Source organism: Nyctereutes procyonoides, unplaced genomic scaffold (genome assembly GCF_905146905.1).
Source record: "Nyctereutes procyonoides isolate TBG_1078 unplaced genomic scaffold, NYPRO_anot_genome, whole genome shotgun sequence".
NCBI classification, from domain to species: Eukaryota; Metazoa; Chordata; class Mammalia; order Carnivora; family Canidae; genus Nyctereutes; species Nyctereutes procyonoides.
The window spans coordinates 89,666,818-89,738,156 of record NW_026575125.1 but is presented as its reverse complement, the minus strand read 5'-3'; the positions used below and the strand labels follow the sequence as shown (position 1 = coordinate 89,738,156).

The 71,339-nt window shown below is 41.9% G+C and overlaps 3 protein-coding genes and 1 pseudogene across 4 annotated transcripts in view; 2 read left to right on the top strand and 2 right to left on the bottom strand.

Moving 5' to 3' along the window:
- Positions 1–9,839, top strand: part of NKRF (NFKB repressing factor) — a 17,285-nt gene extending 7,446 nt beyond the window's left edge. The window contains exons 2-3 of the mRNA XM_055339150.1: positions 5,663–5,793; positions 6,862–9,839. Coding sequence (XP_055195125.1) covers positions 5,663–5,793; positions 6,862–8,819 — 2,089 coding nt within the window. The 3' untranslated portion in view covers positions 8,820–9,839. The remainder of the gene's footprint in view (positions 1–5,662; positions 5,794–6,861) is intronic.
- A 2,572-nt stretch (positions 9,840–12,411) lies between these two features.
- UBE2A (ubiquitin conjugating enzyme E2 A) lies at positions 12,412–22,265 on the bottom strand. The gene is made up of 6 exons (XM_055337636.1): positions 22,020–22,265; positions 21,789–21,869; positions 21,351–21,376; positions 15,329–15,418; positions 14,248–14,336; positions 12,412–13,953 (listed from the first exon to the last, which is right to left on the bottom strand). The coding sequence occupies exons 1-6, from the start codon at positions 22,061–22,063 to the stop codon at positions 13,825–13,827; spliced, it is 459 nt and encodes a 152-aa protein (XP_055193611.1). The 5' UTR covers positions 22,064–22,265; the 3' UTR covers positions 12,412–13,824.
- Positions 22,266–32,590: 10,325 nt separating this feature from the next.
- Positions 32,591–58,590, top strand: STEEP1 (STING1 ER exit protein 1). Of its 2 annotated transcripts, XM_055337634.1 has the most exons (8): positions 32,591–32,786; positions 35,592–35,709; positions 49,640–49,732; positions 50,799–50,840; positions 53,420–53,558; positions 54,102–54,191; positions 54,783–54,875; positions 56,066–58,590. In XM_055337634.1, the coding sequence occupies exons 1-8, from the start codon at positions 32,663–32,665 to the stop codon at positions 56,126–56,128; spliced, it is 762 nt and encodes a 253-aa protein (XP_055193609.1). In that variant the 5' UTR covers positions 32,591–32,662; the 3' UTR covers positions 56,129–58,590. The 2 variants fall into 2 exon arrangements, with proteins under 2 accessions (XP_055193609.1, XP_055193610.1); XM_055337635.1 differs by lacking the exon at positions 49,640–49,732.
- Positions 56,618–56,733, bottom strand: LOC129519012 (small nucleolar RNA U3; annotated as a pseudogene).
- Positions 58,591–71,339: the final 12,749 nt, after the last annotated feature.

Below are 71,339 nucleotides of genomic sequence, written 5' to 3'. Positions count from 1 at the left end.
CAGCCAATCTACTTTATAAGGAGCCCTTTTAAAAATTATATGTTTCAGGATCACTGGGTGGCTCAGCAGTTTGGCGCCTGCGTTTGGCCCAGGGCGCGATCCTGGAGTCGCGGGATCAAGTCCCGCGTAGGGCTCCCAGCATGAAGCCTGCTTTTCCCTCCTCCTGTGTCTCTGCCTCTCTCTCTCTCTCTCTCTCTCTCTCTCTCGAATAAATAAATAAATCTTAAAAAAATTATATGTTTGGAGCACCTGGGTGAGTATCTACCTTCGGCTCAGGTCATGATCCTGGGATCTTGGGATCAAGTCCTGCATCAGGCTCCCTGCATGGAGCCTGTTTCTCCCTCTGCCTGTGTCTCTGCCTCTCTCTCTCTCTCTCTCTCTCGAATAAATAAATAGAATTTTAAAAAATGAAAATTATATGTTTTGAAGCTTTTTATTATGGAAAAAATCAAACACATAAAAGTAAAAGAGTTGGGATCCCTGGGTGGCGCAGCGGTTTGGCGCCTGCCTTTGGCCCAGGGCGTGATCCTGGAGACCCGGGATCGAATCCCACATCGGGCTTCTGGTGCATGGAGCCTGCTTCTCCCTCTGCCTATGTCTCTGCCTCTCTCTCTTTCTCTCTCTGTTACTATCATAAATAAATAAAAAAAATTAAAAAAAAGTAAAAGAGTTTATTGGACCTCCATGTACCCATCACTCAACTTCAGCAATATCAAGGTCTGTCATGCTGCCCTTCTCATTTCTTCTGTTGTGCCCCGTTTTTTTGTGGGAGATAGTCTGGAGTATAGTAAAGAAAATCTTGACACCATTCCTGACCTGCAAATACTTTAGTATGTATCTGTACTAGATAAGAATTTTTTAAAAAAATTTTTTGCTGGGGGGAGGGGCAGAGGGACAGGAAGAGAGAATCTTAAGCAAGCTCCACTGGGTATGGAGCCCTTTGCTGGGCTCCCATCTCACAACCCTGAGACCATGATCTGAGCCAAAATCAGGAGTCAGACGCTTAACCGACTGAACCACCCAGGTGCCCCACAGATAAGAATTTTTTAAATAAACATAGTCATAATAGGGGTGCTTGGGTGGCTCAGTTAGTTAAACGTCTGACTCTTAATCTCCGCTCAGAGCTCAGTTCTTGATCTCAGGGTCATGAGTTCAAGCCCCATGTTGGGCTCCATGTTAGCTATGGAGCCTACTTAAAAAATAAAGTCATAATTCCATTATTTCACTCAACAAAATTAACATTAATTTCTTAAAATCATCTAATGCCTAGTCCATGTTCAGTTTTCTCCATTTGTTTCATTTTTTAAAAGATTTTTTTTTATTCATGAGAGACACACAGAGGCAGAGACATAGGCACAGGGAGAAGCAGGCTCCATTCAGGGACCCTGATGTGGGACTCGATCCTGGGACTCCAGGATCACCTCCTGAGCCACCCAGGCGTCCCTCTCCATTTGTTTCAAAGTGTATTTTTTGAATTTTATTTTTACACAGGGGTTCCAACTTTAACAACCCCAAGATCAAGAGTCACATGCTCTACCAATGGAGCCAGCCAGGTGCCCCTTGTTTGTATTTATACAGTTGGTTTGTTTGATTCATGATCCAGACCAGGTCCATGCGTTGTATTTGGTTGATCTGTCTCCTTTAATCTGTAACCCCATTCCCCTATCCTTTTATTTTCATGCTGTCTATTTGATGAAGAAATTGGATTGTCACATAGTGTTCCCTTCATTGTAGATTTGGCTGGCTATGTTCTTATGGTGATGTTTAACATATTTCTGGGAGTAAAGGGCTTGATTAGATTCAGGTTCAATTATTTGAAAGACAGTACTTTATAGATAGTGCTTTGTGTTTCTTGTCATATCCTATAAGGGGACACATGTCTGCTTGTCTCATTTTTCAGTGATAGTAAGATTATAAAGTTCTCATCAACTTTTTAAATTGAAATTTCTATTGAGATAATTGTAGATTCACATGCAGTTGTAGGAAATAATACAAAGAGGTGCCCTGCACTCTACCCAGTTCCCCCAATGATAACATTTTGCAAAATGATTGTGTTATATCTTTTTTTTTAAATTTTTTAAAATTTTTTTATTTATGATAGTCACAGAGAGAGAGAGAGAGGCGCAGAGACAGAGGCAGAGGGAGAAGCAGGCTCCATGCACCGGGAGCCCGACGTGGGACTCGATCCCGGATCTCCAGGATCACGCCCTGGGCCAAAGGCAGGCGCCAAACCGCTGCGCCACCCAGGGATCCCTATTGTGTTATATCAAAACCAGGATAATGACATTGTTAACAATCCATTGATTTTATTCAGTCTCCCAGTTTTATTAGTATTTGTGTGTGTGTGAATTTAGTTGAATGTAATTACTTTATTTTAAAGATTTTATTCATGAGAGACAGAGAGAAAGAGGCAGAGGCGTAGCCAGAGGGAGAAGCAGGCTCCTTGCCAGGAGCCTGATGCGGGACTTGATCCCAGGACTCCAGGATCATGACCTAAAGCCAAAGGCTCAACCATAGAGCCACCCTGGTGTCCCTGAATGCAATTTATTACACAGTCAAGATATTGAACAGTTTCCAGTACTACAAGGAATCCCTCACACACCCTTTTTTATTTTTTTAAGATTTTATTTATTTATTTGAGAGAGAGAGAGAGCACAAGTGGAGGGAAAGGGAGAAGCAGACTTCCTGCTGAACAGGGAGCCTGACGTAGGGCTTCATCCCAGGACCCTGGGATCATGACCTGAGCCCAAGGCAGTCTCTTAACTGGCTGCACCACCTATGTGCCCCTACATGACCCTTTTATAACCATATCCATTTCCTTCCCACTCATACAATATTGTGTGTATCAATAGTTTATTCCTTTTTATTGCTGAGTAGTGTTCTGAGGTGTGTACATACCAGAGTTTAACCATTCACCTGTTAAAGGACTTCTTTTTTTTTTTTAAAGATTTTATTTATTTATTTGACAGAGAGAGTGAGCAAGCAAGCAGAGGCAGAGGAGAGAGAAGCAGGCTCCCCCCAGAGCAGGGAGCCTGATGCGGTGCTTGATCCCAGGACTCTGGGATCATGACCTGAGCCAAAGGCAGACGCTTAAGCAACTGAGCCACCCAGGCGCCCCTGTTAAAGGACTTCTGAGCTGATTGTAGTTTTGGGCTATTACAAATAAAACTGCAATGAACATTCCTGTGCAGGTTATCGTGTGAACATAAGTTTTGATTTCTCTGAGATAAATGGCCCAAAAAGTGCAGTTCTTACATCGTGTGGTGATTGCATGTTTAATTTATAAGACACTTCCACGTGAACTGGTACAGCCACTCTGGAAAACTGTGTGGAGGTTCATCAAAGAGTTAAAAAAACAGAACTGCCCTATGACCCAGCAATTGCATTACTGGGGATTTACCCCAAAGATACAGATGCAGTGAAAAACCGAGACACCTGCACCCCGCTGTTTATAGCAGCAATGTCCACAATAGCCAAACTGTGGAAGGAGCCTCGGTGTCCATTGAAAGATGAATGGATAAAGAAGATGTGGTTTATGTATACAATGGAATATTACTCAGCCATTTGAAATGACAAATACCCACCATTGGCTTTGACGTGGATAGACCTGGAGAGTATTATGCTGAGTGAAGTCAGTCAGTCAGAAAAGGACAAACATTATTATATGGTCTCATTCATTCAGGGAATATAAAAAATAGTGAAAGGGATCAAGGGGGAAAGAGAAAATGAGTTGGAAAAATCAGAGAGGTTGACAAAGCATGAGAGACTCCTAACTCAGGGAAACGAACAAGGGGTAGTGGAAGGGGAGGTGGGCTGTGGGATGGGGTGACTGGGTGATGGGCACTGAGGGGGCACTTGACGGGATGAGCACTGGGTGATATGCTATATGTTGGCAAATCGAACTCCAATAAAAAATATATATAAAAAAAGACACTTCCATGTTGTTATCCAGAGCAGCCATACCATTTTCTGTTTCCACCAGCAGTGTATGAATGGTCCAGTTTCTTTGTGTCCTTGCCAGCATTTGATGTAGTTACTCTTTTTTCCCTTAGCCATTCTAAGGGTGCATAGTGATACCTTGTTGTGGTTTTAAATTACATTTCTCTGGTAGTTAATGATGTTGGCCATCTTTTCATGTGCTAATTTGCATTATGTTTGTCCTCTTTGATTAAATGTTCTGTTCATCTTTTAATATATGTATTTTTTTACTGTTGCATTTTGAGAGACATTTATACTACTTGCTAGTTTTTGTTTTTGTTTTTTTGTCGGGTATATGGTTTGCAAATATCTCTCCCAGTCTGCAACTTGCCTTTTTGTCCTCTTCACAGGGGCTTTTGAGAGCAAAAGTTTTTAATTTTCATAAAGTCCATTTTATCCATTTTTCCTTTAATGGATCATGCTTTTGGTGTCAAGTATGAGAACTGTTGGCCTAGCCCTAGATCCTGAAGTTTTTTCTCCTGTGTTTTTTTTTTTATTTTTTTTTTATTTTTATTTTTTTAATTTTTTATTTATTTATGATAGTCACAGAGAGAGAGAGAGAGGCAGAGACACAGGCAGAGGGAGAAGCAGGCTCCATGCACCGGGAGCCCGATGTGGGATTCGATCCCGGGTCTCCAGGATCGCGCCCTGGGCCAAAGGCAGGCGCCAAACCGCTGCGCCTCCCAGGGATCCCTCAACTCTTAGTTCTGATGTACAATTTGTACAGGAACATGGCAGATAAATGCTTGCTTTCTTTAATATTACCTGTCTTTGGAATAATGACTTGATTCACTACTATCTTCCAAAAGTGACCAATAATGAGTTTGTAAGTATCAATACAAACCAATATTGTTAACATATTTGATGTGCCTGAATCTACTGCAGGTTATTATTCTTAGTGCTATTCAAGTTGGCTCACTTGGCCAGTAGGAGTGTTCAGATTGGCTTCTGAGTCCATTTGACACAACCCATGAGATCTTTCACAGCTTCCTTGTTTCCAGACACAAGAATATCTCCCAGATTTATCTTGTACATCTCCTGCCCCAGACTTGGAATCAGCCATTTCTCTAAGGACCCAGATTCCTTTTTGTGGGAAATGATAGAGACCACAGTTGGGATGTTAACAACCCAGCCACTCCTAACACTCTTAGTACTTTTGTAAATAAACAAATGTAATTGTTTGCATATAATATGCATATCTGATAGAGAAAAATAAATCTTGAGTTTATATGGATGCTTTTAATTCAAATTAAAGATAAGATCTTCACTTAAATTTATTTTATGTTTGTATGTCTTCTAATGACAGCATAATTACTCATTTGATAGGTAAGTATTATAGAGCAAATTCTTCTGTTTTATAGCCAAGATAACTCTGTTGATAAAGTCCTGTGGGAGCAATTACAAGATTCGCTCATTTAGAAGCTTTTTAAAAAACTGCATTCCTGAGGCAGCCGGGCGTCTCAGCGGTTTATCGCTGCAGCCTTCAGCCCAGGGCGTGATCCTGGAAACCCAGGATCAAGTCCCATGTCAGGCTCCCTACATGGAGCCTGCTTTCTCCCTCTGCCTGTGTCTCTGCCTCTCTGTCTCTGTCTCTCATGGATAAATAAATAAAATCTTTAAAAATAAATAAAAATAAAAACTGCATTCTTACCTGTTTTAACTATAGATTATATAATTTAAATAGGTACAGCCCACGCCTGATGGAAAAAATTCTCCAAATGGCTGAAGGTATTGATATTGGGGAGATGCCGTCATATGATCTGATGCTGTCCAAACCTTCCAAAGGCCAAAAACGTCACCTCTCAACATGTGATGGTGAGTATACTTGTTTTTGGAAGGTGGAATTTGAAGAGAAAACATGGTTTTTAAAAGAATGATATGAGTGTGATACATGATTTTAAATAACATTGGTAACATTGGATCTTACACAAATGTAAAAGAGTTCTAAATTTTAGTGCTGTACAGTTTTTTTTTTGAGGGTGCTAAATAGAATGGAAAACTAGGAATAGTGAAGTCACACTATAATGCTATCCTTGAAGTCCATGCCATGGAACCTCCCTCTAAATACAACAACCTTATACTCTGATCATTTGAACATCTAAGTAACTGAATCCTCTTGGATGCGTCCAAGATGGACCAGCTTTCTACTGAACAGCATTATAGGGAGGAAGCTCTAGTGTCTGGTGTGGCCTCAACAGAGTTCTTCCATAGCTTTAAATTCGATAGTCCCCACAAACCATTAGTTTCCAGCTGCTATTTGTTCTAGAAATAAAATATAGCAAACAACCCTTTTGTGCAGAATAGGTCAGAACTAAGATGTTGAAGTTGAAAACCTTTGGGATCTTTTGATTATTATTTTTTTAAACTTTTATTTGAGTTTTAGTCACAACCATGTAAAGGACTATGCAAAGTTACTCACCTCTGATACCAAAGAGAGAGGCTGTGTAAATGCCCCTGGCCATCATCTCTTTTGCATTAGAGCCATCTAGTCCATTTGCAGTTTTTACGAAGGGCGCTTTCCAGCACGGGTGGTATGAGATGATACTAGAACAACCTCTTACTCAGTACACTTCACCTGTGCTTTAACTCATTACATACAGAAGCGTCTGCCAGTCACATGTGGTGGTGACCTGCATCCTTGATTTAGTGGCATGTTTTTTGTCGAGTTTCTTCCCTTACGTGTGGGACAGGGAACATCCTTCTTATGCTGGAATCCTACATTGATATTTGAGTCCCTTCACCTAATGACTTGAAGTTTTTGTGATGGGAAGTATCTTGTACCAACAGTGCAACTTGCAAATAATATGGTTGGTACTGTTTTCCTGTTTGCTTCTTTTTAAATATTCCCTTTTTAATGAATTGTAAATTTCACTCATTCTATAGGTCAAAATCCTCCTAAAAAGCAAGCCGGTTCCAAATTCCATGCGAGACCTCGTTTTGAGCCTGTACATTTTGTAGCTAGTAGTTCAAAAGATGAAAGACAGGAAGATCCTTATGGCCCTCAGACAAAAGAGGTAAATGAACAAACACATTTTGCCAGCATGCCAAGAGACATCTACCAAGATTATACTCAAGACTCTTTCAGTATACAAGATGGGAATTCTCAGTATTGTGATTCATCAGGATTTATTTTCACAAAAGACCAGCCTGTAACAGCCAACATGTATTTTGACAGTGGGAACCCTGCCCCAAGCAGCACATCACAGCAGGCAAACTCTCAGTCAGCTCCTGAGCCTTCACCATCACAGACATTTCCTGAGTCAGTGGTAGCTGAGAAGCAGTATTTTATTGAAAAATTAACAGCAACTATCTGGAAGAATCTTTCTAATCCAGAGATGACTTCTGGATCTGATAAGATTAATTATACATATATGTTAACTCGGTGTATTCAGGCATGTAAAACAAACCCTGAGTATATATATGCTCCTTTAAAAGAAATCCCTCCTGCTGACATCCCCAAAAATAAAAAACTTCTAACAGATGGTTACGCGTGTGAAGTTAGATGCCAAAATATCTACTTAACCACAGGTTATGCTGGCAGCAAGAATGGGTCCAGGGATCGAGCTACTGAGCTAGCTGTAAAACTCTTGCAGAAACGTATTGAAGTTAGAGTTGTCCGACGGAAATTCAAGCACACAATCGGAGAGGACCTTGTGGTGTGTCAGATTGGCATGCCTGCATATGAATTTCCTCCAGCTCTGAAACCACCAGAAGAGCTGGTGGTGCTGGCTAAAGATGCTTCTGGGCAGCCAATTTTTAATGCTTCTGCCAAACACTGGACCAATTTTGTCCTGACCGAAAACGCAAATGACGCAATTGGTATCCTTAACAATTCTGCCTCATACAACAAAATGTCAGTTGAATACAAATATGAGATGATGCCAAATCGCACATGGCGTTGCCGAGTGTTCCTGCAAGATCACTGCTTAGCTGAAGGTTATGGAACCAAAAAAACAAGTAAACACGCAGCTGCTGATGAGGCGTTGAAAATCCTTCAAAAAACACAACCTACTTACCCTTCTGTCAAAAGCTCACAATGCCAAACAGGCTCTTCACCCAGGGGATCCGGAAAGAAGAAAGATATAAAGGATCTCGTTGTTTATGAGAATTCTTCAAATCCAGTGTGCACGCTGAATGACACAGCTCAGTTTAACCGAATGACAGTTGAGTATGTCTATGAAAGAATGACAGGCCTCCGATGGAAATGCAAGGTGATTCTAGAAAGTGAAGTAATCGCAGAAGCAGTCGGAGTGAAGAAAACAGTCAAGTATGAAGCTGCTGGGGAGGCTGTGAAAACCCTCAAAAAGACCCAGCCCACTGTCATTAACAATTTGAAGAAAGGAGCTATCGAAGATGTAATTTCCAGAAATGAAATTCAGGGCCGCTCAGCAGAGGAAGCTTACAAACAACAGATCAAAGAAGATAACATAGGAAATCAGCTGCTGAGAAAGATGGGCTGGACGGGTGGTGGTTTAGGTAAATCTGGTGAGGGCATTCGGGAGCCAATCTCTGTCAAAGAGCAGCATAAGCGGGAGGGGCTTGGTCTCGATGTAGAGAGGGTAAATAAAATCGCCAAGAGAGATATTGAACAGATCATCAGAAACTATGCCCGCTCAGAGAGCCACACGGATTTGACTTTCTCTACAGAGCTGACTAATGATGAGCGGAAGCAGATACACCAGATTGCCCAGAAGTATGGTCTTAAGAGTAAGTCGCATGGGGTAGGCCACGATAGGTACCTGGTGGTAGGTAGAAAAAGACGGAAGGAAGACCTACTAGATCAGCTCAAACAGGAAGGCCAAGTGGGGCATTATGAGCTTGTGATGCCTCAGGCAAATTGAGCTCTTACTGATTTATTTTGTAAATGCCCAATGAGGCAGATTTATGAATTAAAGAAATGCCACATGTCCTGGTTGCAGAGTATATTCATTCTTAAGATGTTTCACCTTGTTCATTTCATATAGTGCTTTATTAGATATTGGAACCTGAAGAATTCTGTCCACTTGTATTAGCTTAATCCAGCAGATGAAATTGTGCAGTTACTGTTTGTGTCTTTGATATTGCTGTGTCCCTCAGATTTTAGTAGTTTGTACAAAGGAAGAACACATATCCAAATGGAATTTCACCCTAAGGAAGAAATTCCCATTTTAAAGGGCATAGAGCACAGCCATCTGCAACAATATGTAAAGTTGATATTGACTACGATAAAACTACAGTCTTAATTCCAGACTTACTGAAAATGTCAGATCATTTTGTATTACTATTTTCATCTTTGTGTGAAGCCAGTTAAAGAATGTTTAACAGTAAGTTGTGCTGTATGTGTAAATTGTCCTTACCGACTAAATGATGTAAAACTTTCTTAAAGTAATTTTAGTGTTCATTTATTTATAACTTCTATCATGTGGTTTCCAGAATATTGGAAGTGATTTACTGTTATCTTGTGATATATGAATTTTAACAAATTCTAGTCTTCATGCTGAGAGAGCACTACTTGAGAGAGCAGTTGAAAAGTTTCAAAAACTTTGATTCAATCTGAAGAAAGGAAGCTGGAGCTGTTTGTTCTTGGTGCCTTGCAGAGAGACTCACAGCAACTCTCCGTTATAGCTTTCACGTGGTGTGGATGTACAGCACATCCAGGGTGGCCACAGCTGTGGCAGAGCTTGGTAAAAGACTGAAGACACATTGGTGCTTTGATGAAAAAGGTCAGTTGGCTGGTCCCTCTCTCAAAAAGCTTATTAAGCCCCAAAAGCCAACTTTGAAACATATTTAAAACTGCTATTTTCGCTTATTTCTGGAATGTAAAAAAAAATGTATAAAAAGAATTAGTGTATGCTTCCTGAATAAAAAGGAGCTGACGTTGATCAAAATGGCAGTGTGCTTATTTCTGGGCAGCAGCTTAGTAGCGACACTTTGGGTCTTGGGAGAGGGGAAGTGGTGTTTGCACAAAATATTTCAACACCAGAGCACATGTGGAGGCACATAATGACTTAGGAGATCCGAACAGCTAATCAGTCACCCATCACGTTTTCCCTCTAGACCAACATGCTGGCTGCAGCCAAATCTCAGGCTGTGTACTTGTACATGATTTTGGTTTTGTTTCTCAGATAGATCAAGGATTAGTATTTAGAGGTGAATATTAATATCGATAGTTAAATGCTAGAACAATTAGGTTGTTTACAGTGTCTGAAAACATTTAGTACCATACTTGGCATGTAATTGGCCCACAATAAACAGGAATTTCCTTTCCCCTCTCTTTTATATTTTGCATCAAGAAGCTGCCCGTTGTAGTTAAATTAGTATCTTAAAAATATAAAGGGAATGGCTTTTGTACCTGGATCTCTAAGTTTTAGTCACCTATTGTGATCAACTGTGTGATATTTGCTTTTCCCTGACTCCCTTTCTTCTTCCTACAGTGCGTGGTATTTCCTGATGTTGGTAGGAAGAGAAATGAGGTGTGCCTTTTATTTTGGCACATGTTTTAATAGTGGCAAAGGGAATATAAGCTAGAATGTTTATAGATTTTATAGGATTTTTTTTTAAACCTACAGAGCTCAGGCCAACCTTGAGAACCTGTGGTTCAATTAGTGAGTTAGAAAAGCCAGCCATTCTTCAGTTTTCTTGAGTAAGAGTGGCTTTGAGGATTAAGGGGGGGGCTGAAAACTCATTTCTCTCTACATTTCTTTCCTCTTCCCAAAATGATCGGGCGGGGGGAGGGAGGTGAGGAGAGGGGACATGCTACACATAAATCTGGTTTACTTAGGTATGTTCAACAGAACAGGATATTAACGTCACAGTTGAGGCTCCCAAATAACAGGGCCAGCTATACATTTGGTTCTGGATTTGAGGGTTCAGATTTCCTAACTTCTTAGATCAGCTTTGGTATTGATGTGGAATAAGGGTGAAGTCACTTAACTCTGCTTGACAATAAAATTCTGTTGAGAAGTGGGTTTGGCAAGAATGAGCTGCTGACAACCTTGCCGTTCTGTTTTGTCCCCATTCTGTAGGCTCCTGTATTTCCCCTTTCTTCTAAAGAGCAGTCATTTTTAACTCAGTAACTTTGCCATAAAACCTGCACAGATAAACAAGCTGCTTCAAGTTGTATTTGAATTACTTAAATATGTTCTGAGGAAGTAAAGTCTTTCAGTTATATAGATAGCCTTGAGTCTGACAGATCTACTTTTTTTTCCTTTGATTGCAAAATGAATGGGAACTTTATGCATTCTGTTGGGATCCTTTTTTTTTTTAGTAGAATACGGTGCATTCACTTGGCTGTGAGTAACCCCTGAAGCTGGAGATGGGTCCTAAATAAAGGACTCTTGATTATAACTGGTTCTTCCGCATGTCCCCTTCCCCATACCAGCAGGTGCAGAATTGAAGATTCAAGTTCAGATCAGACTGCCTTTTGTAAGGGGACCTCACAGATTTGTTCTAACCTTATTGTTATATGCAGGCAGACTGTGGCATTTGTAAAAAAAAAAATGGCAAATTTGCTTTAAATGTTTGGTTTTTGTAGTGCCTTTGACCATGGATATCATGCTTTTAGAGATCGGCTTGTTGACTCTGTTGTAAGGGTTTAAAAGGATTAATTATCCCATGAAAAAGACTGGGAATAGTGTTTCTTAGGAGGTGTATAAAAAGAAAAAAATTAAATCTGCACATTATGAATCTCACCTTAATTTTTTTAGAGCATACTACCAGTGTCAAAACTTAAGGTACTCAGCCACAGGATGAAAAAATTAATGTAAAGCTAATCTATCAAATAAAGACCAATTTAATGTGGTTCTGCTTTGAAGCAGAAATGGACTTGAGGAAAAATATTAAGCATATTTAAGGATGATGCTCCTAGGTGGGACAAACCAAATCAATGCTCTGAATTAATTGTGCCTCATTGTGGCTCCTTTAAGTGCCATGTCCTAAAGGATGTATGTAGTACATACACCATAAAGATTTATTTTTAAGATTGGTTTGAGAGAGAGAGCATGTTTGCACACAGAGGGAGAAGTAGACTCCCCGCTGAGCAGGGAGCCAGATGCAGGGCTCCATCCCAGGACCCCCAGATCATGACCCAAGTGGAAGGCAGAGGCACCCCATGTAAAGACTTAATTTCATTTAGCCCCTACTCCAGACGACAGGTGAGAGTTTCTACAAAGTCACTGTTCTTGGCTCTTTCAAATGAGACAGGTTGCTTCCCCAGAAGGAAGCAGTTTTGTTTAAACAAGATTGAGGATACTTGCACTCCCAAACTTTACACAAGAATCAAAATACCATTTTGTAATAGTTTGGTACTATTTGCTTTTAAGCTAGGGCTTCTTAAAGAGGTGGAATGTCAGGATCAACAAGTTAGAACTTGGTCTCTGTGGACACTGGTAAATACCCAGGTTTATCAACTCCCCCCAATACCATTTCATTCGCTTGATTGACCATACTAGATGCTGAAGGAACTTTGTTTTATTTAACAGTTTTACATTCTTGTTAAAACGTTAAAAAAAGAACAAAGCATGAACACTTATAACAAGAAGGTCCTCTCCAACAGTATCTACTCCTCTTTTTCCTCTCCCAGAGTGTGTATTTTCTTTTACCATGTGTATTTCAAGGGGGAAAGTGAGTAGATATGAGATTCCAATAAGTTAATACTAAAAGTTCATAGTGAGCTAAAATATAATTATACCTTGACTACAAAATTTTAAGGTTATTTTTATTTACAAGTTTTGAAAAATGTACATTTTTTTACATGGGTTACTTGTGCAAAGTTAGATTTAGAAGAGTGACAAATGCACAAAAGGTGACGATGGAACATTAGACAAAACATGTACAAGCCTCGTCCCACACTGCTACTTAAAGGTACTGCCTATCTAAAGTATAAATATCCAAAGAAAGATCACAAACGTGACTTTAAGGTTCTTATAATACTGAAAGGGAAGACGGAACTAAAGCATGCAGCATTAACTCAGGGTTTGAGTGGAAAATAGTTTGCCACAGATACGCTCCCTTCCTTGGGTTAAAACTCTAAAAAAAAAAAAATGACGGGATTTTATCTAGGGTAGCACTGCTCCTTTAAAAAGATTAAAGGATCTCCCACCTTCCCTAGCTTAAAAACTAATGATTGTTTTCCATTCCTCTGCTCCCACACCTCTTTAAAAAGGAAAAACCCAGACGACTTCAGAATTCTGAAACTTAGCATGGATGAGCCCAGTGAATATCTTGCAAGGAGAGGATGTGTCAGTTACAATTGCTGCGTTCCTTCGGCTGAGTCCTTTAACTTTTTCCTTCCCACCAGGAAAAACCATCTTGTAACTCGTATTGGTTAGATCTCAGTATAACAGCCTTTAAGCCTCCATTGCTCTTTCAGAATGGATAGTTTATGTGGATTTGTTTCCCTGTTTTCCGTAGGCCGTATTCCAAACATTCACTTCGAAATCCAACACAAGTGAAGGACCAGCCAGGGTGAAACACATTAGCAATCATTTCGTTAAAAATAACATCCTGGTCATCAAGCTATGCATAAGCACCACTTGTATAACAATTCACTTGAAAAGCTTAGTGTAAAGTACAGTAATGCAATACTGCCCTAAAACTGGAGATGAGACACAACGGAAAGGGAATGAAGCAGTAGTAATTTTTGCACGTAACCCAGGTACAGTACATTTGATCTCATAGAGGGTGTTTTCTGATGTTCAAGGAGAGGGTAGAAGGGGTAGGAAAAGCTTGGCAAGGGAAGATGGAAACAGCACAACAGCTATTTTGCTTTTAATAAAGTAAATGTAATGACACTGAGGAATAGGAAGGTGACAAACACATCGATAGATATTTTTCTTATGACCAGCCTCTTCTTTAGCTGCACCCGTGTCAACAGTCGCGCCAGCTCTGTTCTACTATCGCAGAAACACGTTTCTCATATTCCCGCTTGTTCTCCTGGTAGAGCTGTGCAGCCTGGCTGTTTGCTGGACTATTGGGATTGGGTTCATCCAGTAGGGACTACAGAGACAATTTGTAAAAGGTCAGTTCATCCGTGCAAAAAAAAAAAAAAAAAAAAAAACCCACACATATTCAAAACACTCAACTGAATTGTCCTCAGCAACAACTAAATGTGCTCTCTGAGCATACTAACCTAGAGTAACATTAATCTGCTGGTAGCTAGGCAAATGCATGTTTGCTGGGGGTGTGGGTTAATGACCTGCCCTGTACCTTAATTTAGGACTTTCAGAAACAATTCAAGTGCTAATATAAACATATCAAAGGCCATAGTTGGTGACATTAAGGAAAATTCACCTGTATGGATGTTAAAATGGAAGACACATCATAGGTTGGACTCCAACGGTTCTGAAGTATGTCCAGACATATACTACCATCTGCATAGACTAGGAGCATAGAAGTAGGTATGTTAAATGTAGTAACACCATTAAGATTTTTAGCATCAGTCAAGACAAACATAGTCAAGAACACTTTGCTTGTGAGGTTTAAAAAGATTCCTAAGCTGCTTCTCAGTTATCTTCCTAAGAAGCAAGGTCCTAATCATTGCTAGTGAATTAATCAAAGAATGTCAAATACATTTCATATAAAACTAGAAGATACTTAGTGCTCTTTCTTCTGAGAAGACTGCCCTATTAACCAGGAAATAATACACATTTTCCAACAGGGTCCACCCAGACATGTGGGAAATTTATTCCACTGAACTTGCAAACTCTATCTCCTATATGAAAGAATAAAATATAGCTCAGAGTTCAGAAGATCTGATTTTGCCATGAAGACAAAAATATCTGATATCCAAAAAAATACTTTATTAGCCTGAATTTAAAAAGCAAGCTGTTTTAGGACTACCATTAGCCAAAAAAGGCAGACTGTAAGTTAGAATTGCCTGCTGCTCTTCCAATATACTGTAGCCTTCAGCCACAGAATCTGATATTCAGTAGGTCTGGAGTGGGGCCAAGGCATCTGTATTTTTAAAGTGTTCTGTGGGTAATTTTGATCTGCATCTAAAGTTGAAAAACTATCATCCTAAATAAATACATTGTTCTAAATGTTGTGAAAGCAGTCACACGACTACCCAATCCAGCCTGACGGTAAAAGGAAACATCAAGAGCGTTCTTATTTTGTGTAATAAGTAAATGATAAAGATCATCAAAACCAGGAGGTTTGTTGACTCCAAGCAAAGGCAGAGTACCTTCACTGCTTCAGTTCTGGGAACAGAGATCAAGACAGCAACAGACCATCATGAACAAGTTGTTTTCAGGAACGGCAAGATGCCTAAACAAATACTCAGGTACTATGGACAGATACAGAGGAAACGTGGAACACCTCCTATAATTAACAGTGTAGTAGTTTAAAATACTGAATTAAAAGTGATACTTGCCATTTGGATGAAACATCTTAGAGACAAATCTAACCGTAGGTGGTTTATTTGGATATTCTTCAGTGAATTCTATTGTAAGCTTAAATGTTCCTGTAGTTAAAAAAGAAAGGTTTAAGAAACAGATTGATTGCTTTGTTCAGCAGTACTTTCTTTTTAATGCTACATGCCATTTTTTTTTTACCAGTACTAAATGAAATAATGCAAAGATGCAGGGTAGAGAGGAAAGAGAGGCCAGGTAAGATCTCCAGGAACTGCTCTAAAAATAGACACATATTCTAAGAACCACCACCCAAAGGACATTTGGGTTTTGTTTGTTTTGTTTTGCCATCATTCTCCCCCAAACTTAAATACAGTCATCTTAAACTCAAAAGTACTGCCTGCAGGATAACTTTAGCCACGGTCCATTTGGAAGATATCCTTAAAATGACAAGAGACTAGATCCAAAATTTGGCACTCTTCCCCTTGAAAGACTGAAAGACCTCAAAGGCCTATTTTAAGCAGCCGCCATCTTAAACTCTCCAGTGATTCTGACACAGGCTAGAGAGAACGAGAGTATAAAGGTTCCAAAATCAGTGCTAGAAATACAAATCGATAACCAAAATAGTTTCTTAAATGGAAGGGAATAAGTATAAAAGTGTTCACTGGCTCCTTTTCATATAATAGCAACTCTATAATGAAAACATAATTGTATGTATGCCAGGAAAAACTTTACACTCTCTCAAAAATCCTTAACTATGACTCATGAGCTACTTCACTATAGTCAACTCAATTATTCACACTAATGGAGGGAATTAGTGGCAGAAATAATTTAAAAATCACATTAGATTGCATTCATGTCTCCAGCAAATATATCTAATGCTGTTTGTTTAGGCTACTATTGAAATGAATTTATTTTCCTTGAATACAGGTCAACTAAGGTGTAGCAGGAGGCCGTAAAGTGTACTAGGTTATAGATTTATTTATAAGGAATGAACAAACTTGATCTCATTCAAGAATTGTAGGGTGTTGTGATCTGGGGAGACTGTTTGCTTCAAAATATTTTTTTCAAATTTAAGTTTAATAAATCCAAGAAAAACAGTTGGGCAATTTTTTCCTGACTGAAATCTCTTCAAGTAAACTTAAGGAATCACACTGACATAAAATGATAGATGTTCCACTATATTACTCTGGTTCATATAATAATTTTATATTCTAATAAAATATACACTTCAGGTAAATTATATTTTGTTACTGGTTCCTTCAGAGTTGGCAATTTATTTCCTCCTTCCATTACTAGGTTTGTCACCACTTAAGAAAAAGACTACATTCTACTGCTAGATCTGTTACATAAAAATACCAATGTCTGTTTCCTACCAAGAAACTCATAGGAAACAATTTGGTTGCCTTTAGTATGAGGAACAGGTTTTCTAAAGTTTCAAAATTCAAAGTACGACTTATAGAGACTTAGTCCTCAAATTATTGTTAGTTCCTAAACTGTGCACAAGCCAGATCTGAAGATACTGTGTATTCTAAGGACAGAAAGTGAAATGTTTTAGAACGGACAAACATGCTATGGCCCATCAGAACATACTTCACCTTATTACCACGTGGTCATAAATCTTCCTACTTTTGAGGAAGAAATATTGGTTCTTCCTTTTCAGTACTATTGATATTATAATATGCAGGAAAAAGTGGGAATGGGTGTTAGAGAGTTCAAAATTTTGAGATCCCTGATGTATCTGAAGTATAAACACATCTGGTTCCATGTTGAAATCTGATTAAATTAGGTAAGAGATTGATCAAGGAACTGCTCTAAAATTGGGTGGATTGAATAGCACACGGGTACTAGCTCCCAAGTAATTTAAATTAAGAACATTATCAAATATGATACCCAAAAGAGTGGTAAAGCAACACATAAGACAGGTGTTAAGTGGAAACAGCAGAGCATAGTGGGGAAGAGCACAAGCTTTGCAGTCAGACCTGGTCTCAATTCCTTGCTTTGTTACTTACTAGTTGTGAGACCTTGAGGAAGCCACTCAACTTGACTGAACCTCAAGTTCCTCATCTGTAAAATGGGGTTAATAATAGTACCCACCACATTACGTTGGTGTGAGGCTTAAATGACAGAAATATGCACAGTGACAAAAAATAAGTGCTCCATAAATATTGTATATATAATAATCCCAAAATTTCACATCTCTAGACCCAACCGGAGGCAAAACCCAACACCCAAACTTGTAAGAAACATACAATTGATGAATTTAAATATTAAATAGTACTTTCTTCCTGACCTACATCAAATGCTCACAGCTGAATTCAAGTTGAGTGTATATGTTGGTGGCTCTCAAAACCTTTGACTTGAACTTTCTGCCTGATACTTGCCCAGAAGTTCAACAAGGTGGTTACCTTGCTACCAAATAAGCTAATCAAGTCTTCTCAAAGAGCTTGTTTACTATCTTGAGAAGAGAAACAACCTGCTTATGTGTACTTAAATCTAAATTAGGACTGACCCCAAATCTTATTTCAAATATATATTTAAAAGGGGGATAGTTCATACTTTTATACATTCAACAATCAGAACCTTTTAAAATACAACCCACAATGCAATTTCTGAGATCCAAAACAAATGTTAAGGAAATTAAAAGTCCTGGAATGTTATGCAGTTGAGACTAGATCTTATCCTCTGGATATTTAGGCTAGGCTTTAAAATAACTGAAAACTTCAGCCTCCTCATTGTTGTATCCAGTCTGTACTGATTTTGTTCATCTTCCCGAGGAGGCCTTCTTAAACCATCTATACAGAAGGACTGTGAAAATTACATGTGTTCAATGGTAGAGGTATGGCAATAAGGAGTGAAATGGTTACATTAGAGAGTTTGTGTCCTGCTAAAAACATTCACAAATTCCAATTTTGAAAATGCTGTGTTGGCCAAAGAAAATACCCGTGTTTTTCTGCCATTTGGCCACCAGTTTGTGACCCCAGAGGAGAAAACCAAGTACATGCACTTAAAAAAAATTCTTTTTTTTTTTTTGGTGACCGGAAATTGATTTTTAAGTTAATACCCAAATACTCTTCACCATAGGATGTATTTACCTCAAGAACACCCTCAGTGGATTTTAAGTGATTAACCTTTAAAAAAGACTTAAACCAAATTCTTAAGAATACAACTATTACAAAAAGCAAATACTGGGACACCTAGGTGGCTCAGTGGTTGTGTCTGCCTTTGGCTTGGGTTGTGATCCCGGGGTCCTGGGATCAAATCCCACATCAGGTTCCCTGTGGGGAGCCTGCTTTTCCCTCTGCCTGTGTCTCTGCCTCTCTGTCTCTCATGAATAAATAAAATCTTAAAAAAAACAAAACAAAAAAGAAATACTAGTATCTTACTGTGTGTAATCAACAATTTTTAGATGATGTGATGGAGAATACTTTATTCCATAGTCTTTGTATTCAGCATATCTTGATGAGGAAGCATTGCCCCCCCCCCCAGTGTTCTGTTTGGTAGTATTAAGTTCTTGGGAACATTTTCCTCTTACTTTAAGTGTGTGAAGTTAAATCAAAATACCTTCAAGAGTTCTTTTTCTTAAGTTTTCATCTTTAACTGGGGCCTGGCTGTTCCAGAAATGTCCCCCACAAATAGTTTACAAGGAAGCAGCAAAAGTAGTTTTGGGACTGTTGATTTACATAATACATTGGAAACAGCAAAATCAATTATGCCCCTTGTCTCTAACCAGTCTTTTCTAGTAAATGTCCTAATTGTCAATAAAGGGTATTAAAAAATAGTCAAAATATTTTTTGTAGCCACAGTGTGTGTTCTAGGCACCTGAGGAAGCATCCACGGATAGCAGACTGCTCAACAGAATGAATCAGAATTGTCATTTAGCTGGAGTAGTTCCTTTCAGTAATGCAGGTATGGAGATACACCATCATCAAGAATAGAACCAGTGATGTCACTGGGGAAGATCCAGGTAGATAATGGATTCCTTAAGTACCTTCTCAATTCATACCACTTAAAACAAGTGAAGCACCCTTGAAATATTTAAGTAGCCAATCCTCCAGCAAAGTGATGTACTATTAATAAAGCCGTGCCCAGCAGAAAGCTGTCTGAGTAAAGTCAGGAGGGAAAAAAAAGCAGCCAATGAAAACAAAGCCTGCCAGAGCTAAAGCAAACACACAGTTAATCTGCACACAATGCTTAGGTATAATGAACTAGCACCAATCTAGTAGAGGAAAATTAAGTCAAGCTAGCTCTTGCCATGGATCAGTTCAAATGATTTGCTGCAACAAAGTAGTATGCCTTTAGAATCACTCTCTTGCTGTCATTTCTTTTTATTGCAGCACTGAAGAGCAGTGACATTTACCCAGGGGGCGGAGATAGAGAGGAAGCTAAAAGTATTCAGGTGACTGTCCACAGTCTCCTAGGGAAATCTGAGTATTGGAGACAAATTAGAGAAATGGTTGATACTGCCCTCCCTCATCACACTTTGTGGACTGGTAGCATCAAAAAGCAATCAAAAAAAAAAAAGCAATCTAACTCAGTGCTATAAAGTATATACTTAGTAGCTTGCAGAAATGTTTTTGTTCCCACCTTCAAATATTTTTTTATTTATTTATGATAGTCACACACAGAGAGAGAGAGAGTCAGAGACACAGGCAGAGGGAGAAGCAGGTTCCATGCACCAGGAGCCCGATGTGGGACTTGATCCCGGGTCTCCAGGATCGCGCCCTGGGCCAAAGGCAGGCGCCAAACCACTGCGCCACCCAGGGATCCCTTGTTCCCACCTTCAAACTGAGTTCTGTGCATGCGTGCGTGTGTGTGTGTGTGTGTGTGTGTGTGTGTGTGTGTATCAAGTACTAAATAAGTAAAGGAAGATGGTCATTGAAAAAATTAACAGGAAGATCCTTTTCTTTTTTAAATACCTCAAATATTAAAAATGTCGATCAGTAGTTCAAATACTTTTAATCGTGTCTTAAATGTATTAAGCTTTTCAAAAAATGACTACACACACATGCACACAATTGAATGCAAATAAAACTATATCAATGTCAGTTTCCTGGCTGTGATATTTTTGTCACATTTTGTCTTGAATAACAGTCATTCAAGATGTTAAGAAAGGGTCGGAGAAAGGGTGAAAAGTATACAAGGTCTCTATTATTATCATTATTATTAGTAATTTTAAGGGCAGGTGAATCTAGAATTATCTCAAAATAAACAGTTCAAAAAAAAACCAAAAATCAATTAACATGTTTTTAAAAGTCAAGCCTAAAAAAAATAAAAAAATAAAAGTCAAGCCTAAATCCCTTAAAAATCCTGTATCTACAGGTACACATAGTACCTCCAAGTAGGTTGCACACTCTTCAAGAAAGTACATTAAGGCTCCCCTCAATCCCAAAGCTGCTTTGAGAATACTGATCATAAAGTCTTGATAAAAGCACACCAAAAACTCTTTTAAAAATAAGAAACAACATAATATTCAAACTGGCCATTAAAGGTGCCATTAAAGACCATCTTAGAGCAGTAGGCTGACAGGCATTCAATGCCAGATGGTAGAAATCGGACAGTTCTGTGCAAGGGATTCATGCACCCATCCAAGAAACACATACTAAGCAGCTGCTGAACACAGTTCCTGCCCTTGTGGTAGAATTCTGAACTAGGGGGTCTCTGAGTCTATCAGCAAGTGGTCGGGTTGATACTAAGTTTCCTGATAGGGGGCCAAATTTAGCAGGATCACAGCCCAAACCCCAAAAATCCTTAACATCAATCTATGATGCTCCTCTTCTTAAAAAGTGATTGCCTTACCCGGGTTGGGGTATTTTTTCTTTCTTTTTTTTTTTTTAGCAAGCAAAAAGCAAGAAAAAAGGTGCAGTTCTAGTCAAGCGGACAATGGCCAGAACAACCTGCCACACTCGGGATTCCACTCAAGCCTTTAGCAGGCAGAGGCTAGGGAGAAGAGGGCTCTTAAGTAGGAGGCACTTCCAGGATGACTGGGAACCCCTTCCCCCAGATGATCAGGCTCCTGAAAGGTGGGTAAAGAAACTCTCTTACCATCCTCAAACGGGGTCCCTTCAGGCCTGCAACACAGAGAAAAACAGTCAGTTCCCGCTTAAGGGGCTCCCTTCCCCCTTAAGAGGTTCACCTTAAGAGAGGGCTATTCCCAGCTCCGCCAACTCCACCTCAGGTAAAGCGCCGCTTCCTGGGGCAGGAAGCCACTACAGAGAGAGGTTTCGGGCTCGGCAACCGGGCGCAGGCCGCCGCGCCTAACCGCCACCACTCCCCGCTCCGCCCCCCTCAGAACCCCAAACGGTTCCCCTGGCAGCGGGAACTGAGCTAATCGAGGCACAGGCTCCGGGGAGGCGCCTAGGCCCAGCCGGACCCAAACATTTCCCCTCTCACCCTCCGTCCCCGCCGGTGGCCGGTGCCCTAGGGCAGGCTGGGCCAGCTCGAGTCCCTCACCCGTCGCCACCTCCCGGAACGCAGACTCACCCAAAAATGACCGCGTTCCAAACCATTATGTTGTTCTCGGACGGAGCCCCGCTGACTCCAGCCGGAGGATCCTCCTGCAACCTTCAGGGAAACAGACAGGGGCTCCGCAACCCGGCACTTGCGTCCGCTCCGGGCCGCCCCCCGCCCCCCGCCCCCGGCCCGCCTCGGGACCCGCCCTGTGCCCCGCCTGGCAGCCCCCCGGCCTCGCCTCAGCGCTCCCCGGCGCGTTACCTCTTGAAGTCCCGCATGAGGCGCCGCCGAGCCGGGGTGGACATATCTCTAGCGGGGTCAGGGGTGGGGCATACACCGAGGTCTCGGGTCCCTGCGGACGCTGAGGAGGCCGAGGAGGCTGGAGGAGCCGAAGCGGCCGCCGAGGAAGCGCCCAGAGGAACGGCACTGCCCCTCCGAAGTCGAGGGTCGGTCTGGCGCCGGCTAAGCACCACCCCGGAGTAGACGGGGGCTGAACCAACCTGGAAGGAGAGGGGGGGGTGGAACGCCTAACGCCGGACAGGCCGTACCAAGACAGGGCGGGGGGGGGGTGGCAAGGAAAGTTGCTTAGGTCATTAAACCCCGGCGGGAGGCGGGGAGCGCCGGGCGCGTGCGGGAGTGAAGCAAGCTGCCGGCTGCGCGTCAGCCTGGAATTCGCTAGCAATTAGTGGTGGAAGGGGGTCCTTCTTCACCCGCCCGGGCCAAGCCGAACCCTGAGGAAGCTTTCTTCTCTTTTTCTATCTTTTTTTTTTTTTTTTTAAAGATCAGATCACTTATTACGGTGCGCACTGTGGCTGGGGGCGGGAGGGAGGGTGGGTAGAGAAGAAGGTTGGAAGTCCCCAAGGAGAAGGGAGGCGAGAGTAGGTGGAGGCAAATCTGGCTCTCGGAAAGCGGGAACTCTGGGGACACGGGAGGCTGGAGAGGAGGGTGTGTGACTGGTTCAAACCGCTGAAAATCAAATGAATAAATCGGCCACGGCTCTGAAAGGGAGCTGTGGGTCCCTTGTCTGGGAGATGAATGTACGGGATTCCGGTCCCAATGTTTTAGGCCACTGATCACCCCAAAGCAAAAATAAAATAGTGGTGTGTGTGTGTGTGTGTGTGTGTGTGTGTGTGTATGTGTGTGTGTGTGTGTGTGTGTGTGTGTGTGTGTCCTGGGGGAGGGAATGTGAACTTAAGGCAAGCAGAATGAGGTTTTCGCTCTGGGCACTCACAATTTGGCTCTGGAACCACATTTTCCCCTTGGCAGTTCAACAAGCCAAGCGGCTACTATATATTCAGAAGAGTCCAAGGTATGAGAATATCCGACTGCGGAGAATTGGAAGGGCAGAGAGTCTGAAGTAAAAGTAACGTAAGATGCACGTGAAAAAGCTGCAGGCTGCAGAGAGGAGTCACAGTTAGTATGTGGACCTGCAAAAGCAATAACAGTTTTAAAGAATAATTTGTAAAGGTCAACCCAAAATAACTTAGAAGGTAGGCAAAACACTCATTTTTAAGAATTTCTGAAAACATGAGAAAGGTGAGTTTCGGTTACGTCCGGGAGAGTTTGGAATGCCAAGCTAATGGATTCCTTAGAAGGTGGCTGCACATAATTAGAGCCAGTGCTAGTCACAGATGGGTCCCAGGAGAGCAGCTGGGAGACACTTGAAGTAGTCCAGGTGAGAAACACTGAGCCAGGCAGTGACAACAAAAATAGAGCAGAGGCAGTGAATGGAAAGGACTCAGCGACAGATTGAACTTGGGGTCCAGAGGGAGGAGGGAATCAGCAAAGGCTTGAGTTCTAGGTCCCCAAAGTAAACTGGGGCTTTGAAGGTGCCATGAACAGAGCGGGGAACATGGTGGGGAGGGACAGTCTGGGGACTTAACTGAGTTTATGGGACTAGTGAGACATCTGAGCAAAGACATCCGTAAGATAGCAGATGTGCAGAAATTTGTTTCTGAGGCAGGAGACACTTGACAATGGTAATGATTCTAGCTGCTGCTTAACAGCAGGTACTTTGGTGGGCAAGGATTTGTATCTCCCATTGACACCAACAGATCGGGAGTTGAGGCAACTTCCCCCTAACAACATTCACATTGTGACTGTGGTGGGCAGGGGGTACAAAAATGAGTTGAAAATCCCCTTTTCCTCTCATCTAGTAATTGGCAGGCGACTGACACACAGGTAATCTACAAAGCAAGTGCATTTGTTTTCACTTGCTATTTAACAGATTACCACAGGCTGTTGGCCAAGTTCAGTTCCTTGCAGTTGTAAGGACTGAGGCCCCCATTTGCTCACTGGCTGCCAGCCAGGGACCATTCTCAGCTCTCAGAGGTCACCCACATCCCTTGCCACGTGGCCTGTTCCATTTTCAAGCCAGCACCAGAGAACTTCTCTCCTGCCAACGCCCCCTCACACTTGGAGTCTCAAGAAGAGCCCCAGTTCACTTTAAGGGCTTATCTCATCAGGTCCAGCCCACCCTGGGTAATCCCCTTACCTTTCTATCGTCTGATTTGGGACCTTAAACACATCTGCAAAATTCCCTCACAGAGAACCTAGGTTAGTGTTTGATTGAATAACTGGAAGAAGGTGTGTGGACATCAGTGGCCAGGGATCTTCAAATTCTGCCTGCCAGAGCAGCAGCGTGTGCATCTGCAAATGCCGAGGGGCCACACAGCAGGGGAAACCCTCAGTCTGATGAGGTTAGAACGAGCTTCCTGGAATGGGTCTGTTTCAGTTTTCTTTAAAAAGAGGTGATATCAGGGAGAGACTTCCTGGGAGAGAAGTCAAACAGTTTCTATCAGTGCAACAGCATGAAAGAGTACATGGAGCTCAAGCGTTTTCTGGGGTTATTGTGCAGACTAGCAGGCCTAACGGGGTGTGGGGGGGATGCTGAGACCTCTGCTTGAAGAAATGAGGGTGACTGAAGTTGGTTAAATGCCCTCAAGTGAAAGGATGACAGGGCTTTAGGTTTCATAGACAGCTTTAAAAAATTATTTTATTTATTCATGAGAGACACACAGAGAGGCAGAGACACAGGCTGAGGGAGAAGCAGGCTCCATGTGGGGAGCCTGATGCAGGACTCATCCTAGGACCCCAGGATCACGGCCTAACTAAAGGCAGACACCAAACCACTGAGTCACCCAGGTGTCCCTATGGACAGCTTTTATAGGTTTTCTAGGTCTAGTTTGTATAGGTGCTGAAATGCCGCGTATATAACGTACTGGAGAGCAGGGAAGGACTGGGAGCGGAGGCTCTTCTGCCACTGGGAGTAAATGTCTGAAACTAATTGAAGGCCAGAGATGTATCTGAGTTTGTTGTAGGTTTGTTTATCTTCTGAAATTCCTTTGCTTTAGCTAATGAGTAGCTCTTGGACTGTCTAATTAAGAAAACTCGGATGTGAACCAAAGCACTTTGGAAGCCCCATGACACCAAGGGATGGGGAGAGCATTCCCCGGCTGCACAGCAGAATTGCATTGCAGAAATACTGTGCCCCCACATTCCTCACCAGAGACAGGGTTGTCATAGCAAGCAGCAACACAGAAGATTGTTCTCTAGCACAGATGATTATCAGGCTAGAACATGCTAACTATAGCATAGTTGGCCAAGCATTCCTTCCATCCCCTTTTCACCTTGACATCTTTTTTTTTTAAAGATTTTATTTATTTGAGCGAGAAAGAGAGCACGAGGTGTGTATGTGTGTGTGGGGGGGGAGGTGGCGGCAGAGGGAGAAGTAGAGGGAGAACCTGAGCGGAAAGTCGGACACAGGGCTCGCAAACCCAGGACCCTGAGATCAGGGCCTGACTGAAGGCAGCCGCTTAAAAGGCTGAGACATCCGGGCACCCTCACCTTGACATCTTGAAGAAATACCCTCTTCACAACCAAGCATCACTCCCCTCCCCAAAAGCAGAGGTCAAGAATAGAAGCCCTTTTCAAATGAAAGAAAAGTGTGTTACCATTGCAGCTGCCAGGAAGATAAAAAGTTCCGGGGCAGCCTGGGCAGCTCAGAGGTTTGACGCCGCCTTCAGCCCTGGGCCTGATCCTGGGGTCCTGGGATCGAGTCCTGCGTCAAGCTCCCTGCATGGAGCCTGCTTCTCCCTCTGCCTGTGTCTCTGCCTCTCTCTCTCTCTCTCTCTCTCTCTGTGTGTCTCATGAATAAAATCTTTTTTTTTCTTAATTTCCAAACCATCCATAGGCGAGGACTTGAGAATTTTCACAAAAGGGAGGACCATGAGGTACAGGAATATATAATTAGGGAGATTGTGGAATTTCATTCATGAAGCTTTCAAAATGCAGACTGGACTGTGATTTTCCTGAACTATTTTGGGTCAGGGAGAGAGAGCCTGAATAAACTATCATTTCCTGCTTTATGAGGCTGTGAGTTCATATTTCTGTTAGCCAGAGAAGGCAAGGAATTTTATTTTCCTGTAGTTCCCACTTCCATCTAACATTTAATACAGCAACTATGAAACAACAGAATATAAAAATCAAAAAGTCTTTCTTGACTCCATTAACCTCAGAAGACAAGTCAAGAGAATTGCTTATAGGAAACAACAGTTGTCACAGTGTGTATTCTTGGCAGTAAAAGTAGCAGTATGCTGTCCATCTATAGACCCTAGGACATAAAGAGAGAAAGAGGGAGAGAGAGAGAGGAGAGAGAAATAGTGAAGTTTAGAGAAAGGAGGAAATTAGAGCCATGAACATAGACTTTCACTATCTGCTAAATTGCAGAATCAAAAACAAAGTCATGGCATGGTAAGCTGAATAATGCACCCCTTCCCCAAGGTCTTCTTGTCCTCATCTCTGGAATTTGTGGATATTACCTTATATGGCAAAAGGGACTTTGCAGATGTGGTTAAATTAAGAATCTCGAGATGGGGAGATTATTCAGGATAAAAACCAGTGGGCCTGATGTAATCACACGAGTCCTTATAAGAGGGAAGAAAGTCTGAATTCAGAGAGAAGGCCATGTGACTATGAAAACAGAGATTGGAGTGATACAGCCACCAGCAAAGGAGCCAAGGGACACCGGTAGCTTCTAGATGCTGCAAGAGGCAAAAATGGGTTTTCCCCTGGAGCTTCTAGGAGCAACCAGTCCCGCTGACTTCTTGACTTTAGGCCAGTGAGACTGATTTCAGACTTCTGATCTCCAGAGCTGTAAGATAATACATTTGTGTTTTCTTAAGTCACTAAGTTTGTGGTACTTTGTTACAGCAGCAGTAGGAAACTAATACACATTGTTTTGATATTGGGTATAGGAATTCAAACTGGCCACATCCACCAACAAACTACAACCAAATCTAGCCTGCCATCGTTTTTCCTAGGGCTTGCAAGCCAAAAGTGATTTTCTTTATTTTTAAATGGTTGCAAAAATCAAAAGAAGAATATTTAATAATATTTCAGTACACATAAGGATAACGTGAAATTCAGATTTTCAACGTCCATAAATAAAGTTTCATCAGGACACAACCATGCTATTTCCGTTGTGTGTTGTCTGTGACTGCTTTTGTGTTCCTATAGCAGAGTTGAGGAGATGTTTCAGAGACTGTATGTGGCATAGTTATCACCTCACACTGTTGGTGGGTGTATCATACATCACAGTGATGCAATTATAACTCAACAGCATTTTGAATGCCACATGTATCATGGTATTATGGCATTTTTTATTACCCATGCATAACCTATCATGTCAAAAAAAAAAAAAGAAAAGTGGATTTTGAATGTCATGCTTTTAAGGCACAGTGGAATGTAGATTATGTGGTTATCACATTAGATGTCAAAGCACCATGTTTATTACACAATGACCCTGTAGTGTTGCTAAAAGAATATGGTACACAACAACATTACCAAAATAAGTGCTCATTGCAATGTTCCTAACTCCCAGGAAAGCAATGGTTAGAAAAACTAGAAAGTTTAAAATGGAATATCTTATCATAGCAAAATTCTTCACAGAAATAAAAAAAATGAAAATGAAGCTGCAGCCACAGTAATTTTCTGAGTGGCTCATTTGTTAGCCGAGCAAGGAAAACCATTTACTGATGATGAGTTAATTAAGTCACATTTGATTGCAGAAGCCAAAGAAATGTGTCCAGGGAAAATAAACTTTTCAAAGACTATTAGCCTTTAGGCAAGAAGAGTGGCTCAAAGAGTTGAGGACATTGGAAGCAACACCAACAGTCATTTAAAAAAACAAAACAAAACCAGGGCAGGGGCACCTGGGTGGTGCAGTTGGTTTAGCCACTGACTCTTGGTTTCAGCTCAAGCCCTGATCTCAGAGTCATGAGATCGAGCCCCAAGTCGGGCTCTGTGCAGAGTGCCCAGTCTGCTTAGGTTTCTCTTTCCCTCTCTCTGCACACCCCCCTTTCTCAAATAAATAAATAAATCTTAAAAAGAAAACAGTGCAAACAATTTCAAGTTATTTTCCTCGGCTCTCAATGAGGTGACAGATGTTACCAATACTGTTCAGTTGTTGTACTTTGCTCAAAAAGCCAATGCTGAATTTAGTGATGGAAAAATTGGCCCGTGTGGATAGTCTGTGTGGAATAACTCAGATAAGAATATTTCCTTTTAAGATTTTATGTATTTATTTGAGAGGGAGAGAGAGACAGAGCGTGCACAGAAGTAGAGAGAGGGAGAAGCAGAGTCCTCACTGAGCAGAGAGCCCGAGGTGGACTTGATCATGACCTGAGGCTAGTGCAGATGCTCAACCAACTGAGCCACCCAGGCTCATCCCAGATGAGAATATTTCCAGAGAAGTCAAGAAAATACTAATTCACTACAACCTAAAGTAGAATCTGCTAAGATGTGTTATAAATATGTATGGAGGAGAACAAGACTTAGACAAATGTACAAAGCTTGTGAAAATGTGAGTTTTTTAAAGCCTCTGGTTATTCATTGTATTATTAAACTGTATTTTTGCAGGAAAATATTTGAGTCTCTCTTGTCTATTTCAACCATTAGTGTCAACACTTCATTTACTCAGGGGCTAAACCACTGTTAATTACACAAGTTTTTGTCAGAAATAGAAGCAGAAGATTCTGACTTGCCCAACCAACAGTTCAGTAGGTAAGCGAAGTTTTTCTGAGTTAAAAGAAATTTTTTTTTGAGCTTAGGGCTGAGCTTGAAAATTTTCTGAATGAGGGGATCCCTGGGTGGCTCAGTGGTTGGGCATCTGCCTTTGGTTCAGGGCATGATCCTGGAGTCCTAGGATCGAGTCCCACTCTGGGCTCCCTGCATGGAGCCTGCTTCTCCCTCTGCCTGTGTCTCTGCCTCTCTCTCTGTGTGTCTCTCATGAATAAACAAGCTAAAATCTAAAAAAAAAAAAAATTCTGAATGAGAAGAATCACCTACAACCATTATTATTGAACACTGGATGGTTTTTTAAATTAACTTTTTTTTAAATTTATTTATGATAGTCACAGAGAGAGAGAGAGAGAGAGAGAGAGAGAGAGAGAGAGAGAGAGAGGGCAGAGAGAGAAGCAGGCTCCATGCACTGGGAGCCCGATGTGGGATTCGATCCCGGGTCTCCAGGATCGCGCCCTGGGCCAAAGGCAGGCGCCAAACCGCTGCGCCACCCAGGGATCCCTTAAATTAACTTTTGCTGTAGACTTAATGTTACTTAATACACTTAAACTCAAATTACGAGGCAAAACACTGCTTATATGTGAAACTTACATTTCAGTAAAGTCATTTCAATGACAATTAACATTGTTTGAATCACAAGTAATGTCATTACTTTAATCTCTTCCTGTACTGTCAAAAATGAAAACAAAAATCAAGATTTGCATTCCCACACCAATCTACAATGAATATATTTTCTGAGCTCAAATTACAGTTTCAGTGTTTTTCGGAACTTGATGCAAAGTGCAAAAGAAGTTTCTGTATTTAAGAATCAATTTCACTGTGCATTTTAGGAGCTTCCACCTAAATTTCAATTGGAAGTGATTATTCTTTTAGCAATGTAATGACATGCTAAAAGGCAAATATCAAGAGAAGAATGTAATTGAATTCCGTAAATACCTTCTAAAAGATGAATATGCTCAATTAAAATCAGGTATTTGGTATCAGTATTTGGCAGTACTTATCTGTGTTAAAAATTTTTTCAAAGATGAAATACATAAAATCTCATTACAGATAAGTATTAACAGATGGATATTTGCAACTGATTTATTAAGTCCTTTATTATTAACAGGTGCTGGGGCGCCTGGGTGGCACAGTTGGTTCAGCATCTAACTCTTGGTTTCGGTTCAGGCCATGATCTCAGGGTCATGACATCGAGCCCTGCTTTGGGTTTCACATTCAGCACAGAGTCTGCTGAAGACTCTCCCCATCTCCCTTTGCCCCTGCCCTCTAAAAAAAAATAAATCTTTTAAAAAAGACCTTTATTAACAGGTGCTTTCATTTTGTTGGCTCTTGTAAAAAGTTGTAAACTTTTATTACAAATTAAAAATGAGGTTCTTAGGGGACGCCTGGTTGGCTCAGCAGTTGAGCATCTGCCTTTGGCTCAGAGCGTGATCCCGGAGTTCCGGGATATAAATATAAGTTATAAGTTCCACTTATATGCAGAATCAAAGCATGTTGCAAATGATAAGCTCTCCTCCTTTCTATGCTTGAGTAATATTCCATTGTGTTTGTGTGTGCGTGTGTGTGTGTGTGTGTAGCACACTTCTTTTATATTTTATTTAATTCGTATTCATTTGAGGTCTAGCAAATGGCTTTAAATTCCCCTTGGTTTAGGGATCCCTGGGTGGCGCAGCGGTTTGGCGCCTGCCTTTGGCTCAGGGCGCGATCCTGGAGACCCGGGATCGAATCCCATATCGGGCTCCTGGTGCATGGAGCCTGCTTATCCCTCTGCTATGTCTCTGCCTCTGTCTCTCTCTCTGTGACTATCATAAGTAAATAAATTAAAAAAAATTCCCCTTGGTTTACATTTTGTCTATCTTAAACCCTACACTTCTTCTAGCCAAACTGTCAATTTTTAGTTGCAAGCTCCTGCTGCCTTCAGTGAGTTCTCTGTTAAAAATTCACTGTTTGGTGTCTTCATTTGGATTTTTGAAGTTATCTAATGGACTCTATCTCAGTGTCCTTATTCTGGATTGCTTCAGGCAATGTCCTCCACAAAGAATGTTCTGGGAGTTTCTGGGTTGGGAAAGGAAGGGTGGAAGATGTCCACTTATGGCTGTGGCAAACATGCCTCCGTTTGCCAATCATTTACATGAATTAGTATTCACAATATATAACTCTTACAATTCAACAATAAAATGACAGCCCATTTGGAAATGGGCAAAAAATTTGAATAGACATTTCTCCAAAGATACATAAGTGACCAATCAGCATGTGAAAAGGTGCTCAACATGAGCCAGCAGGGAAAGGAAAATCAAAACCACAGTGAGATATCACTTCACACTCACCAGAATGGTTATGATCAAAAAGACAAAAATAATTATTGGTGAGACTGTAAAGAAATCAGACCTCTCCCCCATATATATTCTGGTGGGGATGTGAAATGGTAGAGGTGCTTTGGAAAACATTCTTGGCAGTTCCTCAAAACGTCAAACAAAGTTACCACATAACCCAGCAATTCCACTCCTAAGTATGCAACAGAGAGAACTAACAACATATGCCCTCACAAAAACTTGTCCACTGATGTTCACAGTAGCATTGATCATTATATCCAAAAAGTGGGAACAGCCCAAATGTCCATTAACTGGCGAAGAAACAAAATGTGGGGGCAGCCTGGGTGGCTCAGCGGTTTAGCGCCACCTTCAGCTCAGGGCCTGATCATGGAGCCCCAGGCTCGAGTCCCACATCGGGCTCCCTGTAAAGAGCCTGCTTCTCCCTCTGCCTGTGTCTCTACCTCTCTGTGTCTCATGAATAAATAAATAATAATAAAATCTTAAAAAATAAGCAAAATGTGGGATAACCATGAAAAAGAATGAAGTTCCTTTTTATTGATTCATTACTAATTTTTTTTTACCCATTCACACTACAACATGGACAAACCTTGAAAACATTATGCTAAGAAGCCAGACACCAAATGGCACATTCTATATGATTTCATTCGAATGAAATGTCCAGAAGAGGCAACTCCATAGAGATGAAAAGTAGATTAGTGATTGCCAGGGGCTGGGAAAAAGTGGGGAGTGACTGCTAACTATATGGGATTTCTTTGGGGATGATGAAAACGTTCTGGAATTTTTTTTAAAAGATTTTATTTACTTATTCATGAAAGACACAAAGAGAGACACAGGCAGAGGGAGAAGCAGGCTCCATACAGGGAGCCGCACACCGGACTCGATCCCGGAACCCCGGGATCGCACCCTGGGCGGAAGGCAGACGCTCAACCGCGAGCCACCAGGGCTGCCCAATGTTCTAGAATTAGATAGCGGTGATGGTCCCACAACTTTGTGAATATACTAAAAACCATGGCATTATACCCTTTTAAGGATGAACTTCATGTTATATGAATTTTACCTCAAGTTTAAAAATACCTCTACTTCATTAGGGACTCATCCAGAATACAGCCATTAAAATCAAAATCATATTTAGAGGCACACCTAAAACGTGTATTATGCCTATAACGTGTAAATGCAGTTCTTTGTTCTACCTGGTTTTATGTATCTGCATATACGTACGTGTACAGAAATACACGTGAATAATTGAAGTAGTACTAAGGGCGTCCCAAGTAAAGCAGTCCCAGCTAACTCGGGCCAAAGCAAAGGAGGTTCTGAGAGGCTGAGGACCCCCCCGCACATCCCGGCCTAATGGTACTGCCCGGAAGTCCACCGGACTCCTACTGACACGTGACCAGCGTTGCGGCTGGGAAAGGGCTCGACGCGTGGCTCTGCCGTCATTTCTGCGCGACCACAATTTTTTGGCATTGAGTTTTTGGGCTTCTCCCCCGAACTATGCCTAAAGTAGTATCCCGGTCGGTAGTGTGCTCTGACACCAGGGACCGGGAGGAGTATGACGACGGCGAGAAGCCCCTCCACGTCTACTACTGCTTGTGTGGCCAGATGGTCCTGGTGCTGGGTGAGTAGTCGGGAACCCGAGGGCGTCTGCAAGAAGCCAAACTTCGGGGTCTCGAGGGTGGATTTTCTCTGGCTGGGATCTGGGAGGCGCGTCTCTAAAGATTGGTGGGCTTTCCTGCTCCGCCGAAATCCTCGCTATACATCCCTGCCCCCACTCCGGGGCAGCTATTCTGTTTTTCTGTTTAACCTTGTGAATGTATCCAGACTCCCCTCAAAACTAAATTCCTTCTGCAGAAAAAAGAAACCGTTTATTTTCCTTTCCTCCCATACCGCCTTCAGATCCTTTGTAACTTTTCTGCTGGATGCTGAGATGCTGTCATAGCTCTTATCTTAAACGAGAATAAAACCCTCCCTTGATCCTACATCCTTGTCCAGCTGTTACCCCATTTCATTGCTTCTTTTACAGCAACATTTCTAAAAAGAGTTGCCTGTATTGGCTGTCTCTGCATCCTCACTTCTCATTCCCTGTTTACCTCACTTCAGGCAGGCTTCCCTTCCCCACTCACCATCTAAACCATATTTGTCAAGGTCAGTAACCTACTGTTAGTAGCCTCAGTGGTCAATTATCAATGCTCATTTTAGTCCTCTTTTCATTGTCATTTGATAGAGATGATGGTTCCAGCCTTCTTAAAACATTTTTTTTTCATTTGTTTCCAAGACTCCACTCTCTTGATTTTCCTCCTACAAGAGGGCAAGATTTTGCCTCTGGTCACTATCTAGCTCCTTTTCTGACTCTGATTTTTAGGCATTGCAATGTCCTAGGGCTCAGTCCTTTCACCTCTTCGCAATCTGTACTCCCTATCAAACTCCAGCTGCCTATTCCATGTCTTCACTTGGATGTCTAATGGGTCTCTTAAAGCGATCGTGTTCAAATCGACTTCATGATCTCCTAAGTCCAGCTCTCCACTGTTCCACCCTAGTGCAGTCAGTGGTACCACTATTCACCAGGATCTCAGAATCAATCATGACTTCTCTCTCTTACCTTACACACATCCAATCCATCCACACATTTTGCCAGTACTTCCTTGAAAATCTATCCAGAATCTGACTACTACTTACCACTTCCATTTCTGCCACTCTACTCTAAGCCACCATTGTCCCTCACCTGGAATTGCCACAGTCTCTTACTCTCCACTCTTTGTCTCTAGTGGTCTGTTTTCCACACCACAACCAGAATCCTGTTCCAAACTGGTGTCTTCCTGTAAAACCAAAGTCCATACCTAGACGCTGCATGATCAGATTCTCAGCTACCTCTCCGACTCACCTCCTAACACTCTTCTGGCTCACTGCACTCCAGTTACAGTAGCCTTCTTGATTTTTCTTCATTGTGTCAAAATGTTCTACCCTGAGGGCCTTTGGGATTGGTATTTTTTCCTGCCTTGAACCTCTTCCCTTGGTGCTTCCTTATTTCATTCAGGTCCCTGCTGAATTGTCCTTTCCTTAGAAAGCTCTTCCCTGACTATCTAAAATGGCACCCTTGTTACTCTTTGTTCTCTTACCCTGCCTGATTTTTCTTGGTAGCACTTATCACTCTCTGGGATTGCTGTCCATCCTCTTTAATATCCTGCTAATTTTTTTATTAGCACTTATCATTATCCAAGGTCATGTTATATAATTCTTGTCGTTAAATTTTCTGCCTCTTCCACTAGAATGTAAACTTCATCAGGGCAGGAACTTTGCTTTGTCCTTTGCTGAATCCCCAGCACCGTGTTTGAACTGCACCTGGTACACTGCACCTGGTATGGAGAGTGCCCTCGCATCTTTGTTGTGTAAATGAGTTCTCTTTTGATTACCTAGAGTTGAACCTGAATTCTTGGTGTTTTTAGTAAATGTGTGGCAAGGAAGCCTCAATACGCTCATTTCTATTTTTTTAAAAATAAATCTCTTTTTAGAAATTTATTTATTTGACAGAGACTGAGAGAGCACAAGCGGCGGTGGGGGGTGGGGGAGCAGCAGGCAGAGGGAGAGGGAGAGGGAGAAGCTCAGCGGGGAGCCTGATGCCTGGGCTCAATCCCAGGACCCTGGGATCATAACCTGAGCCGAAGGCAGATGCTTAGCCCACTGAGCCACCCAGGTGTCCGAATTCTCTCATTTCTAAATTAGGAATACAAAATGTCTACTGCAGCAGGTCATTGTGAAGATTAATGAACATGGGAACTGCCTGGTGCTCTCTAACTCCCCCTCCTTCTCTATTAATCTCAAATCACTGTGATCACTTGACTTCCCTGTAACCCTGTGGGTACTTAATTTGCATTATATCAATTTCCATCTGCTTTTTAAATGCTCCTCATTTATTTCCTGTATGTTTTTATTGTTTTCAGGTTGACACTCTTCGAGTTGGTTGGGGTTATTTGCATACCACATGTAGCACGTCACTGACCCTCTCTTTCTCCTTTTCTAAGCACTTAACCACTTTTCCCAATGCTTTCCTCTTAGGGATTTCCGGATGCTTGATTGTCTGGTTCTCAGGCATTAGAACACAAACTAAGCGTACCACAATCACAGAAACACTCATAGCAAACTTGCAGTGCTGGAAAGGATTTTTGAGATATTGTTACCTACTTATTATCCTTTAAGGAAAAAAAAAACAAAAGGAAGTAATTTGCCAAGGATCACCAAGATGGTCACAGAGCTCCAGATCTTCTGACACCAAATTATTTTCAGTTGGGAAATTGAATAATAGGCTTCAACAAGCACAGTAATTTTAGTAAAAAGTTACAGTGCCGAGGGCCCCACTGAACACTTGCAACTGCCCCAGGGTATTTTTCAGTGGCTCTAGTGACCGAATCTTTCTCCATTTCTTCAGACTGTCAGTTAGAGAAATTGCCCATGAGGCCCCGGGATCGGTCCCGTGTGATTGATGCTGCCAAACATGCCCACAAGTTTTGTAACACAGAAGATGAGGAGACCATGTATCTTCGGAGGTAAGAGGTCGATGCCCTCTGTCTAGGATTTCCTTGATGTGTTTTGGTCAGGTTGTGCAGAATATAAGTACCCTACCTCGTGCTAACCAGGTCTTCCTTAAGGGCCCAGCCCTTCGATGTTTGTATTAGCTCTCTACCTTCTGTTAATGCAGCAGTACCTTTGCTGTGCTCTGTTGAAATGCTGTTGTGATGTGATTCTATTGCTATTTGAGCGCTGTAATTTGGTGGTTTTTTTTTTTCCAAGTAGAATGAGTTTATTCAGCCTGTGATCTCTTGGAGCATGCCATGTGCCAGGTACTCAGCTAGGGACTGCCTCTGTGGAGATGAATAAGGTGCTGCCTTTACCATTAAAGAGCCCATGGCTCTGTGGGGGGACTGGCCACCTGTTGTGATATGATAAAGTGCTGGTGTGGTGAGCAGAAAGCTACAGGAGAACAGATGGGAGTGGGTCATTCTCCTGAGTGGTGGTCAGGAAAGGCACCAAAAGATGATGGCATTTGAGTTTGGCCTTGAACTAGGATCTCACTAAGGAGATGAAGGGGGCTGAGGAGCATCCCAGATGGAGGGAATATGGAAGCATTGAAAGGAGCACTTATGGTGTGCTTGGGAAATTTGAATGGTCCTTGGTGACTATAGCCCAGGTTACTTTATAGGAAGGGGTTCATGCATCCAGAGGTGGGGACAGAGTGAAATGCCAAAGTAGATGAGTTTGGACCTTACCTGCCAGTGAGAGACATCTCTCTTAAGCAGGGAACTGACATGTCTAGATCTGTTTTAGATTTGGGAGTCCTTGGTTGAGATAAGGAATTGAAACCTGGAAAGGCCTAACATTATGTGGAGAATGGAGCAAGAAGAGAGTGGACTGAAGATACAGTCCTGGGAAACGTTGGCATTTAAAAAAGCAGGCAGAGTACTTGAAACCTGGCCATGTGGGAAACGGGAAGAGAGAGTATCAGGAAGTGCGTATTTCTGGGGAGGGTGGTCACCAGCTGGTGCCTGATGCCACAGAGAAGTCGGTTGTAGGGAATTAAAAAGTCCATACATTCCCTCATGTACATTTCATTTCCTGAGCTCCTTCTCTGTGCCAGGTACTGTCCTAGAAGCCTACGATGTGCCAGTGGATTCGTTTGGTAGGGCCCCTGTAACAAAGTACCACAAACTAGGTGGCTTAAAACAACAGAAATCATCTCACGTTTCTGGAGGCTAGAAGTCTGAAATGAAGGTGTTGTCAGGCCCATGGTCTCTCTGAAGGTTTTAGGGAAGGATCCTTCCTTGACCCTTCCTAGTTCTGGTGGTTGCCAGCAGTCCTTGGCATTTCTTGGCTTTTGTAGATGCAACATTAAGGTCTCTGTATCATCACTTGGCCTTCTCCCTGTTTCTGTTTTTCTTCTCTTCTTTTTATAGGGACACCACTCACAGTGGATTAAGGGCACATTCTGCCTATCTTCATGACCTCATCATAACTAATTATATCTGCAACGACCCTCTTTCCAAATAAGGTCACATTCTGAGGTTCCTGGAAGGACATGGCTATAAGGGATACCATCCAACCCAGTACAACCAGTAAACAAGCAAAGAACCCTGCCTGTATGGAGCTTGTATTCTACTATTGAGCTGGGAAAAGCAACAGGCTGACATGGTACTATGTTAAGAAACCAAACTCTTGTCAACCCATACTAAAGAAAAGAATCAGAAGTACCGCTAGGTGACATTCAATAGCAAATCAGGCCTTGAGCACCATTTTGACAACCGGGCTTCTAGAATTGTGCAACTGAAGAGAAAGTTGGTTATATACAAGATACAACTTTAGGCTGATAATACAACCAGATCATAAAATTTGATGAGATCTACAAAGGAATATCCTTTGGGATACATGGGGAAACCCTTCATCCCTTCATTATGATATATAGGAAGTTTACAAGTAAGATGTTCAATCTAAAACCTGTTGTCTTGTGTTTTTTCTCCCTTCATTAACCCTTACTTAGTTTTCTGATTTTGAAAATTGTACACTGTCTTTAAGATCACTAAGATATTATGCATTTAATATGTATATCATAATTATAGTAATGTGTAACAGTATTAGCATATATTGAATGGATGTATATTATTCACTTAATACAGAAACTGATCTAAGGGCACCTTGGTGGCTTAGTTGGTTGAGCATCTGCCTTCAGCTCTGGTCATGATCTCAGGGTCCTGGGATTGAGCCCTGCATCAGGATCCCTGCTCAGGGGGGAGTCTGCTTCTCTGTCCCTCCCCCTGCTTCTGCATGCACACATACTCTCTCTCATAAATAAATAAATAAATAAATAAATAAATAAATAAATAAATAAAATGTTTAAAAAAATACAGAAACTGATCTAACAATGCAGCCAGGCCACAGGTCCCTGTGGCACTGAAAGGTAGGTGCCCTCACCTCTAAGCCAGAAAACTGAGTGGCCTTAAGCTGAAGTAGGAACCCTGGAATCCAACCAACTTGGTCCTAGAAGTGAGCCAGCTTTGGGACTGAGCCTTAGGTATTGCCCAGGCTTGTGGCCTCTGGCCAAGTGACTCTGTTGGGCCAGAGAGTTTTTTCTTTTTAAAGATTTATGTATTTATTCATGAGAGAGGCAGAGACATAAGCAGAGGGAGAAGCAGGCTCTCCACAGGGAGCCTGATGCGGGACTTGATCCCAGGACCCCGGGATCACAACCTGAGCCAAAGGCAGATGCTCAACCACTGAGCCACCCAGGTGCCCCTGGCCAGAGAGTTCTTCGAATTTACCAACAAGGCAGGGTTAGCTTCCCCTTTAGTTGACATAGTTCCTGCTCTAATCATGAGCAGTCTTTCCAGTGGCCCACTCTAGTGCATTCCCTGCTGGCCAGGGTGGAATTTCAGCCTGCTCTTCCTCTTTAGCCTGCTGTATTTGAGAGCACTGTTGCTGAACATGAAGCAGTCTGCCCACCATATGCCCTGGAGCCAAGGGACGCCTGGGTGGCTTAGTCAGTTGAATGCCCGACTCTTGATCTTGGCGCAGGTCTTGGTCTCAGGGTCATGAGTTTGAGCTCCACGTTGGGCTCCATGCGTGGAACCTACTTTAAAAAAAAAAAAAGAGTACATATGCCCTGGAGCCTATCACTGTCCACCTCCAAGTCTTCCATTCTGAAGTTCCTCTCTTCTTTTTTTAAAAGTTCTTCTCTTTTGACACTCTTGTTCCCCCAGCCCTCTTTCCCATCCACCAGTCCCATGGTTGTAAACCCAGTGCTTTTCTGTCTGTATCTCTGTATCATGCCTTCTCTGATGCTCTCCTTCCTTGATTTCTGTGAAGCTGCTCTTGAGATTCTCCCAATTTTTTGGCTTTCTCAGTCTTCTGGATTCTTCTGTGAGCCCATTAAATGTTGATATTTCCCAGGGCTTTGACCTTGATTTTATCCCCTCTCTCTTTATACTCTCCTTGGACGTTCTCATGATCTTTCATGGCATCAGTTACACTTATATGCTGATGACTCATAAAATCTAGATCTGCCTACATTTCTCTCCCGTACCCAGAACTGTAGATCTGTTTTCTCTGCCTCTTCACCTGATGTTCTATCTCAGATCCAACATGACTAAGGCCAAGCTCATCATTTCTCTAATATGGGAAATACTGCAGTTTAGCTGCCCTGGTACCACTGTGACACTCTTCTTTTATACCCACCTATATACTGGTGTCTGCAAAGTTAGGATATATATTCCAGCGCCCCCCCCCCCAAAAAAAAAAAAAACCTTAAGATTCTGAATGTGACTAAACTTTTGCCAAGTAAAAGGGATAGAAGTCAAAGTTGTTAGGTAGGGCTTCCGAGGAAAGGCGTTTTTACTCTTCTATTCTTATTCCTTCCTGCTTTTTGGGAAAATGGACATAATTGGAACACCAGCAGCCATCCTGGAACTAGGAAGGAAAGGCCACCAGAATTGCAGAGCTTTCTCCATCACTGTCATTATTAGGTCCCAGTCACTGCCATAAACCACAATTTTTTTTTTTTTTAAGAAACAGAGTGTGTCCCAAGGAGGCACCATGCCTCATGGAGCCCATGTAGGACTTGATCTCACAACCCTGAGTGCTCCCCCTTCTGGATGTCTTTTACAGGAGAACAAACCATTGTGTTGAAGCCACTGTAGACAGGTCTCTAACTATCAGCCAAACATAGTTCCTTCCTTCTCCTTTTTTTTTTAAAGATTTATTTGTTCATTCATGATAGAAAGAGAGAAAGAGGCAGAGGGAGAAGCAGGCTCCATGCAGGGAACCCAATGTGGGACTCGATCCCGGGACTCCAGGATCGTACCCTGGGCCAAAGGCAGGCGCCAAACCACTGAGCCACCCAGGGATCTCCCTTCCTTCTCCTCCTGTGATGACACCTCTATTCATGCAGTGGCCCAAGCTGGAATCTGCAAACCAGTGCTCCTTTTGTCTAATCCCTCCCCAACCCCACCATCCCATGCACACATCCAGTCGCTCACCATGTCCTGTTGACTCTACCTTCTAATCTCTCTTGTGGTTGCCTCCTGTTTAGCCCCGCTGCAATGTCATCATTCCAGTACCTACCATTGCTTGCTTGGGCTGTTGAAGTGGCCTCTCATCTGGTCTTTTTGCCTCTCATTTTGTTCTCCTCCAGTATGTTGTCTACTGCCTGAGTAGTCTCAAATGCACATTACATCGGTCTCCTGCTGCAAATCTTTTAGTGACTCTTCATCACCTACAGCAGTGCTTTCAAACATCTTTAGACAATGAATCCTTTCTTCAAATGAAGTGCTTGTCCAGAAGTATACATAAGCGGAAAGCTGCTGTGATTGGGGAAGAGTCGAGCCCAACCATTTAAGGACTCCTCCCCTTCCCCTATCCAGTTTCATTTAGGAGTCATGGTGGAGTACATTATTAGAAATAATGGTTAGCAGGGTAAAATAAAAGTCTGAAGGCTCTCTATGATTTCACCTTGGCCTGCCTATTCATCCTCATCTCCTGGTACTTCGTGATTTTTTTTCTTTTTCTTTTTTAAGTAAGCTCTATGCTCAAAGTGGGGCTTAAAGTCACGACCCTGAGATCAAGAGTCATTTGCTCTATCAAATGAGCCAGCCAGGTGCCCCTTGATGTGTTTTTTTTTTAAAAAAAACAACAACATTTATCACCTCCTATGGTTTCTGTGGGTCAGCAATTCAACAGCAGTTTAGCTGGATGGTTCCTGTCTCTTCATGAGGCTTGATTAAAAGGTCAACCATGGGTATGGTCATTTTGAAGTCTTGATTAGGGCTGGGGGTTCCACCTCCAAGGTGGAACTTACATGGTTGGCAGCTGAGTGCTAACCTCAGTTCTTCACCACAAGGATCTTCCATAGGGCCACTTGAATATCCTTGTGTAGTGGCAGCTAGCCTCCCATAGGATGAGTAATCCAAGAGAGAGCAAGGTGGAAGCCATGATATATTTTGTGACTAAGACTCAAAAGTCATGCACCATCATTTCTGCAGTGTCCTATTGGTATTACAGGTCAGCTCTGTTCGTTTTGGAAGGGGACTATGCAGGGTATCAGTACCAGGGTGCAGGGAATATTGGGGGCCATCTTAGAGACTGCCACAACCAGGAGAATGTTTTGTTTTGGGCCTTCTCTCCCTCACATATTCCTAGAGATTAAGGGTAGGAAAGAAAACTTAGGTCATTTAGTGCAGAGATCTAGCTCATATTAATCACTTCCTTATATCAGCTAAATATCAAGTCTCACTTACATTAGCATCTTGGTATCAAGGTGAACTTTTTAAAAAAGATTTTGTTTATTTATTAGAGACAGAGACACACAGAGAGAGAGACAGGCAGAGGGAGAAGCAGGCTCCATGCAGGGAGCCCAACGTGGGACTTGATCCTGGGTCTCCATGATCACGCCCTGGGCTGAAGGTGGCGCTAAACCACTAAGCCACCCGGGATGCCCAAGATGAACTTTTTGAGAGCAAGAATCCTGCCTTATACTTCCAAAACCCTTCATATATCTTGTTTGATTCTTGGCACATAGTTTGAATAGATAAATTTTTGTAAACTTGACAAAATCCCATTTGGAATTGGTATTTGAAGATTAACTCAGTGAGAATTATATAGTCCCCTATATTTGAAATCCTGTGTTTTAAAAGCTTAAGCTTATGAGATTGGCTGACTTCAGGATTCTAGAAGTCCATTGTATAGTAAATCTCTCTTCAGGCTGAGGTTGAATTTAGAGTCCCAGTAGGAACCAGAAGTTACACAGAACCATAAATCGTGCTAGGGCCCTAGTTGCATGATGTTAGTGAGTCACTGCATATTTGACATAAGCGATACTTGTAAGTGGAGAGGCGGAATGTTAAAGATAGTGGAGAGCACAGACTTTGGAGTTCTATTCCAAGCATCACTACTTTGTGACCTTGAGCAAGTCACTTAACCTTTACGGGTCCCAGTTTCTTTATCCCTCAGCTGGGAAAATAATACCCATGTGTTGTCAAAGAGCAGGTAGGAGTCTCTGCAGTAGTAGAAGGACCATAAATAGTTACAGTGACTTTGGCAAGTCCTTTGGCATTATTGTGTAGCTAAAGATGCACACAATCTATTCCTCAGCAATTCTACTCTTCATATACACCTTTGTGAAATGACTCTCAACCCTGGGTGTGTTAGTACCATCTGGGGTAGTTTTTAAAAAGTCCTAATGTCTCAGCTCCACCCTCAGAGATTTAGTATTTTTAGTTGAAGGGTAAGTCATATATCATAAAATTTACCATTTTAAAGTGTACAATTCAGTGGTTTTAGTATATTCACAAGGTTGTGCAACTATCATCACCAATTCCAGAGCATTTTCATCACTGCCCTAAAACAGACCTTGTACCTATTAATATTCACTCCCCCATTTCCTCTTCACCCAGTCCCTGGCAACCATTAATCTGTTTGCCTATTCTAGACACTTGACTAAAAAGGAACCATAAATGTTGTAGCTTTTTGTGTCTAGTATCTTTAATTTAGCATGTTTTCAGGGTTCATCCATGATATACGACTTAGTACTTTATTCTTTTTTGTGGCTGAATGACATTCCATTGTATGAACATATCACATGTTTATTCATTCATCAGTTGATGGGCACTGGACTGTTCCCTTTTTTTAAAATTTTTAGATTTTTTTTTTTTACCATTATGGGTAATGTAATGTTGCTGTAAGCATGTACAGGATTTTGTGGGAACATGTTTTTGGTTCTCATGGGTGTATACTTATGAATTACTGGGTCATTTGGTAACTCTATGTTTAAACTTTTTTTTTAATTTTTATTTATTTATGATAGTCACAGAGAGAGAGAGAGAGAGAGAGAGAGAGGGAGAGAGAGAGAGGCAGAGACACAGGCAGAGGGAGAAGCAGGCTCCATGCACCGGGAGCCCGATGTGGGATTCGATCCCGGGTCTCCAGGATCGCGCCCTAGGCCAAAGGCAGGCGCCAAACCGCTGCGCCACCCAGGGATCCCTGTTTAACCTTTTTTAAAATATTTTATTTATTCACGAGAGAGAGAGAAAGAGAAAGAGAGAAAGAAAGAAGGGCAGAGAGACAGAGGGAGGAGCAGGCTCCATGCAGGGAGCCCAACGTGGGATTTGATACCAGGTCTCCAGGATCACGCCCTGGACTGAAGGCAGCGCTAAACCGCTGAGCCACCGGGGCTGCCCTGTGTTTAACCTTTTGAAGAACTTGTATAATATTTTCAAAAGTGATTGCATTCTCATCAGTAATGTATGAGGGTTCCAATTTCTCTACATTCTCACCAATAATTGTTATCTTTTTGATGATAGCTATCTTAGTGTGAAGCTAGGGTACCACAATGAAGTAGTATCTCATGGTGATTTTCTTTTAAAGATTTTATTTATTTATTCATGAGAGACACAGAGAGAGAGAGGCAGAGACACAGGCAGAGGGAGAAGCAGGCTCCACGCAAGGAGCCCAACATGGGAGTCGATCCCAGGTCTCCAGGATAAGGCCCTGGGCTAAAGGTGGCACTAAACTGCTGAGACACCCGGGCTGCCCTCATTGTGGTTTTGATTTGTATTTCCCTGCTGGCTAATAATGTTAAGCATCTTTTTTTTTTTTTTTTGAGCATCTTCTCATGTACCTTTTGGCCATTTGTATATCTTCCTTAGAAACATGTCTATTTAAATTATTTGCCCATTTTTTAAATTTTTTTTTAATTTTTATTTATTTATGATAGTCACACAGAATGAGAGAGAGAGGCAGAGACACAGGCAGAGGGAGAAGCAGGCTCCATGCACCGGGAGCCCGACGTGGGATTCGATCCCGGGTCTCCAGGATCGCGCCCTGGGCCAAAGGCAGGCGCCAAACCGCTGCACCACCCAGGGATCCCTATTTGCCCATTTTTTAATTGGCATATTTGTCTTTTAAATTGTTGAGTTGTAGGAATTCTTTACATATTATGGATTCAAACCTGGTATCAGATAATATGATTTGCAAATATTTTCTTCCATTCTGTGGAATCCCTTTTCATCATATTTTGCTAATATTCTTAGAAGCATAAAAGTCTTTATTTATTTTTAAAGATTTATTTATTTATTTATTCATTCATTCATTCATTCATTCATTCATTCATGATAGACACAGAGAGAGAGAGAGAGGCAGAGACACAGGAGGAGGGAGAAGCAGGCTCCATGCCGGGAGCCCGACGTGGGACTCGATCCCGGGACTCCAGGATCGCACCCTGGGCCAAAGGCAGGCACCAAACCACTGAGCCACCCAGGGATCCCCGCATAAAAGTCCTTAATTTAATCAAGTCCCATTTATTATTTTTTTGTCTTTGCTTGTGCTTTAGGAGTGTTATCTAAGAAACCATTGCCTAATTCAAAGTCTTGAGGGTATATGCCTACATTTTCTTGTAAGAGTTTTATAGGGTTTTTAAAAAAGATTTTATTAATTTATTCATTAGAGACAGAGAGAGAGGCAGAGACACAAGCAGAGAGAGAAGCAGGCTCCTCACAGGTAGCCCGATGTGGGACTCGATCACGCCCTGAGCCAAAGGCAGATGCTCAACCTCCTGAGCCACCCAGGCATTCCAGGTTTTATAGTTTTAATTCTTAGTTTAAGTCTTTCATCCATTTTGAGTTAAACTTTTTTTAAAAACATTTTATTTATTTATTCATGAGAGACACAGAGAGAGGCAGAGACATAGGCAGAAGGAGAAGCAGGCTCCATGCAGGGAGCCTGATGTGGAACTCGATCCCAGGACTCCAGGATCACGCCCTGGGCCGAAGGCAGGCACTAAACCACTGAGCCACCCAGGGATCCCCTAGTTAAACTTTTTTTGAGTTAATTTCTTTAGATGATGTGAAGTAAGGATCTAATAAATTCATCCTTGTACATGTGGATATCCAGTTGTTCCAGTATCATTTATTGAAAGCCTGTCCTTTCTCCTTTGAATAGTCTTGGTACCCTTGTTAAAAATAAATTAACCATATATGTATGGATTTATTGTAAACTCTCAGTTCCATTCCATTGCTCTATATTTATGTCAGTACCACCTTGTCTTGATTACTGTGGCTTTTGTGGTTTTGAAATCAGCAAATGTGAGTCCTCAAACTTTGTACTTGTTCAAGATTGTTTTGGCTATTCTAGATTCCTTGCAATTACATGAGAAGTTTAGGATCAGCTTGTCAGTTTCTGGAAAAAAAAAAAACAGCTTGTATTTTGATAGGGATTGTAGTGAAGCTATAGATTCATTTAAGGAGTATAGCCATCTTAATAATGTTAAGTCTTCAATCCACAGACATGGGATATCATTCCATTTACTTGGGTGTTCTTTAATTTCTTTCAGCAATGTTTCATAGTGCACAAATCTTGCACTTATTTTGTTAAATTTTTCCTAAGTATTTTATTCTTTTTGATGCTATTGTAACTGGAATTGTTTTAACTTTATTTTTTATTGTTCATTTTTAGTATATAGTACTACCATTAATTTTTATATATATTGATTTTGTAACCTGCAACCTTGCTAAACTTGTTTATTAGTGCTAATTGTATGTATGTTTGTGTGTTCTGTAGGGTTTCTTTTTTTTCTTTTATTTTTTAGATTTATTTATTTATTTATTTATTTATTCATAGAGACACACAGAGAGAGAGAGAGAGGCAGAGACACAGGCAGAGAGAGAAGCAGGCTCCATGCAGGGAGCCTGACATGGGACTCGATCCTGAGACCGCAGATCACACCCTGAGCCAGGGGCAGGTGCCCAACTGCTGAGCCACCCAGGCGTCCCTGTAGGGTTTCTATATGTAAGTTCATGTCATCTACAAATAGAGATGGTTTTTATTTTTTTCCCTTCCAGTCTGGATGCCTTTTTTTTTTTTACCTAGTTGCCTTGGCTAGAACTTCTCATACAATGTTGAATAGAAATGTTGAGAGTGAGTATCCTTGTCTTGTTCCTGATCTTAGGGGAAAAGCTTTCACTCTTTCACTATTAGGTATGGTATTAGTTTATGTAAGTGTTAGTAACTGTGGGTTTTTCATAGATGCCCTTTATCAGGTAGAGGAAGTTCCCTTCCATTCCTAGTATTTTAAAAGGGTTTTGAATTTTGTCACATGCTTTTCTTTGGTGTTTATTGAGATGATCATTTGTTTTTTTTTTCTTTTGTTCTATTACAAAACAACTGTGTGTTGTTTTGATTAATTTTTTATATGTTGCACCAATTTTGCATTCATGGGATAAATTCTACTTGGTTATGTTCTATAATCTTTTTTATATGCTGCTGGATTCAGTTTGCTAGTATTTTTTGTTTTTTTTTGTGGACTTTTTCCTGTGTATTCTTTTTTTTTTAAGATTTTATTTATTTATTCATGAGAGACACACAGATAGGGAGAGGCAGGGACATAGGCAGAGGGAGAAGCAGACTCCATGCAGGAAGCCTGATGTGGGACTTGATCCTGGGACTCCAGAATCACACCCTGAGCCAAAGGCAGGTACTTAATTGCTGAGCCACCCAGGCATCCCTTGCCTGTGTATTCTTAAGCAATATCAGTCTCTATAGTTTGTTGTTGGTGGTGTACCTTTGTCTGATTTTTTAATAAAGATTTTATTTATTCACGAGAGACACAGAAAGAGAGGCAGAGACACAGGCAGAGGGAGAAGCAGGCTCCATGCAGGGAGCCTGATGTGGGACTCGATCCCGGGACTCCAGGAGCACACCCTGGGCCGAAGGCAGACGCTAAACTGCTGAGCCACCTAAGGATCCCCAACCTTTGTCTGATTTTCCTATCAGAATAATACTGGCTTTCTACAATGAGCTGGGAAGTGTTTCCTCCTCTTTTGAAAAGTTTGTGAAGCGTTGATATTAATTCTTTGAACTTTTAGTAGATTTCACCAGTGAAGCCACTTGTCCTGGGCTTTTCTTTGTGCAGTTTTTTGATTACTAATTAAATCTCTTTACATGGGATAGTCTATTCAGATTTTCTGTTCCTTTTCCAGTGACTTTTGGTAGTTTGGGTTATTCTATTGTTCCAGGAGTTTGTCCATTTCGTCTAGCTTACCTAATTTGTTGCCATACTGTCATTCGTAGTATAATCTTACACATCTTTTTATGTCTGTCAGACTAGTAATACTCTCTTGATTTTTTAAAGTCCTAATAACATTAGACTATTTGTAACTCCCTAAATATGCTGTGCTGTTTTGGCTTTGCACATAGTAGTCCCACTGCTTAAAATATTAGTTTCTATCAGGACTGTTGGCTTTCTTTCTTTCTCTTTTTTTTTTAAGATTTTATCCATTTGAGAGAGAGCACACACACAAGCAGGGGGAAGGGGTAGAGGGAGAGGGAGAAGTAGGCTCCTCGGTGAGCAGGGAGCCGGATGCTTGATCCCAGGACCCTGGGATCATGACCAAAGCTGAAGGCAGATGCTGAACTGACTGAGCCACCCACTGCCCAGGACTGTTGACTTTCAGTCACCTCCTCATGAAGCCTTCCATGACTGCTTCACATAGGCTTGGTGCTTCCACCTCTGTGTTCCCATTACACAGTATTACATTTTTCTATTTAAGAACTTACCTCCAGGGATGCCTGGGTGGCTCAGTGGTTGAGCATCTGCCTTTGGCTCAGGTCATGATCCCGGGGTCCTGGGACTGAGTCCCACATCGGACTCCCTGCATGAAGCCTGCTTCTCCCTCTGCCTGTGTCTCTGCCTCTCTCTCTGTGTCTCTCATGAATAAATAGTGTTTATTTATTTATTTATTATTAAAAAAATTTTTTTATAAATAAAGTCTTCTAAAAAAAACTTACCTCCATTTAATTTTCCTCACTAAACTGAATTCTATAAACCAATGTTTATTGCATGTCTGTTTTCTTTCTAGTACTTTGCTCTGGGGATAGAGTAGTTAGACAGGCATGATCTCTGCTAATCTCTGATCCCATGGACCTTACAGTCCAGTGGGATAACAGAAAAATAAAGTAATTATGATTATGGGAAGTCCTGTGAGTGAAACAAAGGGCTCATACAGAGAATCTCATGAAAATCTCTTTGAAAAGTTGGTCAGAGAAGGTCTCTATGACTAGGTGGTATTCGAACTGAGACCTCAAAAATGAGAATTGGAAAGAAGTGAGAAGAGCATTCCAGAAAGAGAGAAGAGTATATGTGAAAGGTCAGAGGTAGGAAACCACTTGTTTGTTCAAAGAACAGAAGCCTGGTGTGGCTAGTTCATAGGAAGGTAAAGAGGGCATCTGTGAGATAAAACGGGGAAGGGGGACCAATTACATGCTCAGTTGGTGCCTGGTAGGCCATGGTAAGGAGTCTGGATTTTATTCTAGGTGTCTTAGGAAGCCACTCTTGCATCTGTTTAAAGAATGGTTTGGAATGAAACAGTAGTGGAGGCAGATTCTAGAATAGCAGTTAAAGTTTGTATGTTAGCTATGAATTTAGAATAGGGAAGGCCTAAATGAATATCACACACATGCTCGCATGCACATACTATTGATTTGACTGCACAAAATTCTAAAATTTCCACATGGTGGGGGCTAGTCAAAGACAAATGTCAAACTGAGGAAGAAATATTTATATGGCCCGTCAATATTTGAAAGTCTCCTTAAAGTAAAAAGGCAACTCAAAAGGCGAAAGATAGAAACTGATAGTTCACCCCCAAAAAGAAAACACAAATGCCTATAAAATATATGAAAAGATGCCTAACTTCACTTCTTAAAATAAGAAATGCAAATATGAGAGCATAGTTTTCACGTGCCATATTGGCAGTCATGCATTTTAATAACATACTGTGTTGGTGAGACTGGAGTAAAACAGGAACTCTCACATTGGTGGTGGGAATGTAAATCGGTTCAGCTTCCCTAGAGAGTCATTTGGCAGTATTTATCAGAATTTAAAGTGGATACACTTCTAGGAATTTATCCAACAGGTGAAAAGACATTTCAGTTCATCCACACAAAGGAATACAATGCAGCCCTTATGAAGAATGAGGCACCTCCTGTGTCAATTGGTAAGGAAGGGTCACATAAATATTTTCTAACCAGGACACATTTTTAAGTAAATAAAGAAGTAGAGAACAATAAGTCAATCGGAGAAGGACAAACATATGGTCTCATTCATTTGGGGAATATAAAAAATAGTGAAAGGGAATAAAGGGGAAAGGAGAAAAAATGAGTGGGAAATATATCAGAAAGGGAGACAGAACATGAGAGACTCCTAACTCTGGGAAACGAACTAGGGGTGGTGGAAGGGGAGGTGGGCGTGGGGTGGGTGTGATCGGGTGACAGGCACTGAGGGGGGCACTTGATGGGATGAGCACTGGGTATTATTCTATATGTTGGCAAATTGAACACCAATAAAAAATAAATTTATAAAAGTTAAAGTAGAGAACAATATAAGGTATGCAACATTTGTCTAAAAAGGAAAAGAAATAAAGTATATTTTCTTTATATATCAATAAGGATTCTTTGCTTGTATCATCAACTGTCTCTGGGAGGAACAGAAGAAACCAGAAAGAGTATTCGCCTCCAGGGAAGAGAGGCACCCACCCCTAGGTGGGTGAAGGGTGGGCGGGGAGGGTATTTACTTTTCTTTATACTCTTTTTTTAATGTACTATGTATAAGTTTTATTTTTTAAAATTTTTAAAAGATTTTATTTATTTATTTATTTTTGAGATTTTATTTATTTATTCATGAGAGGCACACAGAGAGAGGCAGAGACCTAGACAGAGGGAGAAACAGGCTCCATGCAGGGAGTCCAATGTGGGACTTGATCCTGGGACCCCAGGATCACACCCTGGACCAAAGGCAGACGCCTAACCGCTGAGCCACCCAGGTGTCCCTATACGTTTTACCTATTAAAAAATTGAAACAAATAAGGGGAGGGGAAGTGAGACCAGTCTGGAAGCTGTGACAGTCGTCCAAGGAAGAACTACTGGTGGCCTGGGTGAAAATAGTGGCTGGAAGTGAAGCAAAGCAGACAGGTTTGAGATCTTTTTGGAGATAAAATCCACAGGATTTGCTGATGGACTGGGTGTGGGAAATGAGGGAAAGAGAATAATCAAAGATGAGTCCAGGTTTCTGTTAAGCATCTGGGTGGGTGGAAGAGTTGCTTACTGAAGGCAGCCTTAAGGGCTCTTGAGCTTGCCGGCCTCAGCTTGAATTCAACCTATTCTGACCTGGGACAAATCATGTGATTGGTTTGTGCTTAGGAGCCTTCATCTATAAAATGGGAGTGGTCACAGGGTTGTTATAGGACTTAACTGACTTGATATATATATACTTGGGCACAGCTTCTGGCACATAGTAGAAGCTCTATATGTGATTGCTAGTATTATCATCGTTGTTATTCTTATCACCATGACCCTGCCCGCTGCTATGACTATAGCTCCTGCTCCTCCCCTCCTGTGTCAGGATGATGCTTGACCCATATTAGGGGCTCAGGAAATGCGTGGGAGGCAGGAATGTTTTAAAATTAATAACAGGTTTAACTAACTGGTTGATCTAAGAAATGCAAACTTTTGAAAGGCCCTTTTAGCATATGAAGAAATGAGGTAGTGAGGATAGGTAGGTTATGAGATTTGTTCATATCTGTTTTTTTTTATTCCATTTTCTGTACAGGCCTGAAGGGATTGAACGACAGTACAGGAAGAAGTGTGCAAAGTAAGTGTTTAACAACGTGGGTTTTTCCAAGCATAAGAAAGTAGAGACAGTAATGTGTTTGGAAAAGAATTATGTGGATACAATTCTCTGTTGTATCTTTATCCTTATAATCTCAACTGCCTTTGAACTTCAACTTCACAAATACCAATATGCTCCTTGGACAGACTAGTCAAAATCACATCTCTGACCAGCTGGTTACAGAAATTTTTTTTAACATAGTGTCATTTTTAAAATGGAGATATAATTTATATATGATAAAATTTGCCCTTCTTTTTTTAAAGATTTTATTTATTTATTTATTTATTTATTTATTTATTTATTTATGTATTTATTTTATTCATTCATTCATTCATTCATAAGAGACACAAGGAGAGAGAGAGAGAGAGAGAGAGAGAGAGAGAGAGGCATAGGTAGAGGGAGAAGCAGGCTCTATGCAGGGAGCCCGATGCAGGACTTGACCCCGGGTCCCCAGGATCACGCCCTGGGCCAAAGGCAGGTGCTCAACCACTGAGCCACCCAGGCGACCCACCCTTCTTCTTTTTTTCTTAAATAATCTCTATGCCCAGTGTAGGGCTTGAACTCACAACCTCGAGACCCAGTGTCATATGCTATACCGATGGAGTCAGCCAGGTGCCCCCAAAATTTGCCCTTCTTAAGCATACAACCTGATAAGTTTTGACAGAAGTATGCAGTCCTGTAACACTACCACTGCCACCGCCTGTCCTACAGGACGTTTCCAGTCCCCTATGTGCCCTTTGCAGTCAGTCCCCTTCTTTCCCCCTCTCTGGCAGCCACTGATCTGCCTTCTACAACTATGATTTTGCCTTTTCTAAGAATGTTTCCTGAATTCTGCAACATGTGTTCTATTACATACAATATGTATCTTTTACATTGCTGTTTTTCACTCAGCATAATGCTTCTGGGTTTCATCCAAGTTGTTACATTTTTAAAAAAGATTTTATTTATTTGAGAGAGAGAATGCACAGTAGTGAGGAGGAGAAAAGGACAGAAGCAGATTCTCTGCTGAGTAAGGAGCCTGAGCTAGGCTCCGTCCTAGGACCCCGAGATCATGGCCTGAGCTGAAGGCAGATGCTTTACTACTTGAGCCACCCAGGTGCCCCCAAGTTGTTACGTTTATTAATAGTTTGTTCTTCTTTATAGCTGAGTAGTATTCTATGGTGCTAGTTACACTTTTCACCCATAGAAGAGCATTTGAGTTGTTAACAGTTTGGAACTATTCTAAAAAAAGCTGCTATGAACATTCCAGTATAAATCTTGGTGGGGATATGCATTTTCTCTTGGGGTGGAATTGCTGGGTCATATGGTGAATGGAACATAGTGTAATGTAATCCAGATTTATTTATAAAGCCTATTATAGGACCACAGACCCAAGAGCTTTAGAGACTCTTCTTTATTTATTTATTTATTTTTTTTGAGACTCTTCTTTAAAGCTATATATACATTTTGAGCTTTAGGCTATTAATAGTGAGAATACTAAAACCACAGTAAATTTAATCTTGTTGATGGAACGATAGTTACATCTTGGCTTACAGAAGGCTCAGGCTAGGAGAATCAAGGCATGGAAATGGCTAAGAAGGCCTTTTAGTTCCCAGCCACACTAGAGTTGTTTACTTACTTTTATGTCTTTTTTTTTAAAGATTTTGTTTATTAAGTAATGTGTGCACCCAACATGGGGCTCGAGTTCACAACTCTAAGATCAAGAGTCACTCCACCCACTGAACCATCCAGGCACCTCACCCCCCCTCCATTTTATCATGTCTAATGAGTCTACCTCCTGTACCCGACAAAGTATAATAAAACTGACCAACCAAAGAAAGTATGACGACAATTACTCCACAGATTAGTTTGCTGACCACTGCAGTGGGGCATTTACACTCCCTCTTGACACTAAAATCCCAAACAAAACTAGACAAAACCTTTACACCAGTTACTTCTTGGAAGAATGGCAGCAGTTTTTTTTTCCCTAAAGGTATATCTACTTATTAGAGCAAGAGAGAGGAGCCCAAGCAGACTCCTTGTTGAATGTGGAGCCTGACATGGAGCCCGATCCCATGACCCTGAGATCATAACCTGAGCCAAGGATTGGATGTACCACCCAGGCACTCCAGCAGTTTTTTAAATATATATTTTTAGAAGCTTATATTATTTTAAAATATTTTTTTAAGTAATCTCTCCACCCAACATGGGGCTCGAACTCACAACCCCACAATCCAGAGTCACATGCTGTCCCAACCAGACCATCCAGGTGCCCCAGAATGGCAGCAGTTTTAACTTGTAAGCAACCAGTAGCAGGAACTAGCATTTCCCAAGCTTGTCCAATGATAAGAATCACTTGAGATGCTGAGGAAAATGACAGATTCCCAGGCCTCAGCTCCCAGATTTGCTGAATCAGGATCTTCTGAGGGAGGGACCTGAGAATCTGAGCAGCAATTTTAACAAATTCTTACTTGTTAAAGTGATTCCTCAGTGATTCTTATGAAGTAGATTCACTTTGTGAATCCATGTTTTGGAGATTTGTATTCTGAACTTCCCAGAGATTCACACTCTGCTCTTTGCAGGTGTGGACTGCCACTCTTCTATCAGTCCCAGCCGAAGAATGCCCCCGTGACCTTCATTGTGGATGGAGCAGTGGTCAAGTTTGGCCAGGGTTTTGGCAAAACGAATATCTATACTCAGAAACAAGAGCCTCCTAAGAAGGTAATTATTGAAGGAGACTGGTTAATATAGCCACAAATCTACAGATTGCCCTACATTTTTAAATAAGATTATAATGAGAAAGTGCCCTTTATGGATGAATTCTTAATTAAGAGAATGACATTTTTATGTGTAAGCAGATGTTCAATGTAACATCCATTATGTGTTCTTTTCTTTTTCTTATAGCTGTCCCATGAGTAACATTAGAAATTGTATGGTTTTGATTCACATTGATTTTCTTTGAAATATCTTGTTTTTTCAGTGTGGATGGTTAAGATGAAAGAATCAGGCTCATTTTTAAGTATGCTCTTAAAAGCCTTGATGGCAAATGTTAGAAAAATATAATCCAAATAGGAAAAAAAAAACATTGGCCCTTTTAGATAGACCAGTCTGTCCCAGAGAGGTGTGTCGCCCCCCCAGCCTTCTCCCACTGTAGTCAGGCATGTGCATCCTCGTTGCCATGCACACACTACATGCATGCACGCGTGCATGGCTCACAGAGCCTCTTGCAGAGAGTGAGACTGATTCTTCCTCCTGTGACTCCAGGTGATGATGACCAAACGGACGAAAGACATGGGCAAGTTCAGCTCCGTCACGGTGTCTACCATTGATGAGGAAGAAGAGGAAATTGAGGCTGTGAGTGCTTCTGTTCTCAAGGAAGCTGGGTTGGGGGGAGGACCTGGAAGGGAAGGGGATTCTAAAACCAGCCCATTCAAGCGGCAGAATAATTAGAAACTTTGCTCATAGGCCTCACTCGGCTGGGAAGAGACTAGAGGACACCGGGCCAGGTCCTGTTTGCCTAGATCTCAAGGACATCTGTAAAATGCCAACCAGGGAGTTGGACTAGTATTTTCATACTGTGTTCTGAGATGCTTTCAGAGGGCAAATCTCTCATCCCTCTTCAGTTTGAAACCTATCGGACTCAGCAGTTTCAGGTCCCTTTCAGTCCAGCTTGAGTGGTTTACAAGGCTCTCCTCAGCAGTGGTAGCAATTACTTTTATGGTACTTAAGTATAATGAGGTTTACAGAGAGATGTTATCTGTTCTTTTTCAAATGCTTTTGGCTGAAACCTGAGCTCTCTTAGATTATTGAAAAGCTGAAGAGTTTAAAGGGAACAGAGGCCATTTCAGTAATAATTTTGAGACCCGAGTAGTATAAATGGCTACTTGCAGTCTCTGTTACTCATCAGTACTGCCAGCTCAGGGGTGCTTCTTTTTCTCCCCCCAGAGAGAAGTTGCCGACTCGTATGCACAGAATGCCAAGGTGATTGAAAAACAGCTGGAGCGCAAAGGCATGAGCAAAAGGCGGCTGCAAGAGCTGGTGAGTGGCGTGGGGCAGCAAGGATGTCTTAGCCTGAAAGGCCCTCCAACAGCCAGGCAAATCCTGGAGGAAGTCTATCGGGGGTTACTGGTGTAGTTGGCTGCCACCTGGACTCCAACTGTTGGTGTACCCTGCTCTAGTGAGCACAGGGTTCAGGCCCTAAGTTACAATACTCGTTAGCTAGCCCTGACCAGAATGATACTTTAATCTGCTGCCTGTGGTCCAAGGTCAGGAGTTCAAGATCGGGCTTCATGGACACTCTTCCGATGTGAGGGCATACAGTAGTGCTACATTGGCATTACCAGGACGGGGCCTTCATTGCTGTTTAAAGCCCAGGTACCACCCCAAGTTTCTGTGCCGTTCACAGGCTCATCGTAGAGCATGTGCACTTATGTTTGATGGTGCCTGCAAGTTGTGTTTTCTTGATGATGATGTGCTTATAATATTTCTTTAAAATCAGACATCACTGCATTGGTGCCTCAAGGGTGGACCAGTTCATTCTAGAATGACTGTGGAGGATTTTTTGGTGACAGTGGTGGTGGGTCTTGGGAGCTACATTACCTTGCCATGGTGGTCTAGAGCAGCGCTTATCAGATTTTCTGAGATGAAGGACCAGGGCTTTCCTCTTTTTTTAAATTTCCAATCTGTCAAGAATAGATCTGTCATTTATAAAGTGCAGTAAAAAGGAATTTGCCTCAATTACTCCTATTATTTTATTTTATTATTGCTCTGTCAAATTACTATAGAAGTTTATAAGTGCTGACTCTCGATTTTACATATCTTGCATGAGCCAGTAACAAACAGTTCAGGGACTGTACAACCTGAAGTAACACTGTTCTAGAACCGTGTTTCTCTTCCTGTTCATCCAGGAGTGGGATACTGGTATACCGCAATACTGATTTCCTCAGCCCGTTGAGGGACCTGGGGTGTGTAGGGGCCCCACACTGATCACCTCTGACCACAGCCTTTCGTACTTACTCCATCTCCCCATGCATACCCCATCATTTTCGGTGTGGACTATTATATCAGGTTGGAAAGCAGTTGCTAGAGATTCATGATGATTTGACAACCACCGTTCCAAGTTTCTGTACTAAATGCACCCAAAGGATAGTGTTTGGGCAGTTAGAATAAGGAAGGAAAGTAAGAATTTTGTGTCATCTACTGGGGCATATACTTGTCTTCCTTTCCAGGCTGAACTAGAAGCCAAGAAAGCAAAAATGAAGGGGACCTTGATTGACAACCAGTTCAAGTGAATCAGGACCTTTCTCTCAACCCCAACTGGTGGCAAGCATTTAGATAAGGAGGAAAAAGAACTTTGTCTCGACTCCATGGACTGGTGCCCACCTTTTTGCCCCAGCAGAAGGCTTTACATTGCTTCCCACTGATTCCTCCTACCTTCGGTGAGGTCTTTGAGTCTATCTGACCTGCTTTCTAGAGATGGGTTTTCTAAATCTTTCTGTATATAGGCCTTCTGTACTATTTTTTGTCTGTTTCATGCACACTTCTTCAGCTATGTAGAAACTCTATGAATACATCAGTGCTCGAGTGTCTCTAGTTTCTAAAGTAGCCATTCTCCTTCCTTCTTCACAGTTAATATAACGTTTAAAGATGTTTGAAAAAAGCATTATGATGTGCCACAGAGAAAAGTATCATGGATTATATTTAAAGTTGCAGCAATTCTGATTCTTTTAAGTGACTCTATTCTTAGACTGGCAGGAATTGGCTATGGTTTGAATCTCTCTGCTGTCAGAAAAAAATCTACAAAAAGCCAGAATCTACATAAAGCTTCCTTCACTTCATGTTCAGAAAAACTTCCCTGGTAACAAACTACAGAAATGATCCCTGAAAGCATAGCCTTGCTTCCTCTATTTCAAGTGTTAAAGCAATAGGTGACTTACTCCTTATCAGACTTCATACTTAAGGAACAGCCCAATTGGAATGAGGGGTGGGGGAGAGCAGCTCAGATCGTAAATGAAAACAGGGTCTCAGTAAGCCACCGAAGTAAGTACCATCCCAGTGAGCAGCTCAGAAGAGTACTGCTTCCGTACATGGGTATAGGAGAGAGACAGTAAGAACCAATACTGAGAGTAGTGAGTGTATCTACTGGCTGTCTGGTATTTCACATTTGCTATTTGTAGAGGAGTGTTGTATATTTAAATATTTAGGGATGCCTGGGTGGCTCAGTCGGATAAGCATCTGCCTTTAGCTCAGGTCATGATCCTGAGGAGTGAGCCCCAAGTTGGGCTCTCTGCTCAGCAGGGAGCCTGCTTCTACCTCTTCCTTGGCCCCTCCCCACCGCTCGTGTTCTCTCTCTCTCTCTCTCAAATAAATACAATCTTGTAAAGATAAAAAAATTAACATCATGCAGTTAGAGATAGCAATATGTAGTGTTACATACATGTTTTTATCTGTTTACTTTATTGCAAGCTGCTGCAGCTGGAAGAGGATTTTAACCTCCTTGTATTCTCCACTTAGCAGTCGCCCAGGACCTATATGTGAGGTGCTGTTGGGAAATAATTGGGCATTTTTCCCTGACTTCCTCATTTAGCGTAGGGGGGTAGATGTGAGCTAGCGAGAACTGGGAGAAAGAAGGGCGTCAGGGATCCTGGGAAATCCTGGGTGGGGCTGTGTTACCATCTTCCCAAGTTATTCCCCTGCATCCAGTGAGGTCTTTGCAACCAAGTCTTCCTCTCCATCTCATTTCCTATCCTCATTCAGAAAGATACTTTGACATTATATGGAGAGCCAACCATATCTCCTAACAATTCCTTAACCTCACCCCTAAACAGTGACCTTTACCTTCACACCACTTTAGTTACAAACTCCTGTGACTACAGCTTGGCTGCCATGTCCAGTGTCTCTGAAATCCAAAATTCTAGAAATCCAGAATTCTATTTTGTCATCACAACCTCCTAACATTGCTATTATCATGCTCATAGTTCACTAAACCTGTTTTGTTTGTTTTTAGATTTGAAGGGTGATAATTTTATTAGTACTTATAATAAAAAATAGTAGTAGTTTACTGATGATAATACTTTCTAGTGGGTATTTACTATGTTTCACGTGCTACGGAAAGTGCTTTATGGGTATTATCTTAAACAAGATGACAGTACTATGAGACAGATCTAACTGTTCTCATTTTCATTTTATAAATGAGTATCTGAGGCTCTAAGAGTGTAAATTTCCCAAGATCCCCTAGCCAGGAAGTGATCAAGCCAGAAATCTGACTACAGAACTAGGCTAAATTGCTATTCTTATGGGATTTTTAAAAAATATTTTATTTATTTATTCATCAGAGACACAGAGAGAGAGGGGGGGGCAGAGACACGGGCAGAGGGAGAAGCAGGCCCCATGCAGGGAGCCCAACGTGGGACTCGAGCCTGGGTCTCCAGGATCACACCCTGGGCTGAAGGTGGCACTAAACTACTGAGCCACCCGGGCTGCCGTCTTACGGGATTTAAAAAAAAAAAAAATCTATTATTGAGAGTGGATAGCAATTTCATTTTGAGAAACCAAGTAAAATGCGATATAAAGACACATAGAGGTCTCCTTGTAGCAGTTGTGTCGTTACCTTTCCACATATTTTCTGAACTATTTGTCCTTAGCTACTCACTCTAAACCCATTTTGACATCTGGTTCAGATTACGCATTTTGTTTCATCTTTAAGACTGTAAATCAGTGTGTCATTAGCACCAAATAAACATGTGCTCTTCAATGTTTTCTTTCATATTGAAATACTTACTAAAATGATATGACATGGTTTCTCTAGTCTCTATTTTCTTATAGGATATTAGCAGCAAATACAGTGTTTTACTGTTACTATAAAGAGCCATATTGAAATTTTGGAGAGTCTTAGCCTGCTTTATTTTGTGTTTGTTTTTGCAGATTGTCAACTGTAATGAAAGAGTAAAATGTAAAAATTTTCCACTGTAATAATGGTGACATTTGAAAGTGTAATTCTACTGCATAAGAGGAATTGAAAAGCTTTTTAAAAACTAGCTTGTCTCCACCACTTTGTAATCCTTATCACTTGTGGACCACCTCCTTTTCTCAAGGAAAAAGCTTCCTTTCTTAATTTCCTTGATGTTTTATTCTGCTGCTTCTTTACCTGACTACTCCATCTTCTTACTCAGTTCTAACAAAGCACAGTACATTACATTTGAGCTTTTAGTGTTTGATATTCCTCCAGGAAAACAAAAAACATCACTTAGGGTGAACTAAACCTGCTTTTGTACTTCACAGAACCTCGATCCTCCTGTTTTCCCCCAGTATTGCCATTCTCTTACTGCCTGTCTTCTTTCTGACCCAGCCTGATCTTGTGGTTGGGGATCTGAAGTGCTCTTACCTTCAACACTTCCGACCTTGAGTTTGTTTATTTGTTGTTGTTGTTGTTTTTTTAAGATTTTTCTTATTCATGAGAGACACAGAGGGGCAGAGACATAGGCAGAGGGAGAAGCAGGTTCCCTGTGGGGAGCGTAGGACCCCAGGATCATGACCCTGAGCCAAGGCAAAGATGCTCAAACACTGAGCCACCCAGGCATCCCTGTTTGTTCTGTTTTTAAAGTAGGCTCCACACCCAGTGTGGGGCTTGAACTCAGGACCCTGAAATCAAGGGTCTCCATTCTACCGGCTGAGCCAGCCAAGTGCCCCTGACCTTCAGTTTTTTACCTTAAAAATTTTTGAATCATTTTAGATGTACAGAAAAGTACCAGAGATCATTCAGAGAGTTTCTGTATACTCTCCACTCAGTTCCTCCACTGTTAACATCTTGTATAATGCTATGGGCTGAATCATGTCCCCTCCAAAATTCCTATGTTGAAGCCCTAACTCCCAGTGTGATGGGATTTGGAGATGGGCCTTTGGGAAGTAATTAGGTTTAGATGATGTCATGAGGTGAGACTCTTGTGATAGGATTAGTGCTCTTAAGAGACCAGAGAGCTCTCTACCACATGAAGACACAGCAAAAAGGTGGCCATCCACAAGACAGGAAAAGCATTCTCACCAGGAACTGAATCAGCTGGCACCTGGACCTTGAATTTTCCCCAGAACTGTGAGAAATAAATGTCTATTGTTTAAGCCACTCGGTCTATGATACTTGGTTATAGCATCCCAGACAGACTAATATATATAAAGCCATAGTACAGTGGTCAAAACTAAGAAGTTAACATTGGTACGATAAAATTAAACTACATGCTTTATTTGGATATCACCAGTTGTTCCAGTATGTCCTCTTTCTGTTCCAGGACCTTCTTTACAATTGCATGGTGCATTTAGCTGCCATGTGTCTTTAGTCTCCTCTAATCTATGACAGTTTCTCAGTGGTATCTTGTGCTTTTTTTTTTTTTTTTTGGTATCTTGTGCTTTTAATTTGCAACCGAGTCTTCCCCTAATGACAGATGATGTCTTTGCAATCCTACTTAACATTTTTGGCTAAATACCTGGAAGGGGATTTCTGGATCATGACAATTCTGTTTCATTTTTTAAAAAAGATTTTATTACAGAGAGACCTCCCTCTCAGCAGAGAGCCCGACATGGGGCTCGATCCCAGGATTCTAAGATCATGATCTGAGCTAAAGGCAGATAGTTAACTTACTGAGCCACCCAGGCACCTCTCTATGTTTAATTTTTTGAGGAACCACCATAGGGTTTTCCACAGTGGCTGCATCATTTTACGTACCCATCAGTAATATACAGGGCTCCAATTTCTCCACATCCTTACCAACACTTACTTTCTGTTTTTTTGACAGTAGCCATCCTAATAGGTGTTAGGTAGTATTTCATGGTTTTCATTTGCATTTCAATTAGTGATGTTGAGTAACTTTTCATATGATTCTTGGCCATTTGTATACTATCTTTGGAGGAAGGTCTACAATCATTTTTAATTGGATTATTTGATTATTTGTTGTCATGAACATATTTTTAACATCTGTATGTCTTCTTTGGAGAAGCATCTGTTCAGATCTTTTGCCCATTTTTTTCAAATATTTTATTTACTCATGAGAGACACAGAGAGGCAGAAACAAAGGCAGAGGGAGAAGCGGGCTCCCTGCAGAGCCTGAAGCAGGACTTGATCCCAGGACTCTGAGATCACGACCTGAGTCAAAGGCAGATGCTCAACCACTGAGGCACCCGTGCATCCCTCTTTTGCTCATTTTTAAACTGGGTATCTTTTTTTATTGTTGGGTTTTAAGCGCTCTTTGTATAATCTGGATATAAATCTATTATCAGATATGTGATTTGTAACATCTCCCAGTGTGGGGCTTATCTTTTTATTCTCTTAATAGGATACTAAGACAAGTAATAGCTTTCATGACCCAGGATCATGCAGATTTACTTCTGTAAGGTTTATATTTTACATTTTGGTCTGTGATCCATTCTGAATTTTTAAAAGATTTTTTAGTTTTTATTTTAGAGCAGAGGGGAGGAGCAGAGGGAGAGGGAGAGAATGTCAAGCAGACTCCCTGCTGAGCACAGAGCCTGGCGCGGGGCTCCATTTCATGACCCTGAGATCATGACTTGAGCTGAAACCAAGAGTTGGATGCTCAACTGACTGAACCACCCACATGCCCCTATTATTTTTTTAAGATTTATTTGTTGAGAGAGAAATCAGGGAGGGGGAGAGGGGGAGAGAGAGAGAGTCTCAAGCTGACTCTGTACTGAGCATGGAGCCTGACACAGGGCTTGATCCCAGGACCCTGAGATTATGACCTGAGCCAAAAGCTAGAGTCAGACACTTAACTGACCCACCCAGGCACCCCAGTGCCCCCATTTTGAATTAATTTTTATATAAGATATGATACATGTGTAAAGGTTCATTTTTTTTGCATATAATGTCCAGTTTTTCAACCTCATCTGCTGAAAAGACTTTCCTTTTTCCATTCAGTTGCCTTTGTACCTTTGTCAAAAGTTAATTGACTATATTGTTGGACTTTTTCTTTTGTCTATTGTCTATGCTTGCACTAGTACCACCCTATCTTGACTTGATTATTATGGCTTTGTAATGAGTCTTGAAATTGAGTACTCACCGCTCTATCATGAATAAATAAATAAATAAATCTTTAAAAAAATGTTTTGTTTATTCTAATCAGCTTGTTGGTATCTGAAATTCTTGCTGGAATTTTGATTGGAATTGTGTAAAATCTAAAGATCAAGTTGGGGAGAATTGACATCTTAGTAATATTGCATTTTCTGACCCATGAACACAGCTATCTCTCTATTTAGATCTTTGATTTTTTTTATTTCATATATTTGAGAGAATGAGAGAGAGCATGAGTGGTGGGGGCAAGGGGCAGAGGGAGAGGGAGAAGCAGGCTCCTCTCTGAGCAGGGAGCCTGAGGTAGAGCTCAATCCCAGGACTCTGGGATCATGACCCGAGCCAAAGGCAGATGCTTCACCGACTGAGCCACCCAGGCATCCCTCTTTGATTTTTTTCATCAGTGATTTGTAGTTTTTCTTGTACAGATCAGAAGAATATTTTGTTTAAATTTATATCTAAGTACTTCATTTTTTTCTGGTGTTATTGTAAACCGTATCCTTTTTTTAAAAAAAGATTTTATTTATTCATGAGAGACAGAGAGAGAGGTAGAGGCACAGGCAGAGGGAGAAGCAGGCTCCATGCAGGGAGCCCGACGTGGGACTCGATCCCCGGTATCCAGGATCACACCCTGGGCTGAAGACGGTGCTAAACCGCTGAGCCACCTGGGCTCCCCAACCTTATCCTTTTTAAAAAATATTTAATTTTTATTTTTTTTAAGTAATCTCTACACCCAATATGGGGCTCAAACTCACAATCCTGAGATCCAGAGTTTCGTGCTCTACTGACTGAGCCAGCCAGATGCCCCAAATCTTATTTCCTTTTAAGTGAGAAAAATAATCTCAGAGTAGATCTGCAAACTCACTGAGACCTGTTCTGATACAAACTCAGCCTGAAATTCCATTTATCTCCTGACCCCATGCTCTAAGCCCCCAGTCTGACCTCTGTCTTGTGGTGGGTGTTCTGGCTCTCCTTTTCTAGTAAACAAGAGTTTTGGTCAATAGCTGTAGGACCTTTTGGAGAAGGCCATAAAGAAACTTTGCAATATGTATTTGTGGCAATGTCCAGGTGATGCATTGTCTCTTGGCTCAGAGATTTCTAGGTAAACTGGTCTGGAATTACAATAGGTCTTGGAAGGGACACCTGGGTGGCTCAGCGGTGGAGCATCTGCCTTTGACTCAGGTCGTGATCCCGGGGTCTGGGATCGAGTCCCACATCGGGCTCCCCACAGGGAGCCTGCTTCTCCCTCTGCCTATGTCTCTGCTTCTCTCTCTGTGTGTCTCATGAATATAAAATCTTTTAAAAAAACAGGTCTGGGAAGTGGGTAAGAGGCAATACCACTTCATCATAGTGACAGCAATTGCAGTTAGATGTGCAGAGGCCTACAGTTCTTTTAAAAAAAAATACACAGATTTATATTTAGTAACAGTCTTCTGCCCAAATATTCTAAGCCATTGCCAATGATTCCTAATTATCAAACATTCTGATTAATACCTTGGACTTGTTTTTTTATTACAGCAACTGGGCTTTGTTAGAAACAAATAGATAAATCTTAAATCCCTTTGATATTATAATATCTGCCCTGCAAACTCCCAATTCAGAATCAGTCCCACAATCTGCCTTCTCTGATCTTTTACCCAAATAGATGAGTGTCCATATCTTGTAAATGGGTGCAGTTTGACATCATAAATATATGGTTCCAGTATCAGGTTCTCGCCACAGCTAGCCAATCCTTCTGAGTGTTTAGGTCGGGAACCTTCCTGTTTCCCCTGGGACAATTTAGAGCCTTCACCACTTTCCCCCTTCCTCTCTGCCTGCAAGCCCCCTCTCAGCAGACATTTTTCTTCCCAAAGCACCAAGGACATAGGGGCACCCTTAGTTGCATCCGTTCCCAACTTTCTCTCCTTCCAGTCTCAGAGGTAGAGGTGGCCCTCTTCCTGCTCAAGGCTGATCTCATACCTTAGTCAGTCAGCTACTGTATATTGAGTAGCTAGATTTTGCACGAGGAGCTGGGACATAGTGGAGAACAAAGAAGCTCATGTTCTGGCGGCAGAGGTGCCCGACAGACAAGTGAACCAGAAATAGATCAGTTCAAATAGTGTGATGTGATAGAGAATGGCGGGTGGTCAGGGATGGGCTCTCAGGAGGGGCCGTCGTGCCCGTCAGACCTGAAGGATGAGAATGAGTTGGCCTGGTAAAGAAGGAAGGGGGAAGCAACCCAGATGAGGCCAGTAGGAAATCCGAAGGCTCTGTGGAGGGAGAGGCTGAGCATGTTGGAGGAATGGAAAGAAGGCCGCTGTGACTAGATTGTACTGAGGGAGAGAAGGAACAAGCAGCAAGAAGTGAGGTCAGAGGAGGGAGCAGGAGGCGCTCAAATAAGGCCTTTGGACCTTAAAGGCACAATGGGAAATTATTGAAGACTCTTTGACAGAGGACTAACATGATTTACACTTTAAAATGATTCAGCTGCCACCCAGGGAAGGCTTGTCATTGGGAGGCCAGAATGGAAGCAGGAAGACCAGTCAGACTACTGTTGTAGCCCGGGCAAGAGATGGGAGTGGCTGGACTAGGGAAGGAAAGGAAGAGTTGGAGAAAGTGAATGGAGATGTGTTTGGGAGGTTTTGTTACTAGGTCGAACTGATGGATTGGATGTGGGAAGCGACAGGAAGAGGGAAATCAACTTGATTTGTGGCTAGAATAATGGGGGGGAATTGAAGTAACATTTACTGAGATGGGGAGAAAGTTTTCAGGGAAAAGCCAAGCACATGGTTTGGACATGTTATGTTTGAAATGCCTACTGGCTATCAGAGTGGAGATGTCAAGTAGGCAGTTGACTATGTAGTCTGTAGCTAAACTGGGGAGGTCTACCTAGAGATATAAATTTGGAAGGTTTTGGCAGATAGCTGTTATTCAAGGTTTTTTTTTTTTTAAAGATTTTATTTATTTATTCATGAGAGACAGAGAGAGAGAGGCAGAGATGTAGGCCAGAGGGAGAAGCAGGCTCCCTGTGGGGAGCCTGATATGGGACTCGATCCCAGGACCACAACCTGAGCCAAAGGCTGAGACCCAACCACTGAGCCACCCAGGCATCCCAATAGATGTTACTCAAAGCCACAAGCCAGGATGAGATTCCCAAAGACGTTAGGTGTAAATGGCAAAGAGAATGGGTGCAAGGACTGAATCCTGGGGCATTCCCAACATTTAATGGTTAAGAGATGAGGAGAAATTAGTGAAGAAGACTGAATAGAAATGGCTAGTAAGGTTGGAAGGAAATGGAACTATCCTGAAAGCTAAGAGAAGTGGGTGTTTTATATCAGCCAGGGGCCAGTTAGAAAAATTCACATTCAGAATTTTAAATGGAAAGAACTTAAGGAATTGGTTACTCAGGCAAGAGCTATTCTCAGAAGCGCTGGCAAGCCAAGGTGGGGATGATGACTTTTTTTTTAATTTTTATTTATTTATGATAGTCACAGAGAGAGAGAGGCAGAGACACAGGCAGAGGGAGAAGCAGGCTCCATGCACCGGAAGCCCAATGTGGGATTCGATCCCGGGTCTCCAGGATCGCGCCCTGGGCCAAAGGCAGGCGCCAAACCGCTGTGCCACTCAGGGATCCCGGGGATGATGAATTAACCCAGAAATTTAGCAACAGCAGGAAGCTGCTTCGCCTATACAGGAGGTAAAAGTAGAAGGTGGTGTTACTCAAATCTAGGATCAGGGACCACCCAGCAGAAGCAGGAAGGCTGGCCCAGGAAGAGCTTGGTCTGTGGAGGGAGGGCCTATCTAGGGGGGAGCCACAGAAGAGATACAATCACTGTTAGAAATGACCCTCAATACAGAGGGAAAGGGAGGGGAGTTCCCTGGCTTCTCCCCCTTCTCCTGCTCTCCAGTCTTTAGCCAGTAATTCCCATTGGCCAAACCTGTCAGGAAGTCAGAGAGGAAGAGCGCCTGGGAAATGCAGTTGTCTATACTACACATCAGAGCTGAGGGAGGAAGGAATGGCTCCAAGAGCAAATAGGCAAATGGCCAGCACGTGTAAGTAAGATGAGGACTTGGAAATGAGTATTGCATTTACTGGAGATCATTGGTGACCTTGACAAGCAATTCAATAGAGTGGTGAGAGCAAAAGCCTGACAGGAGTGAGTTCAAGAGAAAACGGGAAGAGGGGAATTGGAGGCAGTGAATACAGATGACTTTTTTTTTGAGTTTTGCTGTAAAAGGAAAAGAGAAATGTGGTATGTGGAGTGGGAAGTAAGATTGACAGTAGGTATTTTCAAGATAGAAGAAAAAACAGCATATTTGAATGCTGATGAGGAAAAAGCCAAGAGAGAAGTAAAAATTGATAATGCAGGAGAGAGAGAATTACTGGAGTAATCTACCTGAGTAGACAGAAGGGGATAGGATCCAGTGCATAAGTGATACAATAATACGATTTGTAGAAAATCAGTCACAGTAGCATCATCACTCAACTTTGGAAAAACACCTTAAAAATCATGTACTCTAACCTCCCACATGCAGGAATTCCCTGTGCAACCCCCCCCCCCATTGATCCAGCCTTTGCTTTAGAATCTCCAGTCTTAAAATTTCCCAAAGCAGCCATTTCCATTTTAAGGCAGATATAATTGTTAGGAAAACTTTCCTTTTCAAAGCAATCAGATGCAATTAATGCCTTATTCTGGATTGGGTCATACTTTGGATAAACCAACCATAAGGGCCCTTTTGGGGTCAATCAAAAAAAATATAAATATGTGGTATTAGATGAGAAGAAAATGTATTAAATGATGAAGATTGAGTGAAAAGAACAGTTTGCAGAACAGTGTATGGAGTGATCTTACTTGGTTTATAGTATATCTGTTCATGTGTGCATACACATGGGGAGGGGAAAGATCCGGAGGGACGTGCACTGAGATATTAACAGCAGTAACCTCTGGGTAATGAGAATGTGTCATTGAGTTCTAGCAGAACTTCAACAGATAGTTCTTAAACTGTTTCAGAGAATAGAAAAAGATCATTTTCCCCAATTCTTCATGTGAAAATAGGATAACCGATACCAAACCTGACAATGATAGCAGGAAAAAGAAATGTATGGACCACTCTCCCCTAAAATCAATCAATCAATCCTGAATATAGATGTTCTAAAGTTATATTTTTAAAGATTTATTTATTTATTCATGAGAGACACAAACTGAGAGAAAGAGGCAGAGACATAAGCAGAGGGAGAAGCAGGCTCCTCACAGGGAGCCTGATGCGGGACTCGATCCCGGAACCCGGGATCACGACCTGAGCCGAAGGCAGGTGCCCAACCCCTGAGCCACCCCAGCATCCCTAGATGTTCTAAAGTTCTAAATAAAATATTAACAAGTAGAATTTAGGTGAAATTCTAGAGGCATTTTCATTAATGTCAGGAATAATACTAGGATGCCTGCCATCATTGCTATTACTCAATATTATTCTGGAAGTTCTACCTTACTGAAATAAGAAAAATTGAGAGGTATAAATATGTAAAAGGAAGCGACAAAATGATTGTTGTTTTAATTAAGTTTTTTTTGACATTAGGAACAGATACTCAAGTTCTCTTAAATAATAGGGATTTATTGTAAGGATATACATGGGAGTAAGGGATTAGGAATAGAAGAAAATTCTTAATTAGGATCAAAGATATCTACAAAAAATTGTACAACAAGTATCATACCTGAAAGCTTGCCTCCTGAAATTGGAAATGAGACAAGGATTCCCTCTATTACCATTGTACTGGAAATCCTAGCCAGTGCAATAAAAGAAGAAAAAGAAATAAAAAGATCAAAGATTAGAAAGGAAATAATTCCATCATCATTTGTAGGAAACACAATTGTGTATAAAGAATATGCAAAATAATTGAAGGATAAACATTTAAATGATAAATAAATTTAGATAGGTGCTGGACACATAGTCAATATGGAAAATCAGTTGCATTTCTCTATATAAGCAACAAGCATTTGGAAACTTAAGATTAAAAAATTTAGTCATTATAGTAGCATAAAAAATACCTAGGGATAAATCTAGGAAAACATAGAAAATATAAAAGGTTATTGAGAAAAATTAAAACCTAAATAAATGGAGTGATATTCATGGGTTGGAAGACTTGATAGCTTTAAGGTATCAATTCTCTAAAAAAAAAAAAAAGGTATCAATTCTCTGCAGACTGATTTATAGATTCAATGAGACCCCATTCAAAAATCCCAACAGTTGTGGGACACCTGGGTGGCTTAGTTAAGTGTCTGCCTTTGGCTCAGCTCATGATCCCAGAGTCCTGGGATCAAGCCTCATGTCAGGCTTCCTGCTCAGCGGGCAATCTGTTTCTCCCTCTCTCTGCCTTTCCTCCTGCTTACTCTCTCTCAAATAAATAAAATCTTAAAAAAAAAACAACAGTTGTGTATATGTGTGTGTGTGTGGGGGGGGAGATTTAACAAGGTCATTTAAATTCTATGGAAAAGGTCCAAAAATAGCCAAGGCATTCTTGAAGAAGTAGGTAGAAAGATAGTTGTACTAGATTGTGTCTTATTATGTAGTGAAAGTAATTGAAACAATGATGATATTGGCCCAGTGATAGGCAAAATAGATCAATAGAACAGAATGGGGAGTCCAGAAACAGATCCACACAGTTATAACAGATATATAACAAAGGTGCCACTGCTCCTCCGTGGGAAAAGGATTTCTTTTTTCAAAAAATTTTGCTAGGACAATTATCTAGCCACATGGCAAAAAGAAAACTTGACCACTACCTCATATCATCCATAAAAATCAATTCCAGATAAATCATAGATCTAATTGAGCAAGGTAAAATTAAACCTTCTAGAAAATGGAGTACCTGGCTGGCTCAGTTGGTAGAGCATGTGACTCTCAAGCTCAGGGTCATGCATTCAAACCCCACACTGGGTGTAGAATTTACTTAAAAAAAAAAAAACTTCTTAAAAAAGTCTAGAAAATAATACAGTAAAATATTTTCATTATCTTTGGGAAATGAAAGACCTTTCCATCAAAACACAAAAAGCACTAACCATAAAAGATGTATACATTTGGCTGCATTAAAATTAAGAGCTTCCGTTCAACAAGAAAAACACCATTAGGAGAGTGTAATAGCAAACCACAGAGTGGGTGAAGATACCTGTAATATGAAAAAGTATAAATCTCATGTCCCAAATCTCTAGAGAACTACAAATCATCTTCTTAATGATCAAATAAAATCAAATCATCTTTTAGATCAAAGATTTGATTTAATCAAATCAAATCATCTTTTAATTTTGGACTCTTTGGAGGACAGTGCAGGCCAGGGGACTCAGACACAGACATCCCAGAGGGAGGGCAAGGACACTTACTCTTTTGGCTTCTGAAGGTAGAGCCGAGAGTGGAAGGGAAGTGGGAAAGCAGGGCTTGGAAAGAGATTTTGCTGTCTGAAGACCCCAACTGAAAGGGTTTTTTCTCTCGGACCAGAGGGAATAGGGGCCTCTAGCCCACCGTGTCCGCCATCACACTCTGAAAGGACAAGTGAGTGGAGTACTCTCTGGAGGTCGGATAGGCTGTGTAAACTTGAAAGGTTAATTCTTTTTTTTTTTAAGGCCAAAGTCTCATGCTCTACCGGTGGAGCCAGTCAGGCACCCCTAAAGGTGAGTTCTTAATCTCAGCTTGCTCCTGCGAGCCCAGCCCCAGTCTCTGACTGAGAAGGAGGATAAGCTTCCAGGAAGCACCTGCCTGTCCTCCACTGTGGCTGGGGTTGGGGGTGGAGTAGGGAATCCAGTCATGCCTTTGGAATGGAGCTCCAGAGAGAGTGAGTTATTAATAGACTTTCCTGTGGGGCCTCCCCGCCCTCCCCCAGTGAGTCCCAGCAGGATTTGGAGGGCTTCCAAGCTGTGGAACCGGTTGCCACAGCTCGTAGGCACCACACACAATCTCCACTACTGGTTTGTTCATTCTGACTCCCAGCTCCTACTCTGATCCCCCTCAACTCACTCGCCTCTGGCCACTGTGGTCTCCTCCCTGGTTCTCACACACACCAGGCACTTTCCTCCCTGAGGCCTTGGCGTTTGCTGTTCCCCTGCCTGGAACACTCTTCCCTCAGGTATCTGGCATGGCCTGCTCCCTCACCAGCCCTAGGTCTTGACTTCAATGTCTTTTTTCTTCAGAGAAATCTTTCCTGTCCATTCTATCTAAAATGTCTTCACCTCCCTACACTTCCTAACCCCTCCTTCCTTGTTTCTATTTCCCCCTGAGGCCCCATATATTTTTGTTGCTCATTTTTATTGTCTGGCACTTCCACTGTAATGTAAATTCAGTTAAGAGAGGGATTTTTTTGGGGGGGGGCACCGTTGTATCCCAGAACCTAGGAGAGGTCCTGGTAACATAGTTGATGCTCAGTAAACATTGGCTGAATGAGTGAATGGAATCAACATTTACTGAGGGCTGACTAGGTGCCAGCCCCGTGCTAGGCACTGCAGGTATGATGGAGAGAGACACAAGCCTATGTCTTGCCCTCAGGGAGCTCACTATCTCTGCAAGGGGCGAGTGATGAAGAGACAGGCCTGTGGGGACCCCCTGTTCTGATACCCCGGACAGGAGTGAGGATGCTTGCTCGGTCCCCCGTGCTCCTCTAGCGCCTGACAGGAGCCTCACTCACAGCTGTTTGGATTCCAGGCTTCAGAATGGGAGCTGAACGGGTGGTCCCACACCTGCCATGTGGCTCCCTTTATCCTGGGCCTGAGTAAAGGAGTCCCTACAACCTGCTGGCTGCTGCCCTGGGGCCTGGACCCTCGGCCCACTCTGGGGCATGGCCACAGCCTCCCCACCCTGATGGAGGAATGCATCATGACAGCCCAGGATCACCCGTTGGTCGCCCTGGGGCTACTAAAATGTCAGCCCCTCAAGGGCAGGGACAGCGTCTGCCCTGCTCACGGCTCCGTCTCTGGTCACTGGCCCAGTCCCTGATCACACTGTCTGTGGAGCATGGTGGTGCAGAGCATGGGCGCTGCAGGCTGGACTGCCTGAGTTTGAATCCCACTCTGCCACCTACTAGCCATATAACTTCAGGCAAGTCCCCTTATCTCCCTGGTGCCTTTGGTTCCCATCCGTCAAGTGGAGACAATGGTAGCACCCATCTCGTCTGGCGTTAGGGGCATTAAGCGAGTTCATATTTGTAAAGTGCTTAGAACAGGTGCCGGTATCTGGTACGTGCTGGGTAACTAAACAAATGCCAGACACTACCTGTTGCTTCAGTGAATGAGCTGCAAATGTGGTTGCCCCCACTGGTCCTGAGCTCAAGGGGGAGTCTTGCCCATCTTTGCCACAGAGCCAGCTCTTCGAGCTCTGGACCAGCTCATATCTACTGCAGTTCTGGAAGGGGAAGCTGAGCCGCAGCACCCCTCCTAGATGCCCTCAGAGCAAGTTTCTGTCTGGGGCCCCTT

Excerpts from the sequence above, each read along its gene's own strand:
- UBE2A (XM_055337636.1), bottom strand. The coding sequence starts at position 22,063 with ATGTCCACCCCGGCTCGGCGGCGCCTCATGCGGGACTTCAAGAG. Across the intron at positions 21,870-22,019 it reads CTCATGCGGGACTTCAAGAG|GTTGCAGGAGGATCCTCCGG; the intron begins GTAACGCGCCGG and ends GTTTCCCTGAAG. Across the intron at positions 14,337-15,328 it reads TAAGATGTTTCATCCAAATG|TCTATGCAGATGGTAGTATA; the intron begins GCAAGTATCACT and ends CTATGCTCCTAG.
- STEEP1 (XM_055337634.1), top strand. The coding sequence starts at position 32,663 with ATGCCTAAAGTAGTATCCCGGTCGGTAGTGTGCTCTGACACCAGGGAC. Across the intron at positions 53,559-54,101 it reads AACAAGAGCCTCCTAAGAAG|GTGATGATGACCAAACGGAC; the intron begins GTAATTATTGAA and ends CTGTGACTCCAG. Across the intron at positions 54,192-54,782 it reads AAGAAGAGGAAATTGAGGCT|AGAGAAGTTGCCGACTCGTA; the intron begins GTGAGTGCTTCT and ends TTCTCCCCCCAG.